The 72,089-nt window shown below is 39.1% G+C and overlaps 1 protein-coding gene across 1 annotated transcript; it reads right to left on the minus strand.

Moving 5' to 3' along the window:
- Nucleotides 1–49,852: 49,852 nt before the first annotated feature.
- On the minus strand, nucleotides 49,853–53,288 carry LOC109675710 (uncharacterized). Its single transcript, XM_074041904.1, has one exon. The coding sequence runs from the start codon at nucleotides 52,066–52,068 to the stop codon at nucleotides 51,124–51,126; it is 945 nt and encodes a 314-aa protein (XP_073898005.1). The 5' UTR covers nucleotides 52,069–53,288; the 3' UTR covers nucleotides 49,853–51,123.
- Between the last annotated feature and the right edge of the window lie 18,801 nt (nucleotides 53,289–72,089).

A 72,089-nucleotide genomic window follows, 5' to 3' on the forward strand; every position in this document is an offset into this window, starting at 1 on the left:
CATAGCGATTTATACCTAGGACACTGAAATTAAGTTGTGGATACACTGTGGTCTTTGCAATTCCTTTCCTTTCCATTCCATTTCTTCCATTCCATTAAAAAGTAAACCATTAAAGACCTACTAAATTGACTTCATGGGTTGTAACCCACAATTTGAAAAGCACTGTTATGTAGGATAATAAGATTCTATTTTTACAAAACAATTTATTTCACCCTGTTATCCCAGTCCTATATTTATGCATTATTACAGTATGCATTAGAAGATTCTTATGGTCTATCTTGGGAAGCCAGTCCCCATGAATAACATTATTGTTTGGGAGGAAATATTTTCAGGGTTTCAATCAACTAATCTACCAAACAACATCTGATAAATATTCTGCCTCTAAATTGGGAAACATTTGGGTCAAAGGTTCAAAATGTTACCTGAGCATATTTTATGACATAGTTTTTAAAAATTTTGAACAATGAGCCTGAATTTCAATTTATTTCTCTCTTAGCATCTGCTGATGACAAATGTGCTCTGCTGGTTGGATTGACTCACAGGATTATATTGTATGAATCTCTCTAGTTTTATATTTTAGTTGACTATTCCTTCTCTCTTTAAGGAAATTAAACTTTCAGACTGTTTTTCTCCCCCTTTTCTCCCTAACTTGCCTGTTAGAACTCTTGGTTTTGTCCATGACAATGAACAGATGAGCTCCTTTGTCATATACTCATATGACATGTACGTGCTCATTCTTCTGGGCTTCGAACATCCAGAGAATAAACCATGTGTCTGGCTGTTTTGAAGCAAGTAACTCGGACAAGTGTGACTGGTGCTTCTGTGACTGGATGCTGGTGAATGACCAGAGAGGGACGTTTTCTTTGAGACTAATAGCTCCTATTGCCACTGCTGGATTTTCTATGAGGATCATTAGAATTTTAAGCTAATGGAGACTGGATTTGTCTTATAATTTCACAATTCTTGTTTGAGGGCCCAGTGAGTTACTTTACTATATCTGAGCCATTGTGTATGCAGGGGCAACTTTACTTACCTTACTTTTTGTGCTGGCTGCTTTTAAACTCCTCATGTGGTCTTAAATGCACATGCTTTATTTATAGGAATATTTGGTTCCATTATGATTATATCTGTCTAATGGCTTCTTGCTGAGAAAGTGTTAGATGATTTTGTTCTTTTTTGTGTGTGTTTCAGTAAGGAAAGGCTGGTGTTTCATCTGTCAAATGGCCAGTGTTGGCAGCATGTCGTACAGAGCAGAGATGGGAGCTTTCCTCTTTGATGCATTTCTTTTGCTTAGTACTTTTCAGTTTATAATAGTCTTCTGGTATATTATGAATTTCTTTATTTGCACATCTTTGATAACATACAATAGGTCCAGTAGTGACATTTACATTTGGAAAGTTCAACCTACATAGAGTCACTCTTTAAGGTGGTTCACAAATAAAATGACAACTTTTATTTATTTGAATTTGGGATGAGCAAAGACTTTTTTTCACCTTTGGAGAGCTTTGAATATAGTCTAGACCTCTTTCTCCAAATGCCTGTAATTTATTAACTGTTCTCTCCAAACCTTTACATTTTCAAACCAAAATGGAGGCCTTATTGTCCCCCGTGTACCCATGTGACACTCACTTCTTTCTAGTTCCATGATCAGCCACAAGTACCACCCACTTTCTTTTCACCTACAGTAGCCCTGTTGTGCCAGCTTTGTTTTTGGGTTTTTTTTCCTCCCTTCATTTTCCTCTATGGACAATCTGTCAGGGACTCCTGCAGATTCTTTCTTGGACTTACATCTTTCTTTTTTTTAATCCATACTACTCTTCGTTCACTGATTTCTCACAAATACTTTTTGAGCACCTATATAACCAAGGAACAGTAGCATCTGTGGAGGATTTCACAATAAAGTCATATTGGTTTTCTTCCATCAGAGCTTTCTTCTCTCTACAACTTCTGTATGTGGTGCTAGATATGGCAATGCTTTTTCATCTTTGCTTTCCCATGTACTGGTCTGCAATACTTTCTATTTCCAAAGATTCAATTTTCTAAATTCTCTTAAGCCATTTCTGAGGTCTTATATCAAGTATCTCACCCTGCCTAGCCAATTTTATCTCCTTCCATTGATTTTCTTTAGGGATTCTCATCTGTTTGCTCCTGTGGCATTGTTTATGCTACTTGTCAATCCTCTGATTGACCAGTGCCCATTCTTCTACTCTTCCTAACAACCCTCCCTAATCTTCAGGGGCATAGCAGGGAGGCAGCCTTTTATGAAGTCTTTTCCAAACACAGTGGAGGCTGCAGGAATCATGCATTTGCCTTCCAATCCTGACCCCTCAATTCTAACCTACGAAAACTTAACCAGATAAATAATTTCTTTGTGATTCAGTTTTGTTTTCTGTAAAATTGGAATAATAGTAACAGCAGCTATATAATTTGAGTTATTATGAGGACTAAATAAAATAACTCAACTGAAATACTTAACATAGTGTCTGGTATGAAGTAATTTACAAATAACATGTCTAATAGCAATAGTAATTATTATAATAAACTTTCAGGTTGACCCCTCCACACTCTGAGCTACCCTTCTTTGACTATCATAGAACATACTCTATACTTTTCTGAATCTTTCACAGTGTTGAGCAAAACAGAGGTGCTCAATCAATGCTTGTTTAATTGGGAAAATATATCATATGCTATTTTAGCAGAATTTTGGAATAACTTTTTTTCCTGGATACATTTAATTTTATCTTGTGGAATTGTTACAGCCTCATCCTTTGGCAACTTGCCCCTCCCCGCCCAGTCTGTACGCTATATGTTGTGGCTAAATAATGATAATAATGTACTTTTACTTATAACTATGGCAAAAAAAAGCAGAATTTAAAAAGTGTGCCAATTATAAATGCCACTTACGTGAAATTTAACCATAGGTTGCAATGTAATTAAATACAGAATATTTTTTATTTTTCAGTTGGCTGTAAACATATATCCTCAATGTAAGTCAAGTGAAGCCAATCAATGTCATAAGTCAAGATTTTATTCATCAGACTTATTTTCCACTGTTGGTGAAGAATTCTGATTTGTCATCAGATTCGATTACTCCAAAAGTAATTTTCTCCAATGAACACTTACCAGTGGGTTTTCTCATTACATTTCCAGTGAGAAAGCGGGAGTAATGATGCCCTACTTCCCCGGAAACTCTGTGAGGTGCCTGGAAGCGTGGGAATTTATTTTCACGGAGGTGATTTGAATTTGACTGGAGGTCATGTGAGGAGCTGACAGCTAGGGTTGCAGTGTTGTGAATCGCAAACAACTGGGAGCAGGAGTCCTAAGATCCTAGATTCCAAACCTGAATCGTTCCTCTCTGGCTACATGCTATTCAAGGAACTCTCCTTTCTTCTGTGAGTCTCCATTTCCGCAGCTTTGATATGAAAGTATCAATATTCAGTTTGCTTCACTCAGAAATGATGTGAGGCTTTAGTGTGGTAATAAATGTGAAAGTCCTTTATAAAATGTCAAGCATGATACAAACGTGAATTGCCATTCTTGCTGCTATGCTGAGGAGAAGAGACACCCTAGGTGCATATTCGGCATCCTGGGCATGCAGGAACCTGCTGGTGAATGAACTGTTGGAGGTGGTATGAATGGGAAGGAATTGAAATGCCTCTATTTATCAGCCAGAGAAGGAAAGATTTTACAAGAGCTCTGGGCTTCTGAATCCAAAACACCTGTCATCTTTCTTAGAGTTCTTGGTGTGCTTAGGAACTGCACTGACAGCCTAAATTCCAGGCAGCCTTAAAAAGCTATAGTTTTGTTATATGAAGACTCCTTTTCCAGAATGATGTTATTTAGTTTGGAATGTGATTGGGAAGTGATATGGTGGGAATGAATCTGACCATGAGTTAGTCCTCTTAGGAAGGCTGTATACTTGAATGGTTCCCCAATGATTATTGGAGTTTAAATTTTGTTTTGGGTAGACTCTAAATTCTTCTAGAGAAAATCCTTGATTTCTTTTTTAGCTTCTCATGATTGCTGGTATATTGTACTGTACCAAGTGCATGCTACCTGGGGGAGCCTTGTGGAAGACACAAAGCAAGGTAGGGTTTGCTAGCCTCAAGGAACTCATAGACAGATGCGAAGGCTGACTTTTTGAATGGCCCATCTTCCTTTCAGAAGTGGGGTCTCATGATGGCCATTACTGTCCACGCCCATGACGTGTTCACATATTCCTTACCTTGTCCCTTGTCCTCATACTCGCTTTGTGAAGATGTGTTAATTATGGACACATCTTTGGACTTTGATTTCTTCTTTGTAAAGTAGGTGACATAATAGATCCTACCTTACATGGCAGTGAGGAAGTGTATTTACTGCATTTAGCTCAGGGCTAGTGATGTAGTTATTTATAACAATAATAATTTGTCTATTAAGCTCATCCTTCAATATCCCATGGTTTTAATCTTTAAAATACAGTGTAATTACCTGGAATTGTGCTGGCTATTTACAATTGGCACAATCATGTTGCAGTTGGTGTGTGGAGGGAGATAGTGGAGAAAATAGAGAAAAAATAGCATTTTTTAAAAAAAGTCTGAAGGATAACTTCACCAGAAATTCCATTTTATTCTTTGTCCAAAGTTCAATGCCAGTCTGTTACTGGAATCATAGTAAGCCTTTCTTCTCAGAGTTCAAAACAATTCCACACTTGCCCTTTTATATCTATTTACTGCCATTCTCTAGAAGGAATGATCACACACTTAACATCCTCCAGGCAGTCTTGATCCAGGGAATTAGAACCATGTTCAAGTTCTTGAGAGAGACAGAGGTAGTGTCCCCAGACAGTGTTTCAAATTTCCTAGCTCTATGTAATGTGTGTGAACAGTAGAGGTCTACCTTCTTGGGTCAGAGCTGAGATTTTACTATACCCTTAGTGTGACAGCACCTGTAATCTATTTGTATCCAGAGATTTATAAAGGGATTAAAGACACTTTCTGAACTAATTTGAAGTAGGCTTATGAGTAAAATTCCATCAGTGTATGGAAGGGGAGATAGTGACAAAAGGCTGTTTGCAGAGACGGGCTCCTGGGCCAGACCCAGAAGGAGGGTGGGAAGTTTTAAGATTGTAGATTGCAGAAAGGTATAGTGACTGTTTTCTGAACTTCTTCTCTTCCTGCTGTTTCCTGAGCTTAGCTACCCTGCGACACTAAAAAGAACTTGACATATGATGACCCAAGCAAGTCTGCTATGGGGCCCTCTCAGACAGAAAAACTCAAAGCCAAGGGAGCATGTACCTGGGCCCAGCAGCAATGAACAGCTTAGTGCAGAGACAAGGGAGGCACACAGGCAATCTGCAGCCAGCATTGTCCATGGGCTGGCTGGCTGGTTCAGGAAATTATGGCATAATTTTCCCCAGAGGCCATCTACTGATGCCCAAGGAAGAAGGAATGCTTGGAAGAGAATCTGTTACCTCAGGATGGGAATGGGGTTATGTAGCAAGCAAAACTCAGGTGTGAGATGGTGGCCTTTTTTTTTTTTTTGTGGTAGTATTAGGGTTTGAACTCAGGACTTCATGTTTGCTAGTAGGTACTCTACCACTTGAGCCACTCTTCAGCCTGAAGGTGGCTTTGTTTTTTTTGAAACCATATTTGGGTCTGCATAATTGATCCATGTAATCCTGTCAAATTCCTTCTTTCTTATTCCATTCTTTTTTTATCCTAATCCCCACCCTGGTACTGGGGCCTCATGCTTGCCAGGTCAAGTGCTCTGCCATTTGAGACATACTCCTAGCCCTTTTTGTTTTAGATATTTCTCAGATAGGGTCTCACACTTTTGCCTGGGCCCGCCTCATGCAGATTCTCCTACTCATCCTTTAACCTCTGCTTCCTGAGGTTAGACCAACCACAGGTTTATGCCACCATGCCTGGCTTGTTTTCTAAGATAGAGTCTTGCTAACTTTTTGCCCAAGCTGTCCTCAAACTGTAATCCTCCTTGTTCTGCCTCCTGAGTATCTTGGGTTACAGTAGTGTATCACCACTCTTGGCTCTTCCTCCATTCTTGAATTAGGTTTTCCCAAAGGCTGCAGGTTGGCCTTTTGTGAAATCTAATTACCAAAGTCAATTTTGCCCCCAGTGAGCTTGTACTTAGTATTCATTTTGACTAAATTTCATACATGGTAAAACAGGTTCTCCTGCTTCTTAGGAGAAATTTGGGTGATGTGGTAGAGGTCAGACCCCACAAAGAGCCACAAACTGACAGAAAGACTCACAGATAGACTGACACACAATGACTTGTTCCTGGAATAACAATAATAATTATACCACTCTGTGACCAGTAGTTAAAGCAAATCTAGGAATCATACTGGCTTTATTTACCAGCTCTGCTCCAAAGCCATAAGTGTGCTTGTGTACGTGAGACCACATGCATGGGGTGCTTTTTAGGGGTTAATGAACTGACCTTCCTTTCCTTTTGAGCTCTGTTTTGCATCCTCCCACCCCTTCAGCTCAGGGAGTTCCTTTCTAAGAATCTGTGACATAGCTGTGTGCGACTTTTATTTTTTCCATCTCACTCTGCAAATAGAAACTGATTTCATTTTTTTCTCATGTATAAAGATAGTGCATCTGATTTCACAGGCCAGAAAGAAATGATTGGAAAGCTTCCAAACAGGCCCTGGGGAACTCCCTAAAATTATCCTCTGCCTTATGGACTGTCCAGATTGTCTATATGTGTGGCTAGGGAAAGTGGGGGCAGGGAAGAGGGATTTGGGGAATAAAATTTCCTTGTGTCCAGTTGTTGTGAGTGAGTCAGATGGCTGGGAGAGTCCTCCTGATGCCTACTGTGATTTTTTAAGGGTCTATTTACTTGGTGCCAGGTTTGTGAGTCCAAGCAGCTGGGCGGACCCTCTGGGGTTCCTGGTTAATTCAACTCCCTCTCTCTGCATATTGCACAGACTTCTCTTGTGTGCAAATACTGCCTGGATAAATGCAGGGACTTCTTGCTTTCCTCATGTTGTTGCATCTTTGATTTGGAATTGCTGAGGGCTGGAGTGACTAAGAAAGAAGCTGTTACTCAGCAGAGTTGGTGAACAATAAGCAATAGTTCCAACTCTTTAGAATTTACCAAAACACCTTACATACATCATTTTATTAAAAACAGAGTAAAATAGTAGTTACTTTACCTTATTTACAGGTGGAAGACCAAAGAGCAGGGAATTAAGAAATATTAGTTATTGGAAAACAGTTTGGATCTAAAATTGTACAGCCAGTCTTGCAGATAATAAAAATAATTTCCCATATTTTTCTGTATATAGCTACCCTCCCCCCCCTTGGCAAGGTCTCACTGTGGAGCCCAGGCTAGCCTCAAACTCAGATGCTTCTGCCTCTGCCCTCCTGCATGTTGAGATTACAAGCATGAGTTACCACACTGGCCCTTATGTCTTCCTTTTTAATAGGATAATAATTACCAGTGTGTGTGGCGGTGGGGATAGGGTGGGCATTTTTAGGAAATGGGGGAGATTTGGCCAAAGGATACAAAGTTTTAGACATGCAGAATGAATAAATCTAGAGATTTGATGAGGACTGTAGTTAATAGTAATGTACTGAGGATTTTTGCAAAGAGTACGGTGTGTGTTGAGTATGCTTAGTTCCTCCACATGCACACAAAAAAAGGGCAACTGTGTGAGAGGATGAACATGTTAATTTGCTTAACTATAGCAACAACTTCATTACATATATCAAAACATCAAGTTAATACTTTAAATATAACTTCTAAAAAAAAGTAGCATTATAAAAATATTGCCAGTTGAAATCACTAAAAATGAAGTTTTCTGAAAGTCATAAAGTAGTACAATAATTTAAAAAATCTACTACAAATATAATTTGAGGATGTAGCTCAGATACAATGGAGAGCATAACTAAAAACTATAAACTATTATTTAAATGAAAATATTCTATCACTTGTAAAGGGCCATCCCATTTCTGGCTTTGCATATGAATATGAGCAGACGAATGAGAGCACCTTGAAGATCTGGTTCCAAAATTATTCCCCAGCCTTCTTTTCCCTACATTAGCATAAATTCCACCTGTCATTCTATTCATGCGACCTCTTCCTTTGGTGACCTGATATCACTGGGTGAAGAGCACCCACCTGTGAACTCTAGAGAATAGTTACATTTTTATCTCTAGACAAACCATTCCTAAAGTGCAGCAGGCTGGGGTGATTGCCCAGGATTTGATGTTCTGGGGTGTTCTGTCCTGCTGGTGGCTGAGAATATTATCAGTGGAGGAGAATAATCAACACATTTTGTGGTACATTGCTAAAGATTTTGAAGCACTTTCACAAAATCCTCTTAATAGCTTTTGAAATATTTGACAGATTTGGAAGTTAAGGTTTAGAGAGGTAAAGCAAATGTCCTGAGATAATCATAGCCAGGAAGTGACAGAACTGGAACTTCAGGTCTAGGTCTTCTTTTCCCATGTTCTTCCGCTCCTTGAAGGGCAAATATGATCCCCTCATCACTGTAAGGAGACAACTGAGACTCCTATGCATTTATCGTCCCAATGATAACTCCAGCCACTCTAGGCAGAGGTAGCACCTCCCACTTCTACTATCTAAGGCTGCCCTTTGATCATTATCTTCAAGAGTTTAAGTTCAAGTACTCTGTCACTTGGCACTTATTTTGTGTGACAATGGGCAAATTTTTGAACATCTCTACACTTCAGAGTTTTCACTTGTAAAATGGTAACAGTGGTTACTATGAGGATTAAATGAGAGTATGTATATACATCTGTAGCTGTCTTTCTCTATGTGTAGCATTAAGCACTATAACTGCAAATAATTAACATTAGATGTCACCTTTCTTTTTCTTATTGTCTTTATTCTTCCACTTCATGGTTGGGCTTGATTTACATTTTAACCTATCTCTTTCTCCTGTACTAATTGTTTTTTTTAGGGAGGGGCGGAGTGGACGTGTGGTGGTAGTTGGAAAGGCCCAAGAGAAGGCTTACACCATATGTTGTATCCTTGGCCCACAATGAAAACCAAATTAGGTTTGGTAGCAGTAGCAGTGACAGAAGATTGGCTTGATTCCTTTTTTTGTCTGAGTAAATAAACCGGTGTTTATTTTTCTTCCTTGAGCTTCTTGTCTACCACTGTCTGTGCTAGGCTGATTATTCATTGAACAAGTATTTATTTCATCCCAATTGTGTGTTCTGTATGTGTGTTTGGTGCTGCAAGGAATGCAAAAGGAGTAGGAAATAGTCTCTGCCCCAAGATTACTTAAGAAAGTTTCATTTTTAAGCACAAAGAGAGAGACTTTTACTGAGCAGAGCTGTGCTAGAAAACCACTATGCTTGTTCTAGGGTAAAGATTTCATAAATTTACTCTTTCTCAAGTGCTTCCAAGTGCGATGACATCATGTAAAATATTTTTCAAAATGAGTAGATTTTAGAAGAATTTATGCTTTTTTGGATTAAGGCTAAAAGTAGGTAGAATACATTATCATTTGTGTCCTGCCACTTTCCAAAACACGAATAAGGACTGAAAACAGTAAAAAGGTGGGATTGTGTCTAAGTTTGCATCCACTCATAAAGCATTTTTAAAACTATTGCTCCTTCTTGGATTTTCTGATTTTGTTTTGTAGTGCCTTGGGCGAGTTACTTTCTTCATATGTAAAGTGCTTCACATAACAATGTTTCAGTGGAATCTCCTATAGATTAAGTGAGGTGGGATGCAAAAGTATGCAGCGGAGCGTCTGGCATATGGTGGTGCGCATCCAATCAGTAATACTTTTCTTTCTACACTGGTGGATATGCCCCTTGTCTCTCCTAGACTAGAGGTTTAAGTTGAACCTTCCTTCTGGAGATCCTCCTTCTGTTGTCTGCTTTTATTCTGCTACACACTGGAGCACCATCTATAGCTCTGCATGGTCCCTCATGCATGCATAATCCATCAAAGGGTTAATAGTGCTGTGTTTCAACCTTTCTGGTTTGCTGGAGCTACTTAATCAGAAAAATCATTACAGCTTTTTTGTGTGTGTGTGCAATCTATTGATGTCCAAAGCAACTAATTAGAGAGAGAGAGTATAGAAAATCAATCTTTACTAACATTGACATTTCTTCCAACTTAAGCAATTGGTGTGAAGTCCTGTAGAGATCTAAAATCATCCCAGATGACTACATTACAGGATTCAAATAGGTTCTTGGTAGTAGAATGAAGGTTATTTGGACATTAAATACATAGTCAGAATTTAGAAGGGATCCAGCATATTGCATGAGTTCCCTGGATAAGCAGTTTTTACTCATGGCATTATTAAAGCTGCTTCAGGCAACAGGAGACCAGTATTACTCTTTGAGAGTCTATCCTACTACAAAACAAAGGAAAGAGGATTATGTTAAAATTTCCTTTACCTTTCCACTGTTTGTTCTTTATCCACTCCAAACTTCAGGAAGCCAACCTGGAGCGAAATACACCAACAGGGTTGTCTTGGGCTCAAGTTTCTAACCGGTTTTGTCCAGTGAGGCTCATTGGTCAAAGGAAGACTGAGTGACTGTGAGGGCAAGGTACTTATTACCCCATTCTCTACCCGTGTGGTCCCGTTGGCCTCGCTCTATCCCTGTACCTAAGATCACAGCCCTCTCCACTCCGCCAGCCAGCCTGTCTGTCTTCATCTTCCTGTGACTCTCTCTTCTCTTGCTGTTTGAGTGATAATTGGGCATGTTATTATCCCCAAGATATTCCACCACACCAGGTGATTTTTCCTAAGCCTTCCCTCACCTTTGTGAACAGTCAGTTTTATCAAACGTTCCTTATATTACTAATTTGAGTATGTCATGTGTTTTCAACCAGAACCTTGAATGGTAGAGGAATAGTAGCAACCTCCTCTTGAAATGTCAGAGTGACCATCTGAATTATTGGTTTGTGAAAACTTTTGCCAATTTATAAAAATACTGTTTATCTCAATATATGCACATAAATGTGCATATGAGGCAGGAATGATATATAATGGTGTAGCTTCTGTTGATTGTGATTTGTGGTTAAGTGGAATGCATTGTGTGGGATGAAGACATCACTAGAGTCTTAGTAAATGCCAGACTTAAATCAGTGGACTCTTTAGAGATAGAGTAGGGTACAAAGGGCAGTGCATCTTAATTTCTTAGCTTGCAGGTAAGAAATCTGCATCCCCAAGAAGCAAGATGAGTTGCCCAAGACCATATGACTATTGTCAGTCTATTTGAGCTGCTATAACAAAATGTGGTTTATAGACTTGGTAGTTATGAAAAGACAGCTGATTTTTCCACTCTTAACCATATCTGATGGATGATACAGAAGATCTTTCTTAAGATCTCTTATAAAGGCACTAGTCTCATTCAGGTCGTTTCTGTTTCAATGACCAAATAACCTCCCAAAGACTCTACTTCCTAATATCATCTTAAGGGAGTGAGGATTTCAATATATAAATTTTGGGGTGAGGGGGGCTTAAACTTTCAGACCATAGCAACTAGTGTGTGGCAAAGTTGAACCATGTTTTATGACCCTAAGGCTAGAGGTTGTTTAAGTGCTCCAAACCACGAAAAGAGGTTAAATTTAGTTTCTATTAAATAAAATGCGTGAATTTGACATTCAGTGGCCAGCTGGCAGTTAGGCAGAAATATATGCTTAAGGATGGTGTTGTGGGTTTTGATTAGTTTTTGAAGGAAATTAAGTGCAAGTGATGAATTTCAGTTTACAATAAATCACCTGTCACATCAGCTTAGCCTTACAGAAAAATGTTATGATGATGTTAACACTTTTAAAAATGTAATTTATTCACAAGGGAATCTTAGCTGTGTAGTATTTTTGGTTTTTAAAAATATAATTTATGCTTATGTCGAGTGATGAATTATAAAACGCTCAAAGAAGAATCCCTATCTCTGAATAAATTTCATTATTAACAGAGTTTCTAGGAAACTAGTCTTTCTTCACTGTTTCATATCAGAAAAATATTTGCTAATCTATTGTATATAGTGGGTATGCACACTGAGAATTGGAGCAGTTATCCATGGAGGGTGTCATTGTTCTGCTCTTAAGATAGTAATAGCCTAATGCAAGGGAGATAGGATAAAGACTATCTCCGAATTGAAAAATAAATGGCAAAATTTTCTACTTAAGTCAACTGCAAGGAGAGCCTACTTCAATTATACAGTTTAAGATAACCTCTTCAATTATAGTGTAAGCCCTTGAAGTCAAAGGTGAAAACCGACATCTTTTTTCACAGTCTCTCCTACCTCTTTACATGGTGGGCAAGGAAAATGGAAATTACTCAGTAAGCATGTGGCAAATAAATTGCAATAAGTGGTGGTATCGCAGTAGCTCAGGAATAAGAAGATGCATTCAGTCTAATTTGTTGTTTTATCCAGCTCACAGTTGCTATTCTAGGTGGCTGATTCATTGGGAGTATCACTTTGCTATACGTTGTGTTTATGGGTGGTGATAATTCTTTTTTATTTAGTTTGCACATAGAAGAATTGGATTATAAATTCAATGTTATCTCTTTAATAAATTAAAAAATGAAACTGTTTAGGCAAACAAATCAATAACATGATGGCTTAAATCAATTTCGCTATGAACATCACTTTTCTTGTGCAAAGAACCTTGAAAATTAATACACATAAGCTGTTTATTGGCTACAGATTTTGCACTGTGATACTAATCCATAAGAATGGTGACTCAGGCCAGCTAGCTGTGTTGGTTTTCCTTGCATAGTTGTAATGAACAAGGGCAATCTTTGCTCTAATTCTGCCTTCATGGATAACTCTGCACATTATTATATCACTGTATCACATGCATATTTCACAATTGAAAAGCTACCCAATTTGCCTCTGTGTCCTTTGCAAACATCATAAGTGGGTCCTTGTCTTTTTAATATCAAGACTGACTTGATTATCTTTTGAATAATGAAGATTTCTGAGAAACAGATCTTTTGAAAAGATAATGGATGAGTATGTTTATCCAGATGTAGAAATTATGTGGTGATAGTGACTTTTCCTCCAAAATGAAAGTTACATAAAAAGCTACGCAATTGTCCTTAAGGGAGGATGATCAATGCCTCTCTATTATTTATTTTATCAAATTAGTTGTCTTCCACTGTGACCCCCAATGTGTACACATCTGACAGGTTGCAGGGCTGAGATTGTATGCATAGATCTGTCTCTTTCTTTTTCCTTTCTTCCTTCTCAAGTTGTAAGGACCAGAAAACTTCCATTTTGAAAAATATGTAGCCATCTCCTTTCTTTTTTTATCCTTTTAAAAAAATTTTCTTTCTGTTATGGGAGTAGAAAGCCATTCATCTGAAGAAGTTTAGCGAACTTTTTTGCTATGTTTAGTTTCACTCTCTTCTTTTCAGTTCCCAACAAATATGGGGCTGTTGTCCCACCAAGAATATCAGCATCAATATTTTCCAAACAGCAGGATTATAGAATGAATATACAAATGAATAAATGCATAAAGCCACTTGATCCCTTTCCCACAGACCTGCCTCTTTCCCCATCCCTTGCATTATTACTAAGGAAACTTGAATGACACTTTACTCCATGAATGTACATTTTTAAGGATTAAACGTACTCTTTAATGGACCCCTTTACCATTTCTCTTGGCCCTAATGACTGTCAGATTTGACTTTTATGTGATTCCATTTGTTTTCAAATATTGAGGATGATAAGAGACGTTAGATTTCCTAATATAATTTGTCCTTCTTTAGGCACTGGACTATAAAATATTTTAAGGTGACATTGATTATGAAGATATGTTAGCAAATTTAACAATATTTAAATTAATTATAAATATTTGCATCTGACTTTTAAGTTGAAACTGTTCTTTCTTTTCAATTTATAAGTATTGTTCAATTAAAGAACACAGAAACATAAAATTTAATGTACCTTTTATTTTTACTTTTTTTTGATATTTTCTAAACTCTAAATTTATAAATCTTGAAGCATTTTATGAGCAAATCTTTAGTCGCTATTATATATTATATATTCCAATATGTTCACCCTATTGAAAGGTGTTACAAAAAATAAAATGGAAAATTTCTTATTATCATAAACAGCACATTAACTTGAAATACTAACACTATCCTGAACTTTTGCTACAACTTATTTATTTATTTATTTATTTATTTTCCTTTTATTCATATGTGCATACAATGTTGGGTCATTTCTCCCCCCTTCTCCCTGCCATCTTCCTTACCCTCCCCACCCCTTCCCTCTCCCCTCCACCCACTCACAACCAGGCAGAAACTATTTTGCCTTCATCTCTAATTTAGTTGAAGAGAGAGTATAAGCAATAATAGGAAGGACCAAGGGCTTTTGCTAGTTGAGGTAAAGATAGCTATACAGGGAGTTTACTCGCATTGCTTTTCTGTACATATGTGTTACATTCTAAATTAATTCTTCTCAAAATAACCTTTTCTCTAGTTCCTGATCCCCTTCTCCTATTGGCCTCTGTCACTTTAAAGTATCTGCATTGGTTCCTCTGCATTGAGGGCAACAAATGCTATCTAGTTTTTTGGGTGTCTTACCTATCCTCATACCTCCCTTGTGTGCTTTCGCTTTATTATGTGATTAAAGTCCAATCCCCTTGATCTAATGTCTGCATATGAGGGAGAACATACTATTTTTGGTCTTTTGGGCCAGGCTAACCTCGCTCAGAATGATGTTCTCCAGTTCCATCTATTTACTTGTGAATGCTAACATTTCGTTCTTCTTCATGGCTGCATAAAATTCCATTGTGTATAAATACCATATTTTCTTAATCCATTCGTCAGTAGTGGGGCATCTTGGCTGTTTCCATAACTTGGCTATTGTGAATAGTGCTGCAATAAACATGGGTGTGCAAGTGCCTCTGGAGTAACCTGTGTCACTTTCTTTTGGGTATATCCCCAAGAGTGGTATTGCTGAATCATATGGCAGATCTATGTTTAGATTTTTAAGAAGGCTCCAAATGTTTTTCCAGAGTGGTTGTACTAGTTTACATTCCCACCAGCAGTGTATAAAGGTTTCTTTTTCCCTGCATCCTCGCCAATACCTTTTGTTAGTGGTGTTGCTAATGATGGCTATTATAACAGGGGTGAGGTAGAATCTTAGTGTGGTTTAATTTGCATTTTCTTTATGGCTAGAAATGGTGAGCATTTTTTCATGTGTGTTTTGGCCATTTGAATTTCTTCTTTTGAAAAAGTTCTGTTTAGTTCACTTGTCCATTTCTTTATTGGTTTATTAATTTTGAGAGAATTTAGTTTTTTTAGTTCCCTATATATTCTGGTTATCAGTCCTTTGTCTGATGTGTAGCTGGCAAATATTTTCTCCCACTCTGTGGGTGTTCTCTTCAGTTTAGAGACCATTTCTTTTGCTGAGCAGAAGCTTTTTAGTTTTATGAAGTCCCATTTATCTATGCTATCACTTAGTTGTTGAGCTGCTGGGGTTCCATTGAGAAGGTCCTTGCCTATATCTATTAGTTCCAAAGTATTTCCTACTCTTTCCTGTACTAACTTTAGAGTTTGGGGTCTGATATTAAGATCCTTGATCCATTTTGAATTAATATTGGTATAGGGTGATATACATGGATCTAGTTTCAGTTTTTTGCAGACTGCTAACCAGTTTTCCAGAAGCTTTTGTTGAAGAAGCTGTCTTTTCTCCATCATATATTTTTAGCACCTTCGTCAAAGATAAGTTGGTTATAGTTTTGTGGCTTCATATCTGGGTCCTCTATTCTGTTCCACTGGTCTTCATGTCTGTTTTTGTGCCAGTACCATGCTGTTTTTATTGCTACTGCTTTGTAATATAGTTTGAAGTTGGGTATTGTGATACTTCTAGCATTGTCCTTTTTACTGAGTATTGCCTTGGCTATTCGTAGCCTCTTGTGTTTCCAAATAAATTTAACAGTTGATTTTTCAATCTCTTTGATGAATGTCATAGGGATTTTGATGGGAATTGCATTAAACATGTAGATTACTTTGGGGAGTATAGACATTTTTACTATGCTGATTCTACCAATCCATGAGCATGGGAGATCTCTCCACTTTCTATAGTCTTCCTCAATCTCTTTCTTCAGAATTTCGTAGTTTTCCTTGTAGAGGTCATTCACATCCTTTGTTAAGTTTACACCTAGGTATTTGATTATTTTTGAGGTTATTGTAAATGGAGTTGTTTTCATATATTCTTTCTCAGTTTGTTCATTATTAGTGTATAGAAATGCTAATGATTTTTCTATGTTGATTTTATATCCTGCTACCTTGCTATATCTGTTGATGGTGTCTAGGAGCTTTTGAGTAGAGTGTTTTGGGTCTTTAAAGTGTAGGATCATATCATCTGCAAATAGGGATATTTTGACAGTTTCTTTACCTATTTGTATTCCTTTTATTCTTTCTTCTTGCCTAATTGCTCTGGCTAGGAATTCTAGTACTATGTAGAATAGGAGTAGAGATAGTGGGCATCCCTGTCTGGTTCCTGATTTTAGAGGGAATGTTTTCAGTTTTTCACCATTAAGTATAATGCTGGCTTTAGGTTTGTCATATATAGCTTTTATAATGTTGAGGAACTTTCCTTCTATTCCTAGTTTTCTTAGAGCTTTTATCATGAAATGGTGTTGGATCTTATCAAAGGCTTTTTCTGCATCTATTGAGATGATCAAGTGGTTTTTGTCTTTGCTTCTGTTAATGTGGTTTATTACGTTTATTGATTTTTGTATGTTGAACCACCCCTGCATTCCTGGGATGAAGCTTACTTGGTCATGGTGATTGATCTTTTTGATGTGTTGTTGAATTCAGTTTATCATTGTTTTATTGAGGATTTTTGCATCAATGTTCATTAAGGAGATTGGCCTATAGTTCTCCTTTTTGGAGGTGTCTTTGCTTGGTTTTGCGATATGTGTAATAGTGGCATCATAAAATGTGTTAGGCAGTTTTCCTTCTCTTTCTATTTCATGGAACAGTGTAAGGAGGGTTGGTATTAGTTCTTTAAAGGTCTGATAAAATTCAGCAGAGAATCCATCTGGCCCTGAACTTTTCTTTTTGGGAAGACTCTTGATTGCTGCTTCAATTTCATTTTGTGTTATGGATCTATTCAGATGATTAATGTCCTCTTGGTTCAGTTTTGGATGATTGTTAGTATCTAGAAATCTATCCATTTCTTCAAGATTTTCAAATTTATTTGAATATAGGTTCTCAAAGTAGTCTCTGATGATTTCCTGGGCTTCCATGCATTTGTTGTTATCTCCCCTTTTGCATTCCTGATTTTACTGATTTGGGTTTTTTTCTCTCCTCATTTTAGTCAGGTTTGCCAGGGGTCTGTTGATCTTGTTAATTTTTCAAAGACCTGCTTTGTTTCATTAATTCTTTGTATTATTTTCTTTTTTTTGGTTTCTATTTAATTGATTTCAGCTCTTATTTTTATTATTTCTCTCCTTCTATTTGTTTTGGGAATTGCTTGTTCTTGTTTTTCTAGGAGTTTGAGATGCATCATTAGGTCATTGATTTGAGATCTTTCAGTCTTTTTAATATATGCAGTCATGGCTATAAACTTTCCTCTCAGGACTGCCTTTGCTGTGTCCCATAGGTTCTGTTAGGTTGTGTTTTCATTTTCATTGACCTTCAGGAACCTTTTAATTTCCTCTTTTATTTCATCAATGACCCATTGTTTATTAAGCAATGAGTTATTCAGTTTCCAGCTGTTTGCATGTTTTTTGTCTTTATTTTTGTTGTTGAGTTCTAGTTTTATTGCATTGTGATCAGATAGAATGCATGGTATAATTTCTATTTTCTTGTATTTGCTGAGGCTTGCTTTGTGCCCTAGGATATGATCTATTTTGGAGAAGGTTCCGTGGGCTGCTGAGTAGAATGTATGTTGTGTAGAAGTTGGATGAAATGTTCTGTAGACATCAAGTAGGTCCATTTGATCTGTGGTATGTTTTAGATCTAAGATTTCTTTATTGATTTTTTTGTTTGGATGACCTATCTATTGATGATAGTGGGGTGTTTAAGTTTCCCACAACCACTGTGTTAGAGTTAATGTATGCTTTTAGGTCCTTCAGAGTATGTTTGATGAAATTGGGTGCGTTGACATTGGGTGTATATAGGTTGATAATTATTATTTCCTTTTGATCTATTTTCCCTTTTATTAGTATGGAATGTCCTTCTTTATCTTGTTTGATCAACGTAGGTTTGAAGTCTACTTTGTCCAAGATAAATATTGCTACTCCTGCCTGTTTTTGGGGGCCATTGGCTTGGTAAATCTTCTTCCAGTCTTTCATCCTAAGCCTATGCTTATTTCTGTCTGTGAGATGGGTCTCCTGCAAGCAACAAATTGTTGGATCTTCCTTTTTGATACAGTTCATCAAATGGTGCCTTTTGATGGGGGAATTAAGTCTGTTAACAGTAAAGTGTTAGTATTGATAGGTATGTGGTGATTCCTGTCATTTAGTTGTCTTAGTTATTTGAGGGTTTATTGTGTGTAGCTAAATCAATGTTACTCTCTACTTTCTTGCTTTTTCTTTTACTGTAGTTTGGTATTGCCTGTCCTTTCATGGTTATGTTGGATTTCACTTTCTGTGTGCAGAATCCCTTGAAGAATCTTTTGTAGTAGTCACTTTGTGGTCATATATTGTTTTAGTTTCTGCTTATTGTGGAAGACTTTTATTGCTCCATCTATTTTGAATGATAGTTTTGCTGGGTAGAGTATCCTAGGGTTGAAGTTATTTTCATTTAGTGCCCAGAAGACCTCACCCCAAGCTCTTCTTCCTTTTAATGTTTCTGTTGAGAAGTCTGCTGTGATTTTGATGGGTTTGCCTTTGTATGTTATTTGTTTTTTCTCTCTTACAGCCTTCCATATTCTTCCTCTATTCTCTGTACTTGTTGTTTTAATAATAATATGTCATGGGGTAGTTCTATTTTGGTCAGGTGTGTTTGGTGTTCTGGAGGCCTTCTATACTGTATGGGCATAGTTTTCTCTAGATTTGGGAAATTTTCTGTTATTATTTTGTTAATTATATTATGCATTCCTTTTGCTTGCATCTCTTCTTCTTCAATGCCCATGATTCTCAAGTTTGGTCTTTTGATGGAGTCAGGAAGTTCTTGCATTTTCTTTTCACAGGTCTTGAGTTGTTTAACTAATAGTTCTTTGGTTTTTCCTTTAGTTACCATTTCATCTTTGAGTTCTGAGATTCTGTCTTCTGCTTGTTCTAGTCTGCTGGATTGGCCTTCCATTTTGCTTTGCATTTCTGTTTCATTCTTTTTTTCTTAGGTTTTCCATATCCTGATTGGCTTCCTCTTTAATATTGTCTATTTTTGTCCTGAGTTCTTTTATCTCTTTATTTATCATGTTCTTTGTTTCACTTTGGTATTTATACAGTATTTCTATAGTTTCTTTTATTTTTTCTTGTGCTTTCTCAAATTCTCTATTTTTGTTGTCTCAGAATTTCTTGAGTGTCTCCTGAACATTTTGGTTGACCATATTCAGTATCATCTCTATAAAATTCTCATTGATTATTTGCAGGATTTCTTCTTTCAGGTTGTTCTTATGGGCTTCATTGGGTTCTTTGATTAGTTTATCTTCGTTTTGTTGGAGTCTGGATCTGGGTATCTGTTGTCTTCATTTCCCTCTGGTTTCTGTACTAATTTATTATTGGGGGGAAAATGGTTTCCCTCTTTTTTCCGTCTTCCCATCATTGCCCTTGCTACTGTTACTGTGCTATTATTACTGTCCCTGTACTGTGTGTAATTCAGTATTGTCTAGCTTGTAATAATAACAATGGTGATATCTGGAGTGGAAGGGTGCGTTGAGAGGGGAAAACAAAGAAGGTAAAGAAAAAGGGAAAAAACCAAAACAAACACACACACACACTCAACACACACACACAAACAGAGCCAAAGAAATAAACAGGGAGAGATAGTGTAATAATCAAGGGTGAGCTAAACAGGCATTAGAGAGACACAGAAAGGATAATAATAATAATAAAATCCCAAGTTCAAATGCAATAAAGTTTCAGTCTTAATAATTTTAGTATTAGTCCTTCAGCCTCCAGTCCTGGTGTTGGTGTCTGAGAAGAAGTTCAGTCATTTTCTCATCAAAGGGGAAAAAACAAAAACAAAACAAAACAAAAAAATCCCAAGTTCAAATGCAATACAGTTTCAGTTAGTCCTTCAGCATCCCGTCCTAGTTCTGTTGTTGTCTCATCAAAGGAAGAGAAAAACAAAACAAAACAAAAAAAGAGTCTGGAGAGAGTCTTGTGAATGTCTATCTGAGGCTGTGATTCACCTGCCACCTACTGTTAGCCATCTGCTGCTGGAGGCTTTATTTATGCAGATCTCAGTTATGAGCTTTACACTCACCTAGAGCCGAAGGCTTTGTTTATTTAGAGTTCTCCTGGATGCATGCTCCTTTTGTTTTCTCCAGTATATAGCCCTACCCACCTGTTGCAATTGCAGTCTTTTTTTATTATTTAGAGTTTGGGGGGGCTCTGCCTCTCCCCCACTCTCCTGTGGAGCATGCTACACTTTAGCTGCTGTTACAAGCCTTCCCCTCTACAAGCACACTGGGGGAGGTGGTGCCACACTGGCCTTCTCCAGCTGGCTTGTTTATTTACAGTTCATGTGGGGAGTGCCCTACCCCCACTCTCCCGTGGAGCATGCCACAGTTTTTGCTACCTCTTTTAAACCAACCTTACTGGCTTTCCCTCTGGAGCTATAGAGGTTCTCCTTTGTGTACGTATCACAACTGTCCATGGTGCTGAAGCATATTGTCTTTTTAGACATAGTCCCAAAATGATGGCAACATAAGAAACATTTTAGTGTAATCTCCTGCAGGGGAGCCCCCATTTTCAGTGATGGTTGAGAGGGTGCTTGAATCACTTAGTTTGATATAGGTTGTAGTGACTGGTCAGGAAAGAATCATGTACCTGTTCTAGTACATCAAGCTAGTAAACTTGTCTTCATACTTGGAGGATCCAGGAGTCCAGTAAATGCACAAAACTTTACAGTTCAATTTGAAAAAGCAGTTACTTTATTATGAGTCTTCATAAACCCTTGAATACAGGAAAATGTGTACCGATTTCTCCTTACTGGGTATACTGATGAGACTTCATCAACTTGTAACAACTCTTCTTTTGGGGGTGATAAATCTTGTCTTGAAATAAACTAGAAAACATTCTAAGTCCTTCTTCATTTTTCAGTTTTTCAAAGACCTTCTTCAAATTCCAAGTGATTTTGGGGTACTTTCCAAATATGAAAGATTACTTCATTCTCTTAGAACTAGCCATTTTAATACATTCTTTACTTGTGATTTAAAAAATTGGGGGAAAGTTACAAAATTAAAGAAGATAACTTAAAACTACCAGATTAAAAACTCTGAAATAAAATAGTAGACATCTTTCTAAATCATACTTAGCAGATTTTTTTTGCTAAGTCTTTATTTCTCTTCAGCATTGTCTGAGATACCATTTAGCTTGTTCTTGCAAATTGGCTTGCTAATTTTATTTTCATTACTTTTGTCCTTGTTTGACTGCTTTTTTTATTTTGTAAATACTTGAAATCTATTTTAGTATTGATCTTTTACACATTAATAAGATTTACTTGTATTTTTTTAGGATGTGGGAAAAATTTTAGAGAAATGCAGGCTTTGTATCTTCCAAGTGCTATCTATAAGACAAAATACAAAAATTCTTCCTTAAATTAAACCCATATAGTCATTGTGTTACATAAGTGCAGAGTATTTGCTCACAAGTTTACTGGAAAAATTATGACATTTATCCTTTTTGTCTTACAATTTAGTTTACATAAAAATAAGCACTAGTTTTGAAAGCTTTATTGAGGGATAGTTAGCATATTGCAAATTGCCATAAAAATAAAAGTTGCCATAAAGTGTAGAACTTGCTAGGTCTGACATGGGCATACCATGTGAAACTATCCCCACAAGCAAGACAATGAATATACCCATCCTTCTCAAAAATCTCATTGTGCTTCTTTTTAATTTTTCCGCCTGCCCTCATCTCATCCCCAGGGAGCCACTGATTTGTCCTCCATTATTAAGGTTAGTTTGTACTTTCCAGAATTTTATATTGATAGAACCATGAAGTAGCTCATTTTTGTTTGGCTTCTTTCCTGCATTATTTATGATTCTTCCAGATAGTAATGTGTATCAATGGTTCATTTTCTATTTTGCTGAGACTATTTTATTGTATGGATATGCCACAATTGGTTTACCCATTCATGTATTGATGAACGGTTGATTGTGTATAGCTTTTGACTCTTACAACTAAAGTTGCTATGGGCATATGCACGTGGACATACACTTTCATTTCTCTTGGGTAATTCCTAGAAGTAGATGGCCAGCTCATATGGTAGGTGTGTGTTTATTGTTTTAAGAAGCTACCAAAGTTAATTGACATAACAATATGTACTGAAAGCTGCTGAATAATAGGAGGTGCAAAGAAAAGTGTAAGGGAGAGAAATAGAGGGGGATGAAGTGACTGAAGTATAGTATAGTCATAGTTGAGATACATTGAGAAACTCCTTTGGACACTGGCTTTGGAATTAAAATAAATGGTGGATCTATAAAATAGATTATGTGTATGGGGAAGTGGTACTTGTAGGAGGGTGAGTGGAGGAAATGAAGAAGGGTGAATATGGTAGATAGGTGCTTTGTATATGATATGGAACATTGAAACCTTTTGAAATTGCTTTAGGTGGGACTGAGAGGGGGATGAGAGGGAAAGAGGTGATGGTAAACCTAAAAATCTTACCAATGTTCAATGGAAAGCTATTTGGAAATGTCACAATGAATATACTTTGTGTATACGTTACTTTTTATATTTACTAAAGCATTTGTATACCCCCATATACTTTATGTGTGCTAATAAAAATGAGAAAAAATAAAAAGAAAGAAAACACCAAACTGTTTTCTAAAGTGGCTGACCCATTTTACATTCCCTTTAGCAGTGTATGGATGTTCTGGTTCTCCCACATCCTCATTAGCACTTCTCTCTCTTTTATTTATTTATTTATTTATTTATTTATTTATTATTTATTTATTATTTATTTGTGTTGGGGTCTTGCCATGTTGACTAGGCTGGCTTCGAGCTTTTGGATTTAAATTATTTTCCTGCCTTGCATGTTGAACATCCTGCCATCCATCTATGGACTGATCTGCCATCCATATATCTTCTTTGGTAAAGTATCTGTTCAAATCATCTGCCATTTTTTTCTTTGTAGTCAGTTTGGAGAGGTTTTTTTTTTTTTTTTTTACATATTCCAAATATAAGTACTTTCTCAGATGAATGATTTTCAAGTCTTTTCTTCAGTCTGGCTTGTCTTTTAATCCTACCAAAAGACTCTTTTGACAAGCAGGAGTTTTTAATTTTGACAAAGTTCAATTCATCATTTTTTCTTTCATAGATCATGCATTTGGAGTCATAGCTAAGAGATTTTTATTTAAGCCAAGTTCACAAGGATTTTCTCACATATTGTACAGTTTTACCAGTCTCACATTTTACATTTAGGTCAATGATCCATTTTGAGCTTGTTATTGCACATAATGTGAGATATGGCTCAAAGTCTCCCCTTTTTATTTTGGATGTTGACATCCAATTACTATAGTACCATTTGTTGAACAGATAATCTGTTCTCTATCAAATTACCTTTCCCTCTCACAAATTTGTTGTTTATGACCTCTGTACTTTCTACTTAGTTATGCTATGAACCTAAAGTTGTTCAAGAGAGAGAGAGAGAGAGAGAGAGAGAGAGCACATTTATGCACAAGTCAGTACTTATCCAGCTCAAGTGTTTAGAACTCTTCAGCAGATCTATGGGACCCCGTCTCTGTGAATGTCTCTCCTCTTTGGTACTTTGTTGTGCAAATTCTAGATGCTCTGATTTCCCCAGATTTTCTGTTATGTCTTCTCAACTCAAAGAATCAGCTGGGCTCCTCCTGGATTTCAACTCCCCATGCCACAGCCTGGAAACTCAAGACAGAAAACCAGCAGCTTACTTGTTTCCTGTCTTTCAGGAATCTTTGCCTACTGTCCAGTGTCTTGCAAAATCACTGTTTCATGTATTTTATGGACATTTTTGCTTGTTTCAAGAAGTAGAAGAAATTCAGTTCCTGTTTCTCCAAACATTGTTAGAGTAATTTTAGCTAAACCATGTACTAGATAGGATAAGCATAGCAGTAGGAATTAAGTGCAAGTAGAAATCATTTCTGGAGTGATAAGAGAAAAATACTGGAAGCAGCTGAGATTTGAAAGTTAAGTAGTATTTGGATACACACTATGGAAATGTCATATCCCTGCAATGAGAAATAGCCCCTCTTTTGTCACAAAAGAACTACAGAGTCATGAACAAGGAAGACTTTTTCTGGTTTTTTGTTTTGTTTTGTTTTGTTTTTAGTGAACTCAGGGCTTTGTGCTTATAAAGCAGGCACTCAACCACGTGAGCCACACCTCCCATCCAGAGAGATCTTTGTCATTGACTATCATAAAGGACTAGTCTATGTATTTACCTCAAGAATTTTTTTTGCTTAAAAAATTCTTTTAGATGAAAATTAAGAGATACAATGAGATACAAAGTTTAGCCATTTGGGAATGATTATTCATCAATATTATGCTTTAATTCTCAACATCAAGATACTTTATTATATGAATTTTTATTATAATTAATAAATAAATGAGATTAGGAATTAAACAAATATGGATTGCAATTCAGGTTCTGCCATTTATTAGCTATGTTGTCTTAGGTTAGAAAGATCCCTTAGTTTCAGTTTTCACATCTTTAGAATGGGATAATGATAGTTTTTGTCATTATTGAATGAGATCATTCAGATAAAGTACTTTGAGCAGAACTTGGTACAGATCGACCCCCTCAATAAATGTTGGTTGCCATTGCCTGTTAAGCTATGAAATGACAGTTCCATTGAAATATTTTGTGGTACATAGCCTATCCATTTGTTTCTCTCATAGACTCTTGTAGCTGAAAAGACTATATTCAAGTGTGATCCTTTGTTCAGTTCTTAAGCTTAATTTTATTTTGCATTCTCATTTTCTACCCACATAATAATAAACATCTGGATAAAAATTGAAAAAGCATTAGATTTGGATGACTGGTGCTTATCTTAATGGCCACACTGAATTGACCAGACAACCTTGATGAAATAAACTCTATTTATGTGGATTTTGCTTCCCAACTTCTAATCTGGATGTTCTCTTTCTGTTTCCTGCTCAAGTTGTCATTTGCTGCCAGCAGTTTATCCTCTGGGGTTTTTGTCATGGGAGGAAAGCTTTGCCTGGTTAATTTTGAGAGTTTGTAAGAACCAAACTCCTCCGGCTCCTTCAGAGCTTCCTTTCTGAGAACTTCTTGCATTCGCATGGGAATGTGCAAAGCTCATCTGAATTTCAGACACTGTCCCCACTGTGAGCACTTGTTGGCAATTTTGGGGTTCTGTTCTCAGATGCTTCAGATCCTCTTTGTTTCTTTCCTTTCCTTGTACATGGCAGCTGATGGCATGTGGATCTTGTGGCCGCTGGTGGTTTGTCTTCATCTGCTCATATTTTCAGGATCCTGGGGAAATCTCATCACCTAATTGTCACCATTTGATGTAAATGTTGCTTAGGAATTTTGTGTTCCAATTGCTGTGTCTGTCCTTATGGGGAAGATTTGGGGAGATTGAAAAACTGGATTGCAGCTGCCATCATCCTCCCAGAATTCCTCCTTGATCAGTCCTCGTTTTTCACATTTATCTCTTCATTTGAGAAACAGCCAGCAGTTTCTGGAAGCTCTGACCCAAAGGTTAATGAAATGGAAACTAGATTGTGATAAAAGAAACTAGCCTAGCCAGAGGTGACTTGCCAGTTGGATTCTTTTAATGCAGGCATTTAATTTTTCTGAATGGGTCTGTCTATGGTGTAGGATTAATTATTACTTAATTTGCAAACATGGCAACAGTGTAAATAGCATTTTTTATGCTTTTGAAATATTCCATAAGCCAATTTCTGTTCTCCTGCCCCATAAACATAAGAATTGTATAAAAAATTTTGTTTAATACCATTAGTTTAAAATTGAGGCAATAGTTCTATTTCCTATCACCAGGATTATAAAAGGATTTTACTTTTTGCCATGTTGAGCACTTTTAAAAATCTTCTTAGTGTGCAAGGATTGCTTCTTATTCTTTCTCTGACCTCTTGTTTTCCTCAAGCTTTTCAGGGTTTTCATTGGTTCCAAATCTAGAGAGTGGCAATTAAACCAATTCATTTTTTGTTGGAATTTTGCCACCTCCCCTTTTTATGGTATTGAGGTTTGAACTCAGGGCCTCACACTTGCTAGACAGGGTGTCTACCACTTGAGCCTTGCCCCCAGGCCATTTTGCTTTGGTTATTTTTTCAGATAGAGTCTTGAGCTTTTTTGCCCAGGGCAACTTCAGACCTATGCCTCCCTCCTGGCTGGGATTACAGGTGTGAACCACCACACTCAGCCTGCCTTTTTCTTTGAAGAAATTAGTTACCAGAGAAATAAACATGTCCTCTAGTCCTTTGAAACCTTACAGATTTTTGTTCATAAAACAAAATTGATTATAGGTAGTGCTGATAGTGGTCTGGAGTGATTGAGAAAGGAATGAAGCAGAATTCATTATTCCCAAAGTCTATAGACTCCAAGGGCATTTTCTACAGAATCATTATTGTGAATGTATTGTTAGATCTCAGTGTGAAAGGTGAGTATATTAGTTATTTTACCAAATTTATAGGGGAGGAAAATAGGAAGCTAAGAAATTCTTAGAAGACCAGGAAGCTATAATTAATTCCCATGCTTCATCTTGTGTTCTGTGTTCATAGCTGAATTTTAACAACAGTAATCACTAATGACCTACACTTCACTTTCTAGGAGTAATTTTTACTTAAATTTCAAAATGATTCAGATATCCCTTCTTTTGGAAACTATAGAAATTGTTACTTGTGATGCACATTTTTGTCCATAAATGGACTTCTGTGCTTGGAGTTGGGTGGTGTAGAGCAGGGAGAGGTTTCCTCCTTCTTTCCCTTACTTCTTTGTCCCAGTTCAGTCCATCTGTTCCTCTCTCGAGTCTTGCACTATGTGGGACTCACCATTGCCTAGTCCTCACCTTGTCTATTTTCCATCACCCTCCCAGAGCCTCCCACATCAGCTCTGTTAGTGAGGGTGAATCTCTCATTCTTATCTTCTCAACACTCAATTCCTGTAGGAAGTCTTCTATTAAACACTATTCCTTCAGACCATGACACTGGGCAATATCCTCTCAGCACATCACAATTCAGTTTCAAAGACAATGCTTTCACTGCATTTAATGTAGCTTTCAGTGCAAACTGAGCTTTTAATAAATGATTATTAACTAATTAACCTATCACCTTTTCCATGTAGGAAAATCAGCAAGTAAGCTTCATATATCAAATGTCTGCATTTATTTCAGGTTTTGAGTGCCTTAGGGCAAAACGAATATTCTAGGAAAGCAAAAAGAGAGTGAGTTTAGATAGATTGAGTTTTATACTAGAATTTGGTTATTTGCATACCAGCACTTAAATGTAGGATATAATAATAATTCTACAAATGTCTTTTGAATTATAAAAATTACTATGTATTACTGTGTACTAGGCGCTCTGCCAAGGAACCTGGCTTGTCTCCTTAGATCCTCACAATACTTGGAGGTATTGAGGGGGTGGGGGGGAGAGGGAGGGGACGGAGTGTGTGGTAAGGAGATAAGGGAGGGGGTGGGGGCAGGGGGGAGAAATGACCCAAGCATTGTATGCACATATGAATAATAAAACAATAAAAATAAAAAAAAAATACTTGGAGGTATGTCCTATTATTATATTCATCCTGTAGTTGGTGTCTTTGGTGTTTAAAAAAGCTGAGTAGTGGGCCAGGTGTGGTGGTCCATGTCCATAATACCAGCTACTCGGGAAGTAGAGATTGGGAATTTTGCAACTTGAGGCTAGCCCAGGGAAAAGGTTAGGAAGACCCCATTTCAACAAATAAGCTTGGAGTGAAATGTAGGTGGGAGCTTTGCAGTACAAGGCTGGCCTTGAGCAAGCAAGCAGACAAAAACAAAACCATGAGAACTTTTTTGGAAAATAAGACAAAAAATGCAAGCAGGAGGCCCTGAATTCAAACTCCAGTACTGCAAAGAAAGAAAGAAACCATCACCATGGTAAATCATCCTTTTTTCTGTCCATTTTACCATATACAGGCATATTCACATACTCTATAGTAGTGTGTCAGAACACTTTCCCAGACACTCTGCGTCAGCCTCTCTACTGTATAACTGAGCCATTGACGAAGCAAGCTAATGGGGTGTTGCTTACTTGCAACTGTAGTTTTCTTTTACTGTCCAGTTTTTCTTCAGAAGTCCACCCTACACTGCTTTGCTTTAGGATATTTTCTTTCTTTTTCTTTTCTTTTCTTTTTTTTTGTGCTGGGGATTGAACCCAGGGCTGTGTATGTGCTAAGCAACCACTCTACCACTGAGCTCTATCCTCAGCAAGGAGGTTTCCATGAGGGTTTTCTGCTCTAGTCTAGAGGAAGCTTCCATACCTCCTTTGTCCCCATAAATCCTGGGAACACAGGCTGATCTTTGCCCTGCCAGCAGCTGGATCACTTGGTCTCAGGCACTTTCACTTTTCCAATGGCAAATTGAGCCTCCAGTCTCCATCAGCCAGGAACACATTCAGACTCTGTGAGTGACCCCATGGAAGCCCGCTCTCTTTTCCCTGTGACTTTTTCTCACATCCTTGTTCAGAGGACTCATCCAGGCCACAGTAGAAGTCAGAATCGTGTCTTTATAAACTACGTGCACAGAAGGGGTGAGTGAGTTGCGTGTTTTACACTCACCTTGCTACCTACCATATTGGTGGCTGTGCAGAAAGCCTTCATTTTGTTACTCCAGACCCATTCTCAGTGTCTCCCTGTCCTCTTGTAGACCTGGAGGCTGACCTGTTAAGGATAGTGTCAAAGGGCTTCTGTATCCTCTGGTTTCCTATTCAGTTTGACCAGTTGGGAGTATTAGAAGAAGCCAGGCAGAAGAGAGGGAAGTGAGGGTGGGTGTTGATTTCCTGGGTTCCTTGGGTTGCTTGTATCCCTCAACATAGGCCTCACTTTTGTCAAATAGCCCTCTCTACCCAAATCCTCCACCTCTGCTTCTGGTGAGGCCTCCTCTCCTCCCTTGCCCCTTCAGGTCTTGGGGTGTTATTGGCTCCATGGTGTCGCTAGACCTGGGACAATTGTAGATTCCCTATACCTTGCCCACACATTTTGGAAATACTGCTCTATAAAAATTGTCCTCTGCTTCCTGTTGGAATCTTGTCATGTGCATTTAAAAATATAGACTCTTGGGGCCCCCACCAGACCTATGGAATCATACCCTCTGGTGGTAGCTTTGTGATTCTGCATTTTAAAAGAGCATCTTAGACAATGCTAATACTCACTAGAGATTTGGATTTAATAGAAGGTTAGTATCAATATAGGAGGTGGAAATCAAGTTTTGAGTGCCACACATCCTATAGGGATTGGACTATTTTTTCCAAACTAGAAGGCTTAAATGAATTCAAATCAGCAAAGTGTTTTGAGAGTCAATAATAGAAGAAAAGTATGCTCATCCCATTTTATGTTTTCTTCAAAAATTGGCTCAATTCTTTTCAACAAATTGGTAACATTTGCCTCCATGGCATGTTCCTATGTATGGTTACTATTTATATTTTTCTTGAGATTCTAGATATGGTTTACCAGTATCAGTTCAAGTTCATTACTGGTCTAATACATAGATCTAATACCACTGTTGTTAATATTTCAATTATGTAGTTTTTGAAATAACTTATTGCTAAATGTTTTCCAAACATTTTAAATTTTTTATTAAAGTTTTTTGGTGATACTAGTGTTTGAACTCAGGGCCTCACACTTGCTAGGCAGGTGCTCTACCATTTGAGCTATGACCCAGCCCTTTTGTCTTTTTAGTTATATTTTAGATAGGGCCTTGTGTTTTTGTCTGGGACTGTCCTTGGGCCTCGATCCTCCTACCTACATCTCCCAAGTCATTGGGATAACAGATGTGTGCCACCACAGTCTGCCTTCTGAAACATTTTTAAAAAGAGATTTTTAAAATTAATTTTAGTGAGGACATAGTAGGTATACTAACTTCCCACCTCCCACCCCCTGAAGATGTCCACGTCCTCATCCTTGGGACTGGGGAATATGTTAGATTACATGGCGAAGGGGACTTAAGGTTGCAGATGAAATTAAGGTTGCTCACTAGATGACCTTGAGATGTTGAGATTATCCTGAATTATCTGATGGTCCCAATGTAATCACTAAAGTTTTATCAGTAAAAGAGGGAAAAGAAGAGGTCATTGATGTGAAGTGAGAAGGACTGAACCTGTTCTAGGCATTGAACATGTAAGGGGGACACAAACAAAGGAATGAAGATTGTGTCTAGAAAGTGGAAGAGATGAGGAAACAGATTTGTCCTAGAGTCTCCAGAAAAGAACACAGCCCTGCCGACACCTGGACCCAGTGAGACCTGTGCTGGGCTTCCTACCCACAGAAATGTAATCTTATCAAGTTATGCTGTTTGAAGCCTCTAATTTGGTAGTAGTTTGTTGCTGTAGCAACAGAAACTGACATGAAGGGTTAAAAGAAATGTGAGGAGAGGTTTTAAATGGTAAGTTTATATTTTAGTTGGGGTCATTTATGCTGCAAACCTCAGAGTATGCAAGTCTATAATTGTCATGTTTGAATGCTTAAAAATTTAGTTCATTCCATTTGATCCTTAATGAGTGACCTTACTTTTTAATATTTTAGTTATTAGGTTGGTGTAGGAGCAAATTATATACAGGAGGGAGGAGAAGGAACTTGTGCCACAGGTTCCCATTCTAAACCAGGGCTTGACTGCTTAGGATGTAGTTGACTTTCAGTGAATGTCAGGCCAGCCTTCTAGAGATAATATCTCCATAGAGATCCTGTTATTTCATGTGTAGGAGCCTGTCAGCCCATCTTTGTGCAGGTGAAGAAGGGGCAGGAAGGAGCACCTGTGCCCAGGAAGGCAGCCATGCTCCTGAGGTAGAATCTCAGCAGCGGCCTGGGAGCCAGCCCTGTGTCTCCCTCTGGTTGTTTAATGGGTGTGGTTTCATCTTAAGTTTGCCCAGTCTCCTCTGCTCTGCTTGCAAGTGGCACTCAAGAGTAGTTTCTGGAACCAATGAACAAATAAACTTCAAGCAGCTAAAATATTTTTCCAACCCCAAATTTTGAGGAAGGGGAAAAAAAACCATGTCAACACTGTTGGTCTGTTTTCTTTTTTCTTACTTCCTCTTCCTTTAACCTTTCCATGTTCCCTTCTTTGGAAGGTAAGATTCTGGGACTAGAAATGTTCTCTTTGTGAAGGGCTGTTGTGGTCTTCTGGAAGCCACAGCAGGGTCTCAAAAAGTACAGGCAGTGAAGAATGAACAGAGGACTTACAGGAGTTAGGTTAGGTGAGCTGAAGTTTCCGCACTGCTCACCTCAGTACAACAGAAAGCAGACAGGATTTCAGACCGCAAGCCCCACCTAGAGGCACTTGGTGGAAGTGTCCTTGTGTTGTATCTCGGAATCTGCAGAAGACAGTAAGTGGGCAACTGAAACTTTCACAAGGATCAGGAAAATTTGTGAGATTTTCTTAAACGTTAGCACTACTTTTCCATGTGTTGTTTTCTGTCTACCTATCACTAATCAATTTCTAGACTATTTGCTAGAAGTATGACGTTCCTGCTAGTCACTTACCACTTCAGGTGATCTACTGACTTCTTTTTTCCTTTCGTGGAAACTTTTCTGTAAAATCCTATTCCTGGTTGTACAGCTGTCATTCTGAGGACTTCATGGTCACTCAAGAATTGAGTCTTCCTGTCTCTTGTTTCATTCTTCTTAGATGCCACATTTGCATATTTATTAGTTTATTCCCTCTCATGGTAGAATATATCTCCTAGTAGTTACCTGGAAAAAAAAGAGAGAGAGAACATGGAGGCACTTTATGAGATCTTTTATAAAATTTTTTTATTCCACGTATTTACTTGGTTGATAATTTGAATACTGAATTCTAGACTTAAAATAATTTTTCCTTACAGTTTTTAAAGCTAGTCAAATAATTTCTAATTTGGTATTATTAAATGTTTAATGTCATTTGAATCCCCAGTCCTTCCTATGAGACCTGCATTTCTCTCTGGAAACACTGGGATTGTATCACTGATATTCTTAAAAATGCCCCTTGCTGTGGGACCTTTCTTATTCATTTTGCCAGGTACTTAGTGGGTCCTTTTATTTTGAGCCATTATGTCCCTTTGATCTTGGGAAATACTCTTGATTTGTTTTAATAATAATTTCTTCCTTTTTTTGATCTCCTGGACTGTATCTCTGCTTTTAAAACTTTCCTATTTTCTATTGTCTATTTGCATTATTATCTCCCAATTTTCATTACATTTTTTTAATGTTTGCAATAATATTTCCTAAGAACTAACTTTTGGTTTCTGATGTTGACAATTTGATCAAACTTGAGTCAGATTCTATGAGTCTAACCAGCTCTTGGCATGGCGAGTGCAGTATTTGCTGGAACCATGCTGAACCAGTTTAGTGAGACTCCCCTCCAGCCTAACATCCAATTAAGTTGATTATTTCCCTACCTCAATTCCTAGCAAAATTCCTCTCAGTAATTCTCCATCCAATGATGACCTCCCCTGCACATTGCCTATAAACCTCCACCTGCCCCTGTTGTATTCAGAGTTGAATTCAATCCCTCCTACTGCAGCAGTCTTGAATAAAATCTTTCTTCTCTGTTTAACTGGTCTGGTGCAATTTCTCTTGGACAGTGATTCTTTTGTATAGATTCTTTTCACTAATTTAGTCAGTGCAAGATTTTCTCCTATCAACCAGAAAATAATGACTGCTGTAGTTTGGATGTTAAATATTCCCAAATGCCCATGTGTTAACAGCTTGTTATCCAAGATGGCATATTCGGGAGGTGGTGGAATCTTTACGAGGTGGGACCTAGTGGGAGGAAGTTAGGACATTGAGGGTGTGCCCTTGAAAGGGACTGTGGGATTCTGGCCTTTTCCTTTTTCTCTTTTTTGCTTTCTGGCCATGAGGGAAGCAGTTTACTCTTCTGTGTGCACCCCGCCATTGCCATCCAACACACCCACTAGAGGCCCAAAGCAATGGATCTGCTCAATTGGATTGCAATTTCTAGAACTGTTAGCTAATAAACTTTTTTTCTCTTATGAATTAATCATCTCAGGTATTTCACTATAGTAATGAAAAGCTGACTAATACAGTATTTAAAGGTTTTCTTTCCTTTTTGTTGTTTCTACAAATTTAGTTTTTTTCTTCCTGGAAAACATCCCCTCCTGTTTTTCATATTTAAGAATGGGCCAATAAAATGCTGACTGGAAGTGTTATATGTGAAGACTTGGCTCCTCATGGGCTTCAGTGTGGAATCACTGGGCAAAGCCACTTCGTGCCTGTGCCTCCTACTGCATCCTCTTTTCAAACCCATAGCTCTTTTCTCTGGGGTGGATTTCCTCTGGAGATAAATTTCCCAAACTTTTTCCTGTTGGGGAGAATATAATGTAAGGCTAGGTAAATGAGTTCTAGAAGCACAGGTGAATGAGAATCTGAGAGTATCATCTTTCAGTGTGTGGTCTTACATAATCAGCCCATTATTAGTGTGACATCCCTTACTCTCTTGGTGTCCCTGGTATCTCCCACCCCTAAATCCTGCCTACTCACCAGAGAGTGACCCACAGGAGTGAATCTCAATTCTGCAGGTTGTGGTGGTGTTAGTAGCGGTACTTAGAGGTGTAAGGGCTTTTATGCAGATCCCAATCAATCCTCTTTTCATTTTTTTTTTCATATTTTATTTTCTTATTTTTTATTTTTTTTACTATTCCTATGTGCATACAAGGCTTGGGTCATTTCTCCCCCTGGCCCCCACCCCCTCCCTTACCATCCACTCCACCCCCTCCCTCTCCCCCACCCCCTCAATACCAGGCAGAAACTATTTTGCCCTTATTTCTAATTTTGTTGTAGAGAGAGTATAAGCAATAATAGGAAGAACAAGGGTTTTTGCTGGTTGAGATAAGGATAGCTATACAGGGAGTTGACTCACATTGATTTCCTGTGCATGTGTGTTACCTTCTATGTTAATTCTTTTTGATCTAACCTTTTCTCTAGTTCCTGGTCCCCTTTTCCTATTGGCCTCAGTTGCTTTTAAGGTATCTGCTTTAGTTTCTCTGCGTTAAGGGCAACAAATGCTAGCTAATTTTTTAGGTGTCTTACCTATCCTCACCCCTTCCTTGTGTGCTCTCGCTTTTATCATGTGCTCAAAGTCCAATTCCATTGTTGTGTTTGCCCTTGATCTAATGTCCACATATGAGGGAGAACATACGATTTTTGGTCTTTTGGGCCAGGCTAACCTCACTCAGAATGATGTTCTCGAATTCCATCCATTTACCAGCGAATGATAACATTTCATTCTTCTTCATGGCTGCATAAAATTCCATTGTGTATAGATACCACATTTTCTTGACCACTCATCAGTAGTGGGGCATCTTGGCTGTTTCCATAACTTGGCTATTGTGAATAGTGCTGCAATAAACAAGGGTGTGCAGGTGCCTCTGGAGTAACCTGTGTCACAGTCTCTTGGGTATATCCCCAAGAGTGGTATTGCTGGATCAAATAGTAGATCAATGTCTAGCTTTTTAAGTAGCCTCCAAATTTTTTTCCAGAGTGGTTGTACTAGTTTACATTCCCACCAACAGTGTAAGAGGGTTCCTTTTTCCCCGCATCCTCGCCAACACCTGTTCTTGGTGGGGTTGCTGATGATGGCTATTCTAACAGGGGTGAGGTGGAATCTTAGTGTGGTTTTAATTTCCATTTCCTTTATTGCTAGAGATGGTGAGCATTTTTTCATGTGTTTTCTGGCCATTTGAATTTCTTCTTTTGAGAAAGTTCTGTTTAGTTCACTTGCCCATTTCTTTATTGGTTCATTAGTTTTGGAAGAATTTAGTTTTTTAAGTTCCCTATATATTCTGGTTATCAGTCCTTTGTCTGATGTATAGTTGGCAAATATTTTCTCCCACTCTGTGGGTGTTCTCTTCAGTTTAGAGACCATTTCTTTTGATGATCAGAAGCTTTTTAGCTTTATGAGGTCCCATTTATCTATGCTATCTCTTAGTTGCTGTGCTGCTGGGGTTTCATTGAGAAAGTTCTTACCTATACCTACTAACTCCAGAGTATTTCCTACTCTTTCCTGTATCAACTTTAGAGTTTGGGGTCTGATATTAAGATCCTTGATCCATTTTGAGTTAATCTTGGTATAGGGTGATATACATGGATCTAGTTTCAGGTTTTTGCAGACTGCTAACCAGCTTTCCCAGCAGTTTTTGTTGAAGAGGATGCTATTTCTCCATTGTATATTTTTAGCTCCTTTGTCAAAGACAAGTTGGTTATAGTTTTGTGGCTTCATATCTGGGTCCTCTATTATGTTCCACTGGTCTTCATGTCTGTTTTTGTGCTAGTACCATGCTGTTTTTATTGCTACTGCTTTGTAATACAGTTTGAAGTCAGGTATCGTGATACCTCCAGCATTGTTCTTTTGACTGAGTATTGCCTTGGCTATTCGTGGCTTCCTGTGTTTCCATATAAATTTCATGGTAGATTTTTTGATCTCTTTAATGAATGTCATTGGAATATTGATGGGAATTGCATTACACATGTAGATTACTTTTGGAAGTATTGACATTTTTACTATGTTGATTCTACCAATCCATGAGCATGGGAGATCTCTCTACTTTCTATAGTCTTCTTCAATCTCTTTCTTCAGAAGTGTATAGTTTTCCTTGTAGAGGTCTTTCACATCTTTTGTTAGGTTTACACCTAGGTATTTGATTTTTTTTGAGGCTATTGTAAATGGAATTCTTTTCATACATTCTTTTTCCGTTTGCTCATTGTTAGTGTATAGAAATGCTAATGATTTTTCTATGTTGATTTTATATTCTGCTACCTTGCTATAGCTATTGATGATGTCTAGAAGCTTCTGAGTAGAGTTTTTTGGGTCTTTAAGGTATAGGATCATGTCATCTGCAAATAGGGATATTTTGACAGTTTCTTTGCCTATTTGTATTCCTTTTATTTCTTCTTCTTGCCTAATTGCTCTGGCTAGGAATTCCAGTACTATGTTGAATAGGAGTGGAGATAGTGGTCATCCTTGTCTGGTTCCTGATTTTAGAGGGAATGGTTTTAATTTTTCTCCGTTAAGTATAATGCTGGCTGTAGGTCTGTCATATATAGCTTTTATAATGTTGAGGTACTTTCCTTCTATTCCTAGTTTTCTTAGAGCTTTTATCATGAAGTGGTGTTGGATCTTATCAAAGGCTTTTTCTGCATCTATTGAGATGATCAAGTGGTTTTTGTCTTTGCTTCTGTTAATGTGGTTTATTATATTTATTGATTTTTGTATGTTGAACCACCCTTGCATCCCTGGGATGAAGCCTACTTGGCTGTGGTGAATAATCTTTTTGATGTGTGGTTGAATTCGGTTTGCCATTATTTTGTTGAGGATTTTTGCGTCAATGTTCATTAAGGAGATTGGCCTATAGTTCTCCTTTTTGGAGGTGTCTTTGCCTGGTTTTGGGATAAGTGTAATACTGACTTCCTAAAATGTGTTTGGCAGTTTTCCTTCCCTTTCTATTTCATGGAACAGTTTAAGGAGGGTTGGTATCAGTTCTTCTTTAAAGGTCTGATAGAATTCAGCAGAGAATCCATCAGGTCCTGGACTTTTCTTTTTGGGAAGACTCTTGATTGCTGCTTCAATTTCATTTTGTGTTATAGATCTATTCAGGTGATTAATTTCCTCTTGGTTCAGTTTTGGATGATCATATGTATCTAGAAATCTGTCCATTTCTTTAAGATTTTCAAATTTATTTGAATATAAGTTCTCAAAGTAGTCTCTGATGATTTCCTGGACTTCCATGCTGTTTGTTGTTTGTTATTTCCCCTTTGCATTCCTGATTCTACTAATTTGGGTTTTTTCTCTCCTCATTTTAGTCAGGTTTGCCAGGGGTTTATTGATCTTGTTTAGTTTTTCAAAGAACCAACTTTTTGTTTCATTGATCTTTGTATGTTTTTTTTTGGTTTCTATTTTGTTGATTTGAGCTCTTATTTTTATTATTTCTCTCCTTCTATTTGTTTTGGGATTTGCTTGTTCTTGTTTTTCTAGGAGTTTGAGATGTATCATTAGGTCAATTGATTTGGGATCTTTCAGTCTTTTTAATATATGCACTCATGGCTATAAACTTTCCTCTCAGGATTGCCTTAGCTGTGTCCCATAGGTTCCGGTAGGTTGTGCTTTCATTTTCATTGACTTCCAGGAACTTTTTAATTTTCTCTTTTATTTCTTCGATGATCCATTCTTCATTAAGTAATGAGTTATTTAGTTTCCAGATGTTTGCATGTTTTTTGTCTTTACTTTTGTTGTTGAGTTCTACTTTTACTGCATTGTGATCAGATAGTATGCATGGTATAATTTCTATTTTCTTATATTTGCTGAGGCTTGCTTTGTGCCCTAGGATATGATCTATTTTGAAGAAGGTTCCATGGGCTGCTGAGAAGAATGTATATTGTGTAGAGTTTGGATGAAGTGTTCTGTAGACAACAATTAGGTCCATTTGATCTATTGCATATTTTAGATCTTGGATTTCTTTATTGATTTTTTGTTTGGATGACCTATCTATTGATGATAATGGGGTGTTAAAGTTTTCCACAACCACTGTGTTGGCGTTTATATATGCTTTTAGGTCTTTCAGGGTATGTTTGATGAAATTGGGTGTGTTGACATTGGTTGCATACAGGTTGATAATTATTATTTCCTTTTGGTCTATTTCCCCTTTTATTAGTATGGAATGTCCTTCTTTATCTCGTTTGATCAATGTAGATTTGAAGTCTACTTTGTCAGAGATAAGTATTACTACTCCTGCCTGTTTTCGGGGTCCATTGGCTTTGTAAATCTTCTTCCAGCCTTTCATCCTAAGCCTATGCTTATTTCTGTCAGTGATATTGGTCTCCTGTAAGCAACAAATTGTTGGATCTTCCTTTTTAATCCATTTCTTCAAGCGGTGCCTTTTGATGGGTGAATTAAGTCCATTAACATTAAGCATTAGTACTGATAGGTATGTGGTGATTCCTGCCATTTAGTTGTCTTAGTTGTTTGAAGGTTTGATTGTGTTCACCTAAGTTGAGGTTACTCTCTACTGGCTTGCTTTTTCTTTTCCTGTGGTTTGGTGCTACCTGTCTTTTCATGGTTAAGTTGGGTGTCACTTTCTGTGTGCAGAATCCCTTGCAGAATCTTTTGTAGTGGTGGCTTTGTGGTCACATATTGTTTTAGTTTCTGCTTATCATGGAAGACTTTTATTGCTCCATCTATTTTGAATGATAGTTTTGCTGGGGAGAGTATCCTGGGGTTGAAGTTATTTTCATTCAGTGCCCGGAAGATCTCACCCCATGCTCTTCTTGCTTTTAATGTTTCTGTGGAGAAGTCTGCTGTGATTTTGATGGGTTTACCTTCGTATGTTACTTGTTTTTTCTCTCTTACAGCCTTCAATATTCTTTCCTTAGTTTCTGAACTTGTTGTTTTAATGATGTTATGTCGTGGGGTAGTTCTACTTTGATCTGGTCTGTTTGGTGTCCTAGAGGCCTCTTGCATCTGTATGGGAATATCTTTCTCTAGATTTGGGAAATTTTCTGTTATTACTTTGTTGAATATATTACGCATTCCCTTCGCTTGCACCTCTTCTCCTTCTTCGATGCCTGTGATTCTCAAGTTTGGTCTTTTGATGGAGTCGGTGAGTTCTTGCATTTTCTTTTCACAGGTCTTGAGTTGTTTAATTAATAGTTCTTTCGTTTTTCCTTTAATTACTATTTCATCTTCAAGTTCTGAGATTCTGTCTTCTGTTTGTTCTATTCTGCTGGATTGGCCTTCCGTTTTGTTTTGCAGTTCTGTTTCGTTCTTTTTTCTGAGGTTTTCCATATCCTGGGTGGTTTTCTCTTTAATGTTGTCTTTTTTTGTCCTGAGTTCATTCATCCATTTATTCATCGTGTTTTCTGTTTCACTTTGGTGTTTATACAGTGCGTCTATGGTTTTCTTTATTTCTTCTTTTGCTTTTTCAAATTCTCTATTTTTGTTGTCTTGGAATTTCTTGAGTGTCTCCTGTACATTTTGGTTGACCCTATCCAGTATCATCTCTATAAAATTCTGATTGAGTACCTGTAGTATGTCTTCTTTTAAATTATTCTTGTGGGCTTCATTGGGTCCTTTGGCATAGTTTATCTTCATTTTGTTGGAGTCTGGATCTGAATTTCTGTTTTCTTCATTCCCCTCTGGTTCCTGTACTAATTTTTTGCTGTGGGGAAACTTGGTTTCCCTGTTTTTTCTGTCTTCCTGTCATTGTCTTTGGTGTTCTTACTGTCCCTGTACTGTGTGCAATTAAGTATTTTCTAGCTTGTAATAATAACAGTGGTAATATTAGAGTGGAAGCATGAGCTGAGATGGCAAGCAAGAAGTTAAAGAAAGGGGGAAAACAAATACACAGACAAGAAGGAGAAAACAGAACAAGGTATCAGACAAGAAAGTTTCAAAGGTATAAACAGGGAGCGTTTGTGTACTAATTGACTGTAAGCGGAACAGACATTAGAGAGACAGAAGGAGGATTGAAAATCAAAAATAAAAAAAAGATAAGAATAAAAATAAAAAATAAGTAAATGAAAGAAATATCTATATATAAAAATGAATTAAAATAAGATGAAAAATAGAAAATTAAAAAAAAAAACAAAAAATCAAAAAAACCAAAAAACCTCCAAGTTCAAATGCAATGAAATTTCAGTTTTAATAATTTGGGTGTCCATCTCAGTCTCCAGTCCTGCAGATGGTGCCTCAGATGTTGTTCTGTAGTTGTCTCATCAAAGGGGACGCATAAAGCAGAACAAAACTACACACACACACCAAAAAAAAAAAAAACAACAAAAAAAACCCCACCAAGTGTCCCAAGTTCAAATGCAATATAGTTTCATAAGCTTTTCAGCATGCAGGTGTAATTCGGTTGTTCTCTCATCCAGGGTAGGGAGAAAAAGAAAAAAAAGAGTCTGGAGACAGTTCTGAGAATGGTACCTGCAGCTGTGGCCTGCCTGCCCACTGCTGTCAGCCTGCTGTTGCTGGAGGCATTATTTATGCATATCTCTGGGGTGAATTTAGCACTCACCTGGCCCTGCAGGCTTTGATTACTCCGAGTTCTCCTGTGTGGGAGCCTCTTCTACAAGCTTTCCCCTTTCCAAGCACACTGGGAAAGGTGAGACTGCCCCCATGTTGTCAGGCCTGCGTGTTTATTTACAGTTCATGTGGGAGGTGGGTCTTCCTGCTCCTGATTACTGGGCGGTGCTGCTGCTCCTGCCAGCCACCATGTTTGTTTACCGTTCATGTGGGAAGTGGGTCTTCCCTCCTCTCCTGTGGAGTTTTCCTCCCTCCGCTACTCTCACAAGCTTTCCTGCTCCTGGTTGCTGGCTGCGCGCCCCTGCTCCCGCCAGAGCCTCTCCGGCCCGCCCAGCTTGTTTATTTACAGTCCCGGGAAGGATTCCCTTCCCCCAATCTTCAGCACTCAGGGTGCCCCACCCTCTTTCCTGCGTGTCTTTATTGTTCTTCTTGCTTATTACTCAGTTTCTCTTATTTCCCCAGGTGGGGGTTGGTCTGTCCAGGGGGCTATGCTGCTCTGGCCCAGGCTTGTCTGTGGGAGTACTGCAGTACTGTGAAGCTCACCTGGTCTGTGTCTTCCCAAGCCATCTGGGAGTGGGCGACTGGCAGCCTGGGGGCCCTCCTGGTTTCTCTGTTTAATGTGAAGTGGAGATTCTCTGCACTGGCTGAGGGGTCAAAGTTATGCCTCTTCTCAGTGATTATGCCTGCAAAGTGTGTCTCCAGCGTCTCTCCAAGATTTCACTATAGGAGGCTCGCTTTCTGCTTCCTCCCTCTAGCCGCCATCTTGGAATCCAAAAAATCAATCCTCTTTTCAAACTTGCCTAACTTTCCATTCTTTTGGAGGTACATAGTAACTCTAATTACTGAACCTTTTCATGATTCTGAGGAAATAATCAACCAATTTCTTCCACTGTATTTAGGATTAATCTTTCTTAGATTAGCTAAATTGGATTGCTTGTCTATTTGCTTTCTGCTTTCTATCCCTCAATATTTTGTTCCTGACTTCTGTTGGTTTTTGGTCTTTTTTTTGGTGATCTTTTCCCAAAGTGAAGTATCAGGTGTTCAATGTGCCATGTGTTTGACTGGAAGTAAATGCATATCTTTTGGAAAGTTATTCAAGATATTAGCAAATATCCATCTGGTTTCCTCTCAGTCAGTAAGAAATTTGATTCATCTTAACATCCTAGTCCCTTCCAATAAACTCAGAATTAATAAATGGAGATGGAACCATTGATTTATTATGTAGGTAGATATTCTATGTTTCCTTGCCACTTCTTAAAGGATGTAAAGCAGTACTATTTTAAATAAATCCAATTGCAGGAAAAGAATTCATAATAGAGCATAAATGAAAACTACTTCACTCACCATGTTGCATTAAAATTGAGGATTATCTCAGTAATCACCTAAGAATAGAGGTCCATATTGATTTTAACTGCTAATTACCTTAGGGATGTGCCCCCTGAGATAGAGTTTTAAATCTAATTCTGCATAGTCTGAAAGTGCTATACAAACTCTGAGTTGTAATTTAAACAGAAGAAAATTACAGACAATGGCAAAGCACCATATTTGAGTAGTTTGTCCTACATGAATTGATTGAAGATCTTTTAAATTATCTTTTATCATTGCAAGGTCTGCCCTTGTACTGTGGACCAAGGAGTCATAAATTGGGATATTCCAAACCAACCCAAAGGAACAACATTTCCAACAAACAGAATTAATAAATGATGAGGGAGCTGTCTGGTCATTAGAATTATATCTTTCAAGGGCATTTGAGGGAAAAATAAAATAAAATAAAAACCTAAATAGAATTTAAAGAGATGTAATCTGGGTAGAGAAAGATCAGGAATGAAGATGGAGGTACACAATGAATTTCTCTGTAGTAAAATCCAGAACTTATCTTTCTCTGAATTTATGCCTGAAATCTCAGCCTTCCTTTTAAGGAAGAGAGAAGTAAACCCTGATAACAGCTTTTTGTAAAAGCTGAGAATGATTCTTGGTCATATTCATCATTTACATAAACTACATTTGGTAGTGGCTAAGATTTTTGAGAAATGCATTAGGTCATTAATGATCAATTCACCTGCCCAAAGGATTCTGGTCAGAGTAAGATCCTGAAATGTCATGTGAGTAGTATATTTTCTTGGATGTTCATTGTCAACACAGGGTTAAGCATATTTTGTTAGTAGACAGATAAGAGTTTTTGGTTAAATTAGCTTAACTGACTTTCTCTCCACCTTATTTGGAACCCACAATTTACCAGGACGTTCCCCCAATCTTTAATGCCTCTTTTTGAAAGCATAGTTCAATAACCTGACACAAGATCTTGAGAAGAATCAATTTCTAAAGAATTTCTGGTATACTTTGGTTTTGATAAGTAGCATAACCTTTAGATATTTTTTCACTATACTTCTTTTGCCATTAAAATAAGATTTATGTTTAAACATTCTCTCAACATAGTCAAATAGTTTTCTATAGAAGGAAAGACAATAGATGTCTCCAGGCTATGTCTTTAGTTACAATAAAATGAAACAAATCTTTTAAAAACCTTTTGAATCACCTTTGCCAAATATCCTGTTAGATTATTATATTGTTAACATTTTAATTTACAAGCAGGTATTAATTAAATGTCTCAATGTGTCTGATACAAAGAGAAACATTTTCTTGTTTAATGTTATAAAATCACCTATCACAGTGACTAACACAACATAGATGCCTAATAAACATTTTCTGGATTTCGGATTTCAATACCTTTTAAATTTTTGACTGTAATGAAATGAAAGGTCTTAAGAAATAAAATATTAAGCAAGATTTAAGCCTTTTGGACAAAAGAAGAAATGTTTAAGTAATAATTTTAAAGTAGACAGTAACCTGTCACCTATAGGCAGAATAGGTATTAGTAGTGATATAAGATATGAGCTGTTGGTAGGTGTACATTACCCTTTCCACTGCAATCATAACAGCTGTCCTAGTTGACATTCTGTCCAGCAGGGTGTCAGATTTCTTCTTACTTCACATCCTCACAGGCATTTGTTATTTTTTGGTAATTTGGTAATAGTCATTCTAAATGGAATGAGATGATTTCACTGTGGTTTTGATTTGCATTCCTCTGCAGACAGGTGATAGTGAGCATTTTTCAGATGCTTACTGATTGTATATCTTCTTTTGAGAAATGTATATTCAAATAGTTTGCTCATTTTTAATCATATTTTTTTTCTGTTGAGCTGTTTGAGTTTCCTGTATATTCTAAAAATGAATCCCTGGTTGGGAGAACGCTTTGCAGATTGTTCCTCTCATTTTGTAGGCTGTTTCTTCATTCTTAATTGTTTCCTTTGCTGCACAGAAGCTTGTTAGTTTGATGTAATCCCATTTGTCCATTTTTTGCTATGTTGCTTGTGCTTTTAGGGTCATATCCAGTTTTTTTTTCCCCATACCAATATCCTGAAGTGTTACTCTTATGTTTTCTTCTGATAATCTCATAGCTTTGGTCTTATAGTAATTCACTGAGGAAATGAACTTAGAGTTCTGAAGTGCCCGGTCTAAACCAGGTGTTACTCATTTTTCAGTTTGTGAGTAGGCATCCACTCTTCTTTATTCAGATGTGTATAAAGCCTCAGGGCTCTCAGGGGTTATCCACCAGTCTTTGACCCTTCATTGCAAGGAGAAAAGCTATCTTAACCTGGTGTGGACCAATGGTGAGGGATGTTGTGGCAAGAAAGGGAAGAGTCTTTTCCATGGATAACATCGATGTTTTTCAAAAGTGATTTGGACTAATGGTCCACACTTGTAGTTTTCCTCTTAGTGTTCTGAGAAAAAAATCCAGAAAAGTTCATAGGCCAAATATCTGGTGCTTTTCTTCTTGAGTTCCCTTACTTTTTTCTTTCTAAATTCTCCCAGGCAGATATGGCCTTTGCCAGTTTAAGAATTTCATAATGAGCAAGTACTGAGTTGCAGGTAAGTCCTTATTGGTAGTATTTTCTTCTGGCCTTAAGAATTCAGTGTTTTGGGAAAATAATTTCCCCTACAAAAAAAGTAGGTGTCCACTCACAGTATAAGGGAGGAAACATAATTATCTTGCTATTGTCCATAGTTCTAATTGGGACAGGCCCAACTAAGAAAGGCAGGTTAACAAGAGAAAAGCAGAAATTTAATAACACGTATAAACAGGAGATAACCTTAAGGAATGAGTAAGTCTCTAGAGTAAACCTCAAGAGTTGTCTTAAACTTCAGGCTTAAATACCACCACTCTCTGAATGATGAAATACCCTTACAAGTGGAGCATGGGAAGAGGCGGAGTAAGCACTCAACTCATCTTCAGCCATGTTTGGGGTACAGACATGAGTTTTAGCTTTAAATAGACAAAGGGTACAACCTCATCTTTACAGACAATTGTCCTCATTTGGAGGGGGTGGTCTGTCCTGCAAAACTCCACTGTTCCTTAGGGGAAGTTCCAGTCCTGTGTCATAATGATGTTATCAATCATTCCTGTCCTTCCTTGATTCCAAGGTAGCTGCAGGAGAGAATGGCTCAGAGCAAAGGACAACAGGCATACAAATACAGAAAAGAAAAAAAAATACAGAAAGAGATGCTAAGCTTTTCTCCTGCTTTTAGTTAATTCATGGGCCCAAGTAAGGAATCAGTGATTTTCAGCAAAAGCAGTTTCAGCAACTCTTATAGTATATTCTGAATGCTGTCAAGAATCTTCAGCCTCTTGGATCTTTAAAATAAATTTTAGTTTGCTTTGCAAGGGTAAAGAACTCAAACCCCATCCCCTCCCTCCACACACAAAATAAAAATAAAAAATTGAATTAAATTAAAAAGTAACACATGCTTACTGAAAAAATATTATTAAAGAGAATAAAATTGTCCATAACTGCTACCATTCTTCCAGACAAAAATAAGTACCATCATCATGTTGTACCCAGATCGCAAGACCCCAAAAGACCACTTAGGAGTCCAAAGTCACATGCAAAAACAAAGAGCCTTTATTCGGGCTTAAGCTCGGGCTCTCCAACTTCACCGACACAGCGGATCTGCACAGAGAGCCCTGAGCCTCACCCTGGCAGGGTTTTTATTGGGGAAGGGCAGGAGGCAGGACTTCCCATCCTGGAGGTGAACAGATTGGACGTTATTCAGGTAAGGGGGTCTTGTCATATTGGGATTGGTTTTTACTCCACTGTGTCTTGGCCATGAGGAATGTGGCCAGAGTTATTCCTTATTTGGTCACCTTGAGCAAAGGCCTGCTTTGCTCAATTATGATTGGACCAGGGCTGAGATGGTGCATTCCAGAGGAGGGTTCATACCCAGGTTATGGTACATTCCAGGGATGAGGTCGTGCTCAGGTCAGTTCTAAGAAACAAAGAGCCTGAGCCTGAAATGACGATGTCCCTGTTATTTTTTAACAGGGGCCCAACATCCCCCCCCTTCTTACAGTAAATTCTTCAGGCCCAATCATGGGTCTGAGGAGGAGGTAGAGGTTATAGTATATAGAGGTTGATATTGCGACCTTAGCACCATGAGTTGGACTGTATTTACCCGTTCTCTGATGAAAGTTAGCAGCCGGTTAATTATACATGGTCCTATAGTCAACATTAATAGGAAGAGTATTATAGGCCCGGCCAAAGCTGAGAGTAAGGTGGTGAGCCATGGAGACCAATTGAACAATTGTTCATACCATCCTGAGTTTTTAGGCTTTCTATCCTTGATCCTTTTTCTAAGCAATGTCATAGAATCTCTAATAAACCCTGAGTGGTTAACATAGAAGCAACATTCTTCCCCTAAAGCTGCACATAAGCTGCCTTGTTGTATGAAGAGGAGGTCTAGGCCTGTTCTGTTTTGTAGAGTAACCTCTGCCAAGGAGTTTAGAGACTCTTCTAATTTAGTGATTGACTGTTCTAGGTTTTTGAGGTCAGAATTGATGGCTGCCTGGAGAGCCCTATAATTTTTGTCCTGCAAAATTAAGGCTGAAGTACTGACCCCAGTTGCCCCAGCTATTCCTAGGCCAACCAACGAGGACAGTAAAATTGCGGCAGCCCCTATAGCTCTCTTAGTTCTGGAAGAAGGAATGGGGGAAAAGGCCAGCTCCATTTGGGTTTCTTCATAGTAAGTTATCCTGAGGAACAGTTGCACCATAATGCAGTAACCGTTACCTTTGTTGAGGACCATCCCATGGATACAAGGAGTTAGTCCTGTGGAGCAAGCCCACCACCCTGAGGTAGCTGAATAATAAGTGTTGTTTGAGATATCAGTGGTTTGATTACAGAGCCCTATAGGGAGCTGGGCTTTAGGGGACAGAACACAAGTTCCTGTTCCTGTCACTTGTTGGAGAGAAAGTTTACCATTTAGTCTCCAGGAGCACTGGGTCAGGTTGACCTGAGTGTGGTTTCCCATTATAGCTACTCCAGTATAAAATGGAGGTTGAGCATTCAGGCAGAGCCAGCATTCTTTTGTCAGGTTAGGTTGGGAGGAGTTAAGTACTTCAAAGGTCTTGGTCATCAATTTCCAGATAGGATAGCGGGAGAAGGGAAGGCTCTTAGTATGGGAATATATACCTGGGGAGTGACATTCCTGAATTGCAGTTGCAGATTCAGGTGTCATCGGGGTAATTGTGGCTGGCCTGGGTATCACCGGGGGAATTAAGACAGGGTTTGGACCAATGGGTATGGGCTCTGGAGAGTTGAGGACCTCTTTTTGTAAGACAATAGTAAATAATCTCCCTGGATGGCTCCCGCTGTTGGGGTACTGGCGCCCCCATGTTTTTCCTGTTTCCCACGTTCCATCCTGCACACCTCTGTTGGTAAAGATTATCTTGATAGGGTTGCAACTAGAGGAGGTTATATGGGAGGGACAGTTACCCCTCCATCTACCCTGGTGTGTGGGTGTGCCATTTCGGGTAACGGCAGTAAGATCATCCTTTATCAGGGGTGACCAGTAGATGTCTCCTGTGCTCACACAATTCCAGGAGTAACAGAAATAGTCTTTAGCCCCCCCACATTGTTTTCTCCAGCCTTTGTCAGCTCTACCAGGACAGACATAAAAGTAAGGAATATGCCAGAGTAGGTCTGGGGCGTAATCAGGGAAAAGTGCATGTAGGTCAAAACCCAATTCTGGGAACCAGGTGTTAAGGGGTGCTATTTTTGAGACTTGGGCCAAGATTTCTCCCGTAGAAGTCTCTGTGACTAGCCAAGTGAGGTTAAGGGGTTGATGAGTGTTGATGGGAGCAGTACATACAGTTGTAATAAGTGTTAGGATAACCATCAAGAATGGCACAGCTTCAGTTTGAGGGGATTGTCCGTATCTTTGTTGATCCTCCATTGTGAAGTATAATCCTCCAGTCAATCATGGGGATCTGCGAGCCAGATGTGGGTGTGATGAATCCAGGTGGCAATCCCGTTGACTTTAATAGCCATCGGTGTGGTTAGAAGCACAACGTATGGTCCTTTCCAGCGTGGTTCAAGGTTTTTCTGGCGGTGTCTGTGCATGTAGACCCAGTCTCCCGGTCAGTAGTTATGCAGGGTAGGAGGAGGAGCAGCCTCATAGATAGCCTTTAAATGAGGCCGTATATCTTTGTGAGCTTGTGCTACAGCTTCTAAAGAATCAAACAATTGTCAGTTATCAAATTCAGCAATCAACTCAGCCTTCAGATTAGGTAAGATGGGAGGAGGTCTCCCAAACATGATTTCATAAGGGGTTAATCCTAACTGATAGGGTGAATTCCACACCCAATATAAGGCAAAGGGAAGAAGAGCCACCCAGTCCCCGCCAGTCTCCATGGTTAATTTGGTAAGGGTCTCCTTTAGAGTCCTATTCATTCTTTCTACCTGACCCGAACTCTGGGGTCTATATGTACAGTGTAATTTCCATTTTGCCCCCAATATCTTGGCTAACTCTTGAGTTACCTGAGAAGCAAAGGCTGGTCCACTGTCAGAGCTCAGGAGCGCTGGCATACCATACCTCAGTAGGATGGCTTCCAGCAGTATTTTTATGACCGTTTGTGCTGTCTCATGCTTGGTGGGGAATGCCTCAGTCCATCCTGAAAAAGTATCTACCAAAACTAGGAGGTATTTATAGCCATATTTACCAGGTTTTATTTCCATGAAGTCCATCTCCCAATGGGCTCCTGGTTTGGAGCCCCTTAGTTGAGTCCCCTGTCCCTTAGGCACACTTTTCGTGTTAGTTAGCCTGCAGCTAAGGCATTTGGTGACAATTGAGTCATTGAGTGGCATAAGGTTGAGCACCTTCAGGTGGGCGTTCCTTAGTAGGTCTTCTGTCTTCCAAGTCCCCAAATGGGTGGTCCAGTGGATGTGGTGGAGGAGGTTTTCAGCTAGGTCACCAGGCAAAATTATCTTGTGGTCTCCCGTATACCACCAATTGTCAATTTTTTTGGTTGCAGGTAGCATATGTATTGACCTCAAGTCTTCTTGAGAATAGTTGGGCTGATCTGGCAGCATTGGTGACCCTGGGTCGGGTAGCTGAGTGGTTAGGACAATGGTGGTTTGCAAGGCTCCCTCTCTGGCTGTTTGGTCTGCCTTTCAGTTTCCTCAGGCTATGGGCGTTTCTGCTTTTTGGTGCCCAGGGTAATGGATAATGGCCAATGTTTTTGGCAGCCATAAAGCAGCCAGCAGATCCAGGATCTCCTGTTTATTTTTAATGGTTTTTCCTTCTGCCATAAGTAATCCTCTCTCTTGGTATATGGCCCCATGTACATGTGCTGTGGCAAAAGCATATCGGCTATCAGTGTACACATTGAGCCTTTTATCTTTACCCAGTTCGAGGGCCTTGGTTAGGGCTATCAGTTCTGCTCTTTGGGCTGATGTTCCTGCAGCAAGAGCGGCTCCCCATATTACTTCAGATTCTGTCACTACTGCTGCTCCTGCATACCTTTGTCCATCCTGAATGAAGCTGCTGCCATCTGTGAACCAAGTGATCTCAGCGTCTGAGAGCGGTTGGTCAATCAGGTCTTTTCTGAGCCCGTGAGCTTGACTCAGGATCCCCACACAATCATGCAAGGGAGCTTCCAGGTCTGGGTCAGGCAGCAAGGTGGCCGGATTGAGAGTCGTACTCGGGAGGAAGTGGACACATGGGGGATTGAGAAGCAAGCTTTGATAATGGGTCATTCGGGCATTACTCATCAGCCATCTGTTGGGTGGCTGTTTTAAGATCCCCTCTATAGTATGAGGGGTGGTGACAAATAATTTCTGTCCAAATGTTAATTTATCTGCATCCTTGACTAGCAGAGCAGTTGCTGTGATAATTCTCAGGCAAGGAGGCCAACCAGTAGCCACCGGATCCAATTTCTTAGAGAAGTATGCCACTGGTCTACTCCAGGGCCCTAAAGTCTGAGTTAGTACCCCCTTAGCTATGCCTTTTCTCTCATCCATGAAGAGATGGAATGGCTTGGTGATATCAGGAAGTCCTAGGGCGGGGGCTGACAGCAGGGCCTGCTTTATTTTGGTGAAGGCCTTCTCTTGGTCTCCAGTCCATGTAAAAGGCTCACTTTCTCTGGTGACCTCATATAGAGGTTGGGCCAGCTCTGCAAAATTGGGTACCCAGAGGCGGCAGAAGCCTGCTGACCCTAGAAACTCTCAGACTGCCCTTCTAGTAGTAGGGGTGGGTGTCTTAAGCAATGTTTCTTTTTTGGCCTCTGTGAGCCATCTTTGTCCATCTTTAAGAATGTAGCCCAAGTAAATTACCTCCTTTTTACATATCTGGGCTTTTTTTTTGCGGAGACTCGGTAGCCGAGGTCTCCTAGGATGGCCAATAAGTCCTCTGTCCCTTGTCTGCATTCCGAGAAGCTGTCTGAAGCTATCAGGATATCATCGACATATTGTAACATGGTGAGTTGGGGGTGCTCTACCCGGTACTCACTCAGGTCTTCATGAAGGGCTTCATCAAAGATGGTTGGTGAGTTTTTGAACCCTTGGGGCAGTCTGGTCCATGTGAGCTGTCCATTGAATCCTTCCTCCTGGTCTTGCCACTCAAAGGCAAAGAGTGGCTGGCTCGGTTCTGCTAAGGGGAGGCTGAAGAAGGCATCCTTCAAATCTAAGACTGTATACCAAGTTCTGGAGGGGGTCAAAGAGCTCAGGAGTGTATAAGGGTTAGGCACTGTGGGGTGTATGTCCATGACCTGCTTGTTAACTTCTCTTACGTCTTGAACCGGCCAGTAGTCATTGGAGTTGGGCTTTTTTACAGGTAATAAGGGAGTGTTCCACGTGGAATGGCAAGGTATTAGAATACCTTGTTCTCGGAGGCATCGAATATGAGGGGTGATCCCTTTCCGGGCTTCAAGGGACATTGGATACTGTTTGACTCTAGCTGGTGAAGCCCCAGGCTTCAATCCCACCTATATGGGAGTGCAATGGGCTACAAATCCCATGCCTCAGAAACATGTTTCAGAAACAGTTGGATGTTTCTGCAGCCATTCGGACATTTCTACTCCCAACAGGGGAGTAGATCTTGGATGTAACCTATATTCATCCTCTAAGTGGAGGGTCAACACATGGATGGGTTGTCCCTCCCTATTAGTTACTTGAGTTCCTCCTGAGTCAAAGTAGATATGGGCTCCTATTTTAGTAAGCAAGTCCCTTCCTAAGAGTGGAGAGGGGCATTCTGGTATGACCATAAATGAGTGGGATACCCGGCCCGTGCCCAGTTCCACCGTTCTTCGGGTAGTCCATGGGTATTGGTTCATTCTGGTTGCCCCCTGCACCCAAAACCTTTTTTGTGATAGCGTTCCTTGTGGCCACGTCAAGACCGAGTGTTGAGCACCCGTGCCCACGAGAAAACTTACAGGTGTCCCCTCCACTTTAACAGTTACCCTAGGTTTGGGGAGGGGGTCCAAACCCCATCCCCACTAGTCATCTAGTTCCTCTAATTCCAGGACTTGGGTGCGGCCCCCACCATCATCTTGCTTTGTAGGCAGTTTTTCAGGACATTCCTTGATCCATTGGCCTAGCTTTCTACTACAGTAAGCACACTGGTTTTTCTGTAGCTTAGGGTGCCCCACTGTGGGCCCTCTCTTACCTGGGTCAGCTGTCAATCTATGTAGTTGACTTGCCCGGTCTCCTGGTAATTCTACAGTGGAGGCCAAGAGAATCTTGGCAAGTTGACGAGTCTGCTTTGCCCCTGCTTCCAAGGTTGCTTGAGCTTGTCTCTCCTCTGGAGTTTCCCGATGGTTGTAAACCTTTTCAGCCACTGCCAGGAGCTCCTGTAGGGACCTGTCAGCTAACCTATCCAACTTCTGCAGTTTACGCCTTAAGTTGGGGGCTGACTGATTTACAAATGTTAGAATAATTGCATTCTTATCTTCAGGTGCTTCCAGGTTCATAGGAGTATAAGTACGGTATGCCTCTAGCACCCATTCCAAGAAGGCTGCTGGCGATTTGGCCTTGTCTTGTTGTACATCGCTTACCTTGGCCAAATTAATGGGCTGCCTAGCGGCAGCTCGGAAACCCCCCATTAGAGCCTGGTGGTAGACCCAGAGCCTCTCCTTACCTTCTGCCCTGTCATAGTCCCAATTGGGTCTGGTCAAGGGGAAGCCCTCATCAATCCTGGCTTGGTTGGTGGTTGGATTGCCATCATCTCCGGGAACCAACTTGTGGGCTTCCACCTGGATTCTCTCTCTTTCCTCAGTTGTAAACAGAATCTGTAATAACTGCTGACAGTCATCCCAGGTAGGCTGGTGGGTGAATAGGACAGAGTCTAAAAGATCAATAAGACCCTGAGGTTTTTCAGAAAACTTTGGTGTTTGTAATTTCCAATTATAAATGTCACTAGTAGCAAAGGGCCAATATTGCATTTGTTGGTCTCCTGTTTTGTTGCATGGCCCTATTGCCCATAGCGGGAGAACTGTGGAATCAGCTGATGGCTTTAGCTGCTCCAGTTGAGCCCTTCTCCTGGTATGAGGGGGACTTCCAGCTCTGGGAGTTGGGCCTGCCTCAGCTTCCCCAGGGCCCTGTGGCTCAGGTGCCTCCACCCTCAGTGGTGGTGACTGATAGGGTGGTGGTAGAGACAAGAGGTGCTCCTCAGTGCCACCCTATAAGACAGGGTAGAAAGGGGCAGTAGAGTTCTGGGCAGTAGACCCAGGGGCAGAGGGCTTAGTTTCGTTTTTCTGTCACTCATTTTCCTGCAAAGTTAAGACGGTTACTTTTGGCGACCTCGGTGGCAAGAGGGACTTGAGCTAATTAGGGGGGTCTTCCACTAAGACTTGCCAGGTCACAATATAAGGGACATGGTCTGGGTGTCCTGGCTTTCCAAAGATTACATCTTTGGCCCTGCAAATGATAGGAAGGTCTAGAGTGCCCTCTGGTGGCCATCTGATGCCGAATGTTGGCCATTCATTCCTGCAAAGAATAGAAAGTCTGCCTTTTTAAATTTCCAGTCCTTGTTCCCTAACTTGAGCTCTAACATCTGAAAAGTGGTCTGAAAATAAACTGAGAGGCATCACCTGCTTCTGTCCCATTTCTAAAGTTGTATAAGTCACACACACAACAATGAACACTAAGACTATACACACAGAAACAATATTCCCTGGTGCCGTAAGGCAAAAGTGAAAATGAGACGATGGCCTCTCACCATTCCGCTGGCACGACCTGCTTCATCCCCTCAGCTCAACCAATGGGGTCCAATCCCGGTCCGGTGGGCTCGGGACGTCTCCCGAGTACCACAGCCTGGGGTCTTCCAGTGTGTCTGCCTAGACCACCTGCAGGCTATCCTAATAGGGCACGATACTCAGAACAGACATCTCACAGAAACAGGACACTTACCAACCGGCATCAGGCTCCACGAATCGGGGGTCCTGGGGGGGTCTTGGGGATCCCGGACGAGCCCCCAAATGTTGTGCCCAGATCGCAAGACCCCAAAAGACCACTCAGGAGTCCGAAGTCACATGCAAAAACAAAGACCCTTTATTTGGGCTTAAGCTCAGGCTCTCCGACCTCACCGACACAGCGGATCTGCACAGAGAGCCCTGAGCCTCACCCCGGCTGGGTTTTTATTGGGGAAGGGCAGGAGGCAGGACTTCCCATCCTGGGGGTGAACAGATTGGACATTATTCAGGTAAGGGGGTCTTGGCATACTGGGATTGGTTTTTACTCCACTGTGTCTTGGCCATGAGGAATGTGGCCAGAGTTATTCCTTATTTGGTCACCTTGAGCAAAGGCCTGCTTTGCTCAGTTATGTTTGGACCAGGGCTGAGATGGTGCATTCCAGAGGAGGGTTCATACCCAGGTTATGGTGCATTCCAGGGATGAGGTCGTGCTCAGGTCAGTTCTAAGAAACAAAGAGCCTGAGCCTGAAATGATGATGTCCCTGTTATTTTTTAACAGGGCCCCAACAATCATATCTTAATATAATAATGTTTTTTAAGAACTTTTAATGTAATTTTTCATAGTTGCAATAATAGCATAGACATAGCCCATGCTTTCTTTTTCCCTTTGCATTTTGTAGACTCTTTTCCATGTTCGTTTTTTAAACATAATCTTCCTATTTACCGTTTTAGTTCATGTTTATCACTTTACCAGTTAAAAATGATGATTTGAAAATGAGTTATAGTAGAAAGAAACAGATTCTATGAGAAAAATTTCACCTTCTGCTCTTTTCTATTTGAGAAGAGTCCTAGAACATACAAGTCATTCTTCTCTTCACTTAAGTCATGTGTTTACTTATTTTTTTAAATTCTCTTTTCCCCCTTTTACTCAATACTTAAAATGTTTTTTTCATATAGATACCTAATACTGAAATTTACTTGGAAAGAATGAGTGAAAGAAGTGTTCTCTGAAGGGATCTTGGTTAGCATTAAAGGTAGGGCTTTTCATTTTATTTGACATTTCATTCCAAATGAGAGCAGAAGGAACTGCAGCTGTATTTTGTTAAGTGCAGAATTGTGCGCATATGTGTCTGAGGGATTTTCTCACACAGTTTTGCAAATGATCATCGATGCTTTGGACTGGTTCCTTACAATGTGAGCACTTATTTGAGCATGTTCTTGGGTTGTCTGCATTCAGATGACCTGATTTGTAATATATGGTTTTCTTCTCTGTGGTTTGCATATCAGAGCTGACACTCCTGCCTCCCTCCCCTCCCCCAACTGCTGTTGCTGCTGCCTCTACCTGGGATTATGCAGATTCTGGTTTAAACCTTTTTATTCTTTTCTCTAAGTGAACAGCATGATGGGTTTCAGCTCTGCAAGCAAATGATAATGGATTTCAGCTTTCACCAATAACATTTGGAAACTACATGTCTTAAATGATCTGTGTGCCACATAATAAAAAGGGTCACCCTGTTCTAATGATGTGAAATAATAAATAAAAATGAAAAGCCATAAATATATAGAGGCTAACCCTTAAAATGAAAGTGTGTGTGTGTGTCCTAATTATTTTTAATGGAGCTAATTTTATGATTTTTTTTCAAGCTGGACACAAAGGATAATCTTATTTGTTTGTGGTTTGTGGGATGATTAAGGGAAAGTGGTTAAGATGGGGTTAATTTATTCTACCAAATATTTAAGGTTGTAAAACGTTTCAACAAATCAAAGTCATCATTTGAGAAATAACAATGATAATAAGCTAGCATTGGACACCACAAGCCTGAGTCCTTCCTACCTCTTAATCTAAGTATTATAGTTTTATATAAAATAAAGCATAGTTATCATTGGTTAGCACTTGTGTTGATCTCACTGGGTGTACCATGCTTTTTAGTGCCATAAGGTAGTCATTTTTTTTGTCTAAAACAACAGAGTGTTTCCTGTTTATAAAGATAGACCTAATGTATGGAGGATGTGAAGACAGTTTTGATAAATTTGTCAGGCTTGGGCTCTGTTGCTGTGAACCAGAGAGGGAGGAGAGGTAGGGCATCAGGAAAGGGCTGGTGGGGCTGGCACCAGGAAAGACCAGGGGTGTTTGTTTCTTGGAAGAGCAGTGACCTTGAGAGGTGAAGTTACAGAAGCCTCAAATCCCAGTGTTGGTTCTTTCAGCAAAGAAATCTTTGCCTTACTCCCTTATTCACATTTCCTGCTAGCAGAGAATGAGAAACAGTTTCCCGACTTTACTAAAAACACATTTTAACGTGCTTCTCTCTCCTACATTATTTATTCTGTAAGAGGAAGAGGAGGCTGTTCTGCTCCAGATGCCTGGGGAGGACCCTTCCTCATTTTACATTCTTGAATTATTTGGGCCTTGCACATGGAGCATGGACTCCTGGCAGCGACACCTCCACCTCTGCATAATATGTCTTTCAAGTGAGAAGACGTTCCTGGTCAATACTGAATCAATTTGCTCTGGCAGTCTAATTGAATGTCTTCCTCAGACAAATAGGTCACCAGGGGAAAGGGTAAAACCTTGATATGCAGATCTGAACTGAAGCCCCAGAGGAAGCTGTTTTAAATATATATATTCCTCTTGAGATGGAGCTTATGTAACATATGCAGGTTAGTTATTTGCTCAGCAAAATGAACATAAATCAATCTGTTTTATCCTTTTTTTGTTTGAGTACTATTGTACTTTAACTTATCCCTGGGGAGAGAGAGAAGAGAAGAGAAGAAAATTCTAGAATGGCTGCTAGGATGAGGAATTTCTTGTGTTAAAGAAAGCTTGGAGTATGTAGAGCTCTCTTTTTATATAGTGCAAATTTCCATTTAGCAAGTTACATCAATGATGTTTAAAGTATTTGACATTCTTAATGTTTACAAACTACAGCTTAGTTTTTCTCTGTGTTCCTCTGGGAGTGTGTATAAAGAGACAGGAGACTCTTAGTATTGTGTTAGCTTCTTTCTGTTTCCATCTAGGGGTGCAAATTCTTTTTCTCTGCTGGAAAAAGAATTAGGAGGCAGGAAAATTGTGACAGAGTTTAGCAAAGATTTATTGTGAAGTAGAAAATGAAAGTAAAGCAGGAACTTCTCCCATGAAAAAGGGGACCTGGAAACTGCTAGTACACTGAAGTCCTTCAGGATTCCCCCTTTTAAGATCCGCCCTTTCTGCTCCCCAGATGGTGTGGGGTGTACCCTCCATTTCAGGGCTTCAGTCACCCTCTGTCCACACAGTTTTTCCCTGTCCCTGATTGGATCCCCCAGGGAAGTGTCCTTTGGTTGGTTCCCTCATCTGTGTGCATGACCACTGCACTGGAGTGCAGGGGTCCTCCCAGTCCTAGGACACATCAGGAGAAAGCCCCTGCATCACTGGTGCCATGTGGAATCTGTCATCTTTCCCTAAATATCTAAATCCTACTTTCTGTCCCTCATTACCAAAAACTTTCTTTCGGTCCTTTCACAGTCTTAGCACCAGTTTGCAGAGGAGGAAATGCAGAAAGCTTGGGTAACTTTCTGTTTTCAACTAAATTCTGGCATCTCCAGGCCAATGCTTCTTTTCCCACAGGGTTGAAGTTTGGCAGCTTGTTCTCACAATGGTGTCTTGGAGAAAGCTCTTTTATTCCTCTTTCACCTACTGAAGGAAATCAGAATATGCCATCCCCAAATATGCCTCTTCATTCTAAAAGTTATTTTGAGCTGAGGGGAAGTGGTGGGAAGCCTGTGCTACCCATTGCTTTGTTGTTGTTACCTAAAAGCAGGATATATAATTTGACAAAGGCAAAGCTGTCTGTCCTTCCAATTCCCTCTCCACCCCCTACCCCCAGGACATCAGGACAAAGGTTAACCACTGCCACTGAAGACTACTCTAGACCTTTATCAGCCTGGAAGTAGCATCATAATCTACAGAACAAGCTCTGCTCACTAACCTTGGTCTACCTTCCCACAATTTGCTGTTCCTAGAGTCCCTTTTGTCTCTAAAACTTTTCTGCTCTTTGTTGAATATATTTTATGAGCTGGAATTCAAAGCTCCTTCTTAGAGAAGTACTGGTTATTTAAATGTGTCCCATTTACATGAAATATACATGCTAATGAACTTTTGCTTACTTTTTTCTTCGAAACTACCTTTCTTTTCTGGAGTCCATCCCACTAATGACCCTAAGGTAGGTAGAGGAAATTATTTTTCCTCCCCTATAATACATGACAAGAAAATGTATGCATATTCTGTGTATTAATTCCCCTCTTCTGCTACAAATTACTACAAATTTAGTGGCTTAAAACAGAACACGTTCATTATTTTTCAGTACTACAAGTTAGAAGTTCCGCCATGGGTCTCACTGGGCTACAATCAAATCTACCAGCTTGTGGGTGTTCTCTTTTGAAGGCTGTAGGGAAGAATCTGTCTTCTTGACTTGCTGGCTTCTAGAAGTTGTCCTGCCCTAAATCATGGTTCTTTATTTTCAAGGCCAGCCATGGCTGGTTGAGTCTTTACATGTTCTATCACTCTAACTTCTGTTGTCACATCTCTGATCCTCTCTTCTATCTTCCTCTTTCACTTGTATGGACTTATGATTCTCTTGGGCCCACAAAGGAATTCAGGATAACCTTCCTATTTCAAGGATAGATGATTAACAACTTTAATTACCCTTCATAGTGTTGCCATCATACTCACAAGTTCTGGGGTCTAGGATGTGTACATCTTTGGGGGACCATTTTCTGATTTCCATACTATGTGAAGTTTTTCAGCAGAAAAATACAGTGGCAAGAGGTTGGGAGTTGATCAGATTGCCTGAGTTCTAATGCTCCATTCACTGTGTGATTTAGGACAAGTTAATGATACTATCTGTATATTGGTATCCATATTTGTAAAACCTGAATAATAATTTGTGTTAGAGACTGAGCTAATGTATACACAATACTCAGTATATGTCAGTGCATGGTACAGTAGGTATCTAATATGTGTTGGCTATTACAAAATATTATATGCATGGAACTTTGTAGATTTCAAATTACTACTCTATGGTCCTTACTATTCATACATTTCTAGTTTATTATGAAATTATTTTAAATAAAAGTTATAATTACAAAAAAATAACATGGTTTAAATTAAGGAAATTTGGGGGGAGGGAATCCACCATATTACTACCTGAACATAATTATAAATATTTTAATACTTCTAAGTTTTTGCCTTCATACCTTTTGTGGTTATTTATGAGCTTCTAGAATGGAGGGACAATGTTTTTGCTCATCGGTCACTAGCTTGACCATAATTAGCCTGCAGTGAATGCAGGAAAATGACTGAATGAGCTCAAGGAGGCTGAAATGGCCAGAGGTGAGGCATGTTCTGGGAAGAGGTAAAGCTTTTGTATTTGCTTTCTCCTTTTACTTCATTGAAAGTACCTAGCAGGTCACTTTGCTTTGATGGGTTAAAATCTTAACTTAGTGAGGACGTTGGAACTTAGTAAAAGCTGCAGTAATTAATTCAGTGACTTTGACTTCAGTCATGTGAAAGTAACAGAGAACTACCCTCAAACTGGCTAAACAATGAGATGCTTATCGGCCCATGCAACTGAGAAGTAAGAGAGGTAGATCAGGCCTGGAGCCAGTGGCTCACTGAGGCCATCACTGTCTCTCCCTTTCTCTTCTCTGTTCCCAGGATGCTTGCTTTCCTCTAGGGCTGACCTCTTTTATAGTCACAAGACAGATTCTAGTGGTTTCTAGGGCTCCTTGCTTCTTGGCATCTGTCCCGCAGGAGAGAGAGCAGAACTCTCAGTAGCAGTTATAGAATAACTGTCTGTCTTAGGTCAGACATGGTGGCCATCCCAGACTCAGGAACTGAGGCCGGATGATCCAGAGTGTGACGCCTGCCTGGACTACATAGAGGATTCTAGGTTAGTCTAGGTTGCATAGTTAAACACTATCTCAAACAAAACAAAACAAAAACCAAACAACAATAAAAACCAAAAAAGCAAAAACTGTCTCTCTTAAAACCCAGATGCAGCGCTTCACATCTCATTGGTTTAGATTGAATTTCAGCCTCTTGGGTCATCCCTGAGCCAGTCACAGTGGTCAAAAGAAAGCAATGTGCTGATTAACTTCAGCCAATTTGAGTTCACCTTTGGCAGTGTGGGTGAGTGTGTGTGCGTGCCTGTGTTCAGTTCTTCCTCAAAGTAGAATTACCAGATAAAATATAGGATTGCCAAATACTCAAGCTGCATCAAATACTCAATTTATTCTGAATAGCCAAACCCAACAAATATGAAAACAGCTCAGCCTATCTGGGGTAAAAGAAGAAACACTTTTCCTGGGGAAAGAAATCTGGCCTAGTTAGGGCCCCTTTATAAGCAGTCCCTTTTAATTATTATTCTTGTGCATCACCTTGTTGATTTATGGAGCATTTCCTAAAAGATTGCAATACAGAAATTTTCTTTCAAAATTTTAAGTTTTTTGGGTTGAGAATGATGGTTCACACCTGCAATTCTAGCTGCTTGGGAAGTGGAGGTAAGGAGGATCATGGTCCGAGGCTGGCCCTGAGCAGAAGTGAGAGACTCTATCTAAAATCAAAACTAAAAGCAAAAGAGAGTAAGGGACATGGCTCAAGTGGAGAGCACTGGCAACTAAATTCAATCCCTAGTACAGTCCCTTTCTCCCCCCCAAAATTTAAGTGCTTCACTTATTCATTTGCAATGGTTTATCTAACACTCATGCCAGCTGCTCTTCTGAACACTGGGGATTTAGAAGTGACCAAAACGCAACTCCAAAATCTAAGGATTTTACTCCTGAACAGAGACCCTGAACCACCAATATCCTTGGTTGGTTTCAAGAGTAAATCCTGTCATGTTCTCAGTCTGAGTTTCATTGGTTCAGAAAAGCAAGTCTTTATGCTTGTGCAGAAGGAACTCACCCATATCAAGGAGATCAATATTGTGGGTTGGAGCAGATGTATTTTGGAAAGGACCCCAGTAGTATGGAGGAATGATGCATATCAGTAACAGAAATTGACGCAATTAAAGCAGTTTAGTAGGGTAGCTGGGAGATGGGACAGAGCAACTGAGATTGGGATGTAGAATGATCTTGTAGGTTGAAATGTATTCTATGTGGGTTGGGGAGGGGTGTGAACTGCACTGAAAGTGGTGGAAACCATGTGGTTATATCACAGTTCATGACCCCTGTTGGAAGGCTGGAGACAGGAACTTGGGATCGAATCTGTCAATTAAAATCCTGTTTTCTCTCCTAGAAGTAGGCCCTCTGGGTCATCCTGAGAGCTTCCACTTTTGATGAACTTCATACTTTAACTGCTTTTGCTCTAAATATCTCCTATCCCTAAGGCACAGATCCCTTGGTGCACATGAAATTTACTTAAGCAATGAAGCAACTTCCTGCAGGTCAGCAGGAACCTTTACCACAGGGTAAAGGTCTAGGCTGGGGGCAAAAACTAGGGTTAAACCAAGTTGCTTAAGCTGCATCCATTCATTTGGTTACTGTTTCCTCTCTATTTTGTAATGTTTGAGTGCTAGAAGAATAAGTAGCCTAACTATATGGAAACACATTTGCTGTTATAACCACATAAATTTTCCAAGAAAACTAAGATGGACCACATGAATGATATTTTTGGTTATTATTATACATGTGACAATTAGTTATAATGATATTTTCTGCCAGTTAGTTTAATTAGTATTACTTTGATATAGCCAGATCAGTTTTGAGTTTTCCTTTCTTTTTGTTAATTTTCCAGTATCCATAAATACGTTAACACAACGTGGAATCCCTGAAGGGGGCCCATTAAATAAAACTGTTGCTTGAGTGCTAAGGAAGGTAAGAACTGAAATTAGAGTAAAAGATGGGCATGGTGGCCATGTCTGTAATCCCAGCACTTGGGAGGTAGAGGAAGAAAGCCTCATGAGTCTGAGGCTAGTCTGGACTACATAGTGAAACCCTACCTCAAAAAATAAAAAAAATAAATAAAATGAGAACAAAACAGATAAGAGTTCAAAGTGCCACCTTTATTACTCATAAAGGCTTGGTTGGAGGATTATTTAATCAGATTTTGCTACCCAGCATTGGTTGTGCTGGACCAAGGCTTATCCTCTGTGGGTTGAGATGGGGCTTGGGGATGAGAGGTGGCAGGGATGGCTCTGCTTTTCTTGGAGGAGCACAAAAGTACCAGGAGGGAAAAGGGAAGAGCTGAGCTAAGCATGTTCATTTATCAATCAGCTCGACTGATAATGTAACCACGGGTGTTACATTAAAGAAGCTTCTTCTCCATCAAGGGCTGCATCAAATGGAACAAACGTGTTCCCTCTGTGTGAACAGTTATCATCCAAAGATGAGAATATAGCTTCAGGACTTCCTTCATTCTCTATTATCCCCTCTCTGTTTCTCTTCATACACTAAATCTGTCCCCTGGTTACAAACTTCTTGAGGTCCTCTTATAGACTTATTTAAAATTATTTACTTATGTAAAATCACATATTTCATACTACTCAATAGGACTATAACTTCTCATGTGACAGTTTATTAATATAAATTATTCCATTTAATCTACAGCATACATAGGGATTGGGATTTATTCTTGTTTGTAGATGTAGAAACTGTTTCATGGAGAGGGTAATTCATTCACGGTTAAAGAGATAGCAAGCAATGAAGACAGGATTCAAAAACCTAAGTCGCTGCACTCAAAAAGTCTGTACTGGGACTGTGACTGAGAGAAGCCAGTAACTTAAGTATTCTCTTCTCCAGTCTTGGCAGCATGGAAAAATGGGTATGAAACAGAAGTGCAATGTTTTCCCCATGTCCTGTGGAACAAGCAAGGTCACACGAATCTTTGATAGGAGAGGGTTGTGGGCAAGAGCACAGCTGGGCATTGCACTCTTTGGAAAGGGAGAAAAAATGAAAGAGGAAAATAACTTACATTCTAATACTGTTCTCTTGGCCTCACTCTACATGGAGAGTTAGAAGCAGAGGGGCTGCAGGTTAACTATTCTTATTTTCCTATACACAGTAGGACCTGGACTTGGGAAAGACTTGACTTGCCCTTGGGTGGGAGCCTTGGGACAGAGAGATATTCAGGTCTGTAAACAGTTGAGTTGGGTAGCTTTTTGAGCTACTTCTCTTAGACAAGCAATGTGTTCGCAAGTACGGGTCCCCAAGGCCTTCTCTCCTAGGGTACCTCTTCCCTTTTTCCAAGTCCAGGAAGCCAACAGGAGAGGAGTGCCTGGCAACCTGAACTGCTAAGAAATCTTGTAACTCCATGGTCCACAAGCATTTCTCTGCTGTGGGTGGAGGAGGAAGAAAAGTGTGTGTTCTATTTTCCTCTTGGGTAGCAGGCATCTGTGCTCATACATACCAGTGTCTGAGGATACTGGGTTTCCTAACTATCTTCATCTCTGGAGCAGAATGATTTCTGTCACTTTATTCCTAGTAGGTAATGCCATAAATCTTTCATACTTTCTTCTCTGGGAGAGCCATTTGAGTCCCCTACCCCAAATGTGTCTGCCCCAAATCACTGATTGAAATATTAAGATAATTTGTTACTCAAATCCCATCCACTGGTAGCAGGGCATAGACCGATTGTGTCCTGTGCATAGAAATTTGCTTTTTGACTCAAGAGAAACTTGAAATTGTTATAGCTCAGGGATAGTGTGCTGGTAAATTTATAATGACTAGTTTTCTTCTTTCCCAATTATTTGGATAGCTGATAAGAATAAAAAACATCCTACTCAGAACTACATGCAAGAACCTAAGCCTGTGGTGTATGAATGACTATTTGGGTGAGACTTATGGGTGATTTTTTGGCTTGTTACGTGGAATGGGCCTGAGTTACATCATGAAATTGTTAATTGCAGAAGGGTGGCAGAAGGAAATTTTAGAATATTGATAACAATATTCTAGGATTTCCCACAGCAGGCTGTCATATTACCAGGTCTTTAGTTCATTGGTAATTTGAGTTAGCCCCTTTCAATTTACTCATGTCTCCTATTAATACTACAAAGTAAAGCACATAAAATAAGACAGTAAAAAATTCGTTTTCCTCATTTTCACCCTGGCCAAGGAGATTACATAGTAAGAATGGTAGTAGACTTAACTTGATCTTAAATTCCATCAATAATGTGGAAAAGAAAAAGAAAAGCATGTTTGATTGATTTCTCTTGCTCTACATCCATCTACTTTATAAACAAAACTGGAAACTGACAAGATTCTATTCCATTGATTTCTTTCTTGGTTGGGGTGAAGAAGGAGTCCACTGGTCATTTTTGTATCTTTGATGGATTTGGGTTGCTCATAGAATATTTAAGAGTTTTGTCCTGAACTAATTCTCAAGCAAGGACTTATTTGCAGATTTCAATAAAAATGTGTAACCCACATGTACTTAAGTTTGGTAGGATCATTGAAAGGGCACTCATGTAAAGTATGCGGTGCCATGCCATGTCATAGGTTGAAATGTCCAAGGTGATTCTGGCTAATAAACTGTTGAAGTTTTTTTTTTTTAAATAAATTTTATTACTAGGATATATTCATTATATGGGGGGGATTCATAGTGACAATTCCGATTGGACTTACATTATACATTAGTTACATTACCCCCATCATTGCTCCTGTTGAAGTTTTTTTAGGGAAGGAGAAATTTAGTTTATGTTTAAGTTTCCCTATCACTAAAGAATAGTTTGACTCAGTTTTCTTTGTGTGGTTGCAAAATGTTTGTGGTAAGGAAAAGTTAGGGGAAAATCCTTTAAGTTACCAGAGGGTTTCCCTTCACCTTTTCTGTTAATAGCTCACATTTCATGAGCGATAACTATTGGGCAGCCTTTGTGCTAAATGCTAAGTGTTTAACAATTGGCACTCAAAAAAAGGAGCACTTGTCAATTTCTGTGGTGCAAATACAGAAGCACCAAGAGGCAAATTAACTTCCCTACATGACAGGGCTCATAGGTGGGAAAACCAGGATGTACACATAACAATCTGGCTTCAAAATCTGTGCTGATAACAATAATTCCAATCACCTTTAGCCTTTGTAGTGGTTTTATCCAGTTAGAAATTTGGTTAAATATTGTTTATGATTGTCAGTATGTTGAGTGTAAAAATCATTGTTATATTTATCTCTGTATAATTTAATTTCTACAAATCACTTAAGATAGTGGCTATGGGAGATCACCAATTAGGGGGTCTAAGATAGTGTCCATATGGAGAAATATCTCTGAGAGTAAGTGAAGATAGTGCTGGAGTTGAAAGATGGAGGATGGAGAGATCCTGGGACAGATCATGGACAACAGGGGTAAGGTCTGTTAGCATGCACTGATAGCTAGAGCTCTTGGCTATGGGTCTTATGTCATGTGACCGGATCAATTTCATGGGTCTCTTCTATCTGGATTTCCTGGAGGAGGACCTCTACTTGTCTGCTTGACTGTCAGTAAACCGCAGAGAGTGGCTTGAAGTTAACATGTTGTAAATAGGGGTGGCTTCATCATTTGAGCCATGAGCCCCAAGAAAAGGTAATATGGTCCTTTAATAACCTCTCTTAGGCTAATTATATTGCCATTTTGTTCTCTGGGTACAGAGTTGTGTATATAGGAACAAAAGGATCTTTTTACAGGGAGTCTTCTATATTATTTAGGTGAAAGATTCTGTTACAAAAAAAATTATAACTAACCCCTAGTTACTATTTTTAATATCAAACTTAGAGCATCCACAATGGTATTTATGTGCAATCCAGATGTTTTAAAGGAAGTGGTTTCCTGGTCACCTCTACCACTTATCTTACTGTTTCACATGTGTTATTCCAGTCATTTGTATGCTCTAAAAACATGGACTTTTTCTTCCTCCTCCACTCATCTCTAAAGGGAGAAGAGACAGTATAGAGAGTGTGTCCTCACTGGTGGGAGGTATGCACACCCATGCGTGTACCCCCACCATTACCTGCTGGGCAAAACTACTGTGTTCTGATCCAGATAATAAGCTGATTTTTTTTCTTTTTTTACATAAGATAGAATTTTCTCAAATGCATTTGGGTTGTAGAGTAAGTAGTAATGATATAGCAGGTAAAATCATTGCTTAGTACAATTATTCAGCCATATTGTTTGGTCCTTTAGGTGCTCTATCCCCTTTTTATCTTTTCATCTCAATATTGATTTTAGCCTGTAAATCAATTCCATTAGCACAAGGGTAGGTTTTATAGAATAGAGATTGGAGCATTGACTGGCAACAAAGCACTGTGCCCAGGTGCATTTGGAGGGTGTGTTTTGTGAAGACACCATCCAAACCAACCTGGATGGGCTCAGTAGCCCCCACTAGACTGAGGGTATGATGTTTAGCTATCCCCCATCCTTGCCTCAAGCACACAATCATGATGCCAGGTTGTAATGAAAGCAAGTCTTAGGCTAAATTTTTCTACTCATGTGGATGTTTATGGGGAAGCACAGCCACATAACTTGTTCTGTAAGTGAATGAAACTCCAGATCTGTCCTTTTTAGTCCCTTGAAATATTGAAGGTAATGTGGTGCTATTCCAGTGTCAGGATTCAGGGAATTATTGGAAAACCAACAATCTTCTGAGCCACCAGCTAGAATCAGGATGTTTAGAGACTGGGCTACAGTGACAGGATTTATGCTTTTACTCTGTTTTTATATACTTGTAGGGGAGTGTCCCGATCCACCTGTATTGAATACCTCTAATTCCACCAATGATAACCCTTTTCTAGCATCTGTTATGCTAAATACCTTATTTCATTTATTTCACCCACAAAAACTCTTTTCAATGTTTATGAAGTCATTTGTCAAGGCCTTTGATGTTGATCAGAGATAAAGGCAGCTGAAAACTAGTAGCCACCTCTCATTAAATGATGACTGAATACCCTGAAGTATGGAAGTTCAATAATGTAAGTAGTTAGCTATATTGTAGTTTAAACTAACCGTTTTATAATACTATTGTGTAAGCATATAGGAGGAGAATATCCTTCACACCATGATGTTTAAGATTTTGAATGTCCTTTCTAATCACAGAGCATTCTTATTCCTCCCCTTTTGAGTGTCTCCTTCCTATACTACAGAGACATCAGGACACCTTTCCCTGGGTCTCAAAATTACAAACAGGAATAGGTACACTGCTGTAAATAAGCATGAGTGGGAACAGACTGGTTTAATAGAAATGTTCTTTGGAATCACTGTGATGGATTAAACTTTAGACTTTCTATAGAGATAGACATTCACTTTCCTGGCATATGTTTGTTTACCTAAAAGATGAACCAAAAGAAATTCTAGAAAAATGTAGGAAATAAATCTCCAGAAACCTCTAGTGGTTCTTTTTTATTTCATAAATATTATTTATCACATGCAGACCAAATAAAATGCATAGCAACTTGAAACTCTGATCATTATTAACTCTGGATTTTTTCTGATAATTTTATGTCTCAACTCAGGCAAACAAATAGTTTGTTTCATTAAGAAGGAAAAGGCAATAAGAATAGACAATTAACTTTCCTAACCAACCTGCAAAAGAAAATGTGCATAGAAACTCTGATTCTTAATTAGCCAAGAGCAATGGAAAAATGCATGTATGAAAGATCCCTGGAAAATTGGGATTACAAACATATCTGAATTTTTACCTTGTTAAGGTTAGTTGCCAAATTAATATCCCTGATAAGAATCTCAAGTAGCTGAAAGCTAAAATTCTTATGTCAAGTTTCTTTGGAGGAGAGATGAGCTGATGATTTTGTTGATGCTTGTATCCTAGAGAACAGAGTTGAAAATTTGGTGCACAATATTTAAAAGGTAAATTTGACTGAATTCCTATCAGTCATGGTGGACTGCTTATACTTGCACTCCATACACTTTCTGCTGCTGCATCTTTGAACTTATTTTCTGTCGTTTGTACTGGCTGTTTTCCTATTGACTATTGCTCTTTCCCTAAACTCTCTACTGTGAACTATGTTGTTTTTATTGTGCTAATCCTGAGGTTTCTTCAACAATAAGATAGTGAAACCAGGAAGGAGACTTGGATTTGGATCTGAATCTAGTCTATGTCTTGGTGTACAGCCAGAAGGAAAGATCCAAGTACGAGTAGTGAGAAACTGGTGTGTGTGACAAGTTAAACTTACGGAGGAGGATCATTTCCAGGTAATAATCCATGTCAAGTACAGGAAGGATGCAGTCCTTTTGACATCAGGCCTATCTTCCACACCCAGGACAGCCATCACCAACTGATATGTCTTCATCCTTTTCTTTAGAATTTGGGCATGACCTTGAGTTTCTTTTCAACAATTACTCTAGGCAACCAGTACTTTAAATGAATTGATCCTTGTGGTCTAATTGGATAGCCCAAAGAGCAGTCAGACCTAGGTGATAAGACATCACAGAGCAAGCACTATCTGGAACAGTAGTTAAACAGGCCATTGATGGACCAGGATCTTGGCCAATCTCTAGCCTACAATAATGGCATTTTGGAGTGTGACAAGCAAAAATAAGGCATGAAGATGAGGCATTCAGTTGGTGAGGAAATGGACTGGAGATAGGTTACCAAGATGGGAAACAGGACAGAGTTCTAGAATTGAGCTCTCAAGAAGAAAGACAACTCATCAGGGCTGAGAAGAAAAATTGAAGCTAGCTTAGCTACAAAGACAACTTGATGCTGTTCTCAAGAGTAATGGGCCAGAAAGGAAAGAGAGGGAAACAAGCTTCACTGTGTACCTGCTTTGTGCCAATGACTCTAATCTTATTTCAGAGGCAGTTTCTATCATCCTTTTTCCTAAGAGTAGGTTTATTCCTGGCCTGGATCCAGGCCAAGCTGCAGAGGCCAAGAACCTTGACCTGTCCCTACTCTATTATTACTTGCCTTTTAAAATTCCCACCTGGGCTTTAAGGTCTTGAGGGAAAATACTTTGTTGTGTTCTTCTCAGGTCCTGCTTAGGTACTTGGTGGGTATTTGTGAATGGATTGCTGTGTCCTGGTATGTGTGGAACCTGTTTCTGGGGAAAGCAGCTCTCCATGAGACCAAATGCTGACTGTCCTTGCACTACAATCTTTTGTAGTCATTGAATGAGTTGATCACAACAGTAGAAGTAAAGTTGAGATCCAAATATGTCATAAGTGATTGGACAGAATGTCTGCCCTGAGCCTCTGAATGGGGAAGATCTGTGCTGAAAATCGTGAGGAGAAAAAGGTACAGAATTCATACAGCCTTTCCAGGGTGGACTTCAGAGTACCAGTTTATGTCCCCTACCTCAACGTACCTTTATTTTATTTTAGTTTAGTTTTTGAGGGTTTTTTTGCATTTTGTTTTGTTTCTTTTTCTTTTTTCTCAATGTACCTTTTATGTTGTTTGAATTAAAAAATTTTTTTTCAATACTGGAGTTTCATCTCAGGGCCTCATGCTTGCTTCACAGGTGCTTTCCCACTTTATCCACTCTGCCAACCCTTTTTATGTTGGGTTATTTTCGAGATAGGGTCTCACAAACTGTTTGCCTGGGCTGGTCTTGAACCTTGATCCTCCTGGTCTCTGCCTCCTGAGTAGCTAGGATTATAGGCATGAGCCACTGGCACCCGACAGGTTGTCTGAAATTCTTATAGTATTTTTCTGCCCCTTTGAGTTAAGCCCATTAGGGTGTGCATTAAAGTAAATTTAGTCAGCATCTGGAAGATTAACATTAATCTACTGTCAGTTTTTCTTCTATTAAGAAAATGACATTCATTTTAAGGATATTAGGTGAGGCTTGGAATTACAAAATTATTCAAGAGGAAAATTGGGTCCCAATTAAAAACATTAACTCTAAAAAAAGACAGACTTGATCACTGTTTCTCAACAGGAACAACTGTCCTCTGATACTCCCATTGGATGCTGAGACATTGAGGTGAAATACACAGACCTTGGTGTTAAATGGTACTTTTATTTGCTTATTTGGTCGCTAAGATGAAGATAACAAAGCCTACATGCACAGTTTTAATAAGGATTTAGAGGATGATCATAAAACACATAGTGTAATAGCTGCCCCATAAACTACATGTTATTACTTAATTTTTGAATGGTTTTTGGAAAGTAGGAGGTAGACCTGTTTTATTCTTTTCTGATTTCCTGTATCCAAAATCATTAGCCTACCAATAAATAAAATACAAAGTTATTATGATGCATTGCTTTTTAAAAAAATAATCTTTAAGCACTGGGCATAGTGGTACATGCTTGTAATCCCAACTGATTGGGAGGTAGAGATTGGGAGGATATGGTTGAAGGACAGTCTGGGCAAAAAGTTAGTGAGACCCCCCCCAATCTCAACAAATAAGCTGGGCATGGTGGCACATGTCCCAGCCACTTGGGAGGCAAAGGGAGCAGGTTTGTGGTCCAGACCAGCCTGAGCAAAAAGCATGAGACCCTATCTGAAAAATAACTAAAGCAATAAAGGGCTGAGCATGGCTCAAGTGGTAAAGCGCTTGCCTAACAAGCAGGAGGCTCTGAGTTCAAGCTGCAATACTGCCTAAGAAAAAGTCCTTATTCATTGGATATGGAGATATTTACCATTTATTATTTTATCACTAAGGTAATGTGTACCAGATCTTATGTGCAAGTGCAAATATTAATGCACATACTTACAGGAATTAGAACATTTTACCCAAATTGTCAGAGAAATTTTTTGATAGACAGGGGCAAGATGAATCTTTGATCTATAGATACTTTTGAAAGAAGCAAACCCATGTCTTCAAAGATGAAGGAATTACAACACGCAAATATTGAAGCTGTCTCTCCATTCCTGCCATCCTTCAGAGTTACAGTTTTGAGTATTTGTCTTAGCTCTCAGTTATCTTCCAATCCCAAGTGACATCTAATTTAGGCTTTGTTATGGTTTAGATACAAAGTGTCAAAAGTGATAAAAGGCTCATGTGTTGAAAGCTTGGTCCCCAATGCAATATCAGAGATGAGGCTTCTGCAAAGTGATTGGGTCATGATTAGGTCATGAGGTCTCTGACCTAATGGATTAATTCAAAGATGGATGCCTTATTGAATGGACAATTGGGAGGTGGTAGAAACTGTAAGGCAGGGCCTGGTTGGAGGAAGTGAGTCACAGGAGGCATGACTTTGAAGAGTGTATCTTGTCCCAGGCTTCCTCCTCAGTTTTTCTCTGCTTCCTGTTTTCCATGAGGCGAGCAGCTTCCTCTGCCATAAACTCCTGCTGCCATGGTGCTCTGTCTTACCATAGCAATGGAACTAGCCAACAATGGACTGAAACCTCTGGAATTGTGAGCCAAAATAAATCCTTCCTCCTTTTAGTTGTTTTGTTTAGTTGTTTTGTCACACTGACAAAAAGTTAACTAATGCAAAAAGGTGGTGTTTCTCTTAGCTCTTATACCACCATGACAAATCAGAGTGAAATGTACTAAGGCAATTGTAACCCAATACCATCTTGGCACAACTTTTATTTTATTTTGTCTTTTGGTGGTATTGGGGTTTGAACTCAGGTTGTTGCATTTGGTAGGCAGGTATTCTATCCCTTGAGCCATACCTCAAACCCGTTTTGCTTTAGTTATTTTTCAAATAACTCATGTTTATGCCCAGGCTGAGCTGGACCTTGATCTTCCTATTTATGCTTCTCTGTAGCTGGGATGACAGCCATGTACCACCATGCCTAGTTTTTATTAGAAGAGATGGTGTCTTGTGAACTTTTCCCCTTTAGACTGGCCTTGAACCACAATCCTCCCAATCTCTGTAGGATTACAGGTGTGAGCTAACTCGCCTGGTCTTGGCATAACTTTTGAAATTTAGGAAGAATATAAACTGAATATAAAAGGTAGCCTACTATGATGTATGTATGAGTGTGTGGCCCTAGTCACTATAGAACTGTTTAATATTCTGCAAAAATATTTTTACAAGCTCAGTTCCAGTTACTATAATTATGATAATAATTTTTCATGCCCTGCCACCTATTGAATTAGCAACCAAGTTCTTTTCTTGAGACATTATTCAAATGGATTCTATCTGCATTCAAATTAATCTCAAGATCATAGAAATTAGCAAAAGGAAAGGTACATTAAATCACCTAGTCCATGTCTTTGCTAGGGGAGAATTAATCTTTATATCAGAATGTCTTGTGCTTTTTCCAGAAGGTTTTAAATGTCTTGAGTAAGCGTTATTCTGATTGTAGGTGGTCATCTCATCAAATTCCAGGGGATTTTTTTTTTCAAAGCCTACTGGAATATATATGGATTTTCTGAGACTGTACAATTTGCCAGTGTATAGAGCCTTCAGGAACCTGACATTGAATTTTCCAGAGGAGTGTGTGTGTTTGAGTGCATGTACATGTGTGTCTGTATGTGCGTGCATTGAATGGGGTTAGATAAGTCATGGTGGGAGGGAGAGATTGATAGAGGGCAACTTGAAAAGGATGGTATGTTTGATGACATTTGAGATTTGACTATTATTTGCTTTGATTTTGTAATATCCTGAGTGACTTGGGGAACAAGTATGGAGAAGTAGGCATAGTCATAAAGCCAAGAGATAAGCCCTGAAAAATGTGAATTGTCTGATGCCACGTTGAGTTATAATTATGTAATTTTATGAGGTAAGAAATTGAGAAATTAACTCCAACATTCCTTAGCTTAAGTTTTTTTTTAAACTACTCTTATGTAAATTTGAAATCTAAGTAGAAAGTCAGAGCCTAGGCGTTCTAATGTTAATTATTTTTCTTTCTGTATAATTGAGTTGCACCTTCCAATCAAATGGATAGAAGAATAGATAGGATAGGCATCTGTTTTCACATAAAGCTCAAGAAATAAAACTTTATTAGTATAGTGAAACCTTCCTCAATTCTTATTTTATGAAGCTCAAATGTTATCAGTTTTTTTATTTATTAAATGATATAAACAGAATGCCTGAATCCAACACTTCATAAATGTTTGGGTAAAGCAAAAACAAAATAAATTTGCATGATTGATAACATATTTGTTATTAAAATTAAACAAGTTTAATATAAGACAGAGAAGGAGTTTGTTCCCCAGAACTGACATAAACAGCACGAGGAGTCCTTCTTTCAGCACCTCATGGAA

Source organism: Castor canadensis, chromosome 9, assembly GCF_047511655.1.
Source record: "Castor canadensis chromosome 9, mCasCan1.hap1v2, whole genome shotgun sequence".
In the NCBI taxonomy this organism is placed as follows: Eukaryota; Metazoa; Chordata; class Mammalia; order Rodentia; family Castoridae; genus Castor; species Castor canadensis.

What these genes read in the sequence shown, in the direction of transcription:
- LOC109675710 (XM_074041904.1), bottom strand. Translation starts at nt 52,068, where the DNA reads ATGCAATATTGGCCCTTTGCTACTAGTGACATTTATAATTGGAAATTA.